Source organism: Motacilla alba, chromosome 7 (assembly GCF_015832195.1).
Source record: "Motacilla alba alba isolate MOTALB_02 chromosome 7, Motacilla_alba_V1.0_pri, whole genome shotgun sequence".
NCBI lineage: Eukaryota > Metazoa > Chordata > Aves > Passeriformes > Motacillidae > Motacilla > Motacilla alba.
The window spans coordinates 9,083,348-9,147,672 of NC_052022.1; the positions used below are offsets into that span (position 1 = coordinate 9,083,348).

The following is a 64,325-nucleotide window of genomic DNA, read 5'->3' on the forward strand; positions in this document are numbered from 1 at the left end:
GTCTAGCAGCAGGATGAATGTCTGTAAATGTGTAAGGATGCTGGGCTGCCTGAAAATGTTGCTGACCTAGGGACTTGCAGGTAAGGTGTGTGAGGCCCCTGGGCTGCATAAATAACACCTGGGCAGCAGTGACAACAGGGCAGTGGTGGTTTTAGGGCATCTACAAACAGATTTGTAGGTAGAGGTAATTGCTTTTATTAAAGTAATGTGGTAAAAATAGACAACCATTATCATATATGGCCTTGAGATGGGAAACAGAAGCAGCAAGCCTCAAACCAAAATATAATCCAGAGCCATTGCTCTGCATGCAGTAAGGTACTTGTGGTGGAGGATCAGATGCTTTTGATGGCTGGGCAGTGCTGCAAAACAGGGGATTGTTCTGACAGCCGCTGAGGGAGTTGCTGCTATTTCCTCTTTGTTAGATCAAAGAAAGGCCAGCAACATCCTGATGCTTGCAGTGCTTGGGAAGGAGGAGAGACAGAGACGTGCACTAAAGCCAGCCCAACACGCAGGAGGTCAGAGGCCAGCTGGCACACACACTCTCAGCTCTGCTCTGCTGAGTCTGCAGTGTGCAGGACAGAACCTGGACTTTGGATTTGGCAATAATAAATGTTAACTCTGTGTGTGATAAGACAGTGTTCCTTCTATCACGCTTCTGTGATTAGCTCTTGCACAGAGCGACACAGCCGATTGGCACCCACTGCAGGTAGAGATAAGAAAGGGGATGATATTTTCCTTGGAAATCTCTTTCTGATGGGTTTTGCTTGCTTTTAACAAACATGTGGAGGTGCAACACTCATAGCACAGATTTAACAAACCAGTATTGGTGTGTTGCTTAAGGCCCATAACACATTTTTCAGCCCCGTGAAGTAAATTTTTCACTTTGGTTAAAAGGCCCTCCAAGGCTGACTGCAGTGTGCAACTGACTCAAAATTCTTCAGTACTCATCTGGAATGATCCTGTTTCATGATGGAAGCGTTTTAACCTTTGAACTTACATGACCCTGATGATTCTGCTAAAAATAAATGACAATTGCATTTGCTGCTGTTCAAAATATTTGCTCTTCCCCCAAGTGTTCAGAGCAAACAGTATTGGGCAATACTACTTTGGGGTGACTGGCCATCTAACCCATCTTGTGAGATTGATTATAAATTAGGGAAACAGAAAGTGTATTTTGGTTGGGACAGTTTTCTAAATACCACAGCTGTCACCCCAGAAGTAGGTCACACAGTCTTCCAAGTTGTCAAAGCTGTGTGGAAGTAAGACAAGTTGATACTACATTGAGAGAAGACATTTGACTGCATTCACAGTAATAAACTCAGAAGGGTAAAAGTTAATGGAACAAAAATTAAATTTAATTTTTTTTCTCCCCCACACAAGTCTATGAAGTACCTTCCAATCTATGAATTAGCCAATCAGCTGCTCGCTTAAAGTGAAAATACCATCAATCCATTTTAGATGGGTCTTCATCATTTATAGAATGAGATTGTATTTCTTCTAGAATCAGGGTATCTGTGAAAGTTAAACACAGCTTAGTTGTGTTATCTTTAGAATACAGAATTCACATGGAGCTTGTCTGCAGTGATCTTTTAACTTTCATTCCCAGCTATTCCCAGTACACATACATTTATGAGCTGCGTCAAAAGAAGCATCACCACTTTCTTTCTATGCCCTGGAAAGAAACACAATTACATTACTTGGCCAATGCAGCCAGGCAGACACCTTGCTTGTCTCCACCAAATGTGCAAGGCACCAACTTGTGTTTCCCAAAAGGCAGAGGCAATGGTATGTCATCTCCTAATAAACACTGCTCCTTTGAGTAAGTTCTGAAGCTGGGAGATGGACTAACCAGTTCAATGAACTTGCTACTTCTAAATCTCTTGATATGACTTTTTGCTGATAGAAAAAATATGTATGTGACAACTGAGAAACTGAGTGATTTCCCCCAACTTACATACTATTGAAATATGGACCCAAATTTTTCTAGTAGTGCTAAAGACTTAAAGTTCGTTTTTTGGTTTTTTGCCTTTTTTTTTTTAAATTGAATTTATATTTTCAAAGCAGATTTGTCAGAATGGTCAGATGCAAATATTTTGAGGTATTTCCTAAGCCAGTGTAACTATTGCTAGAGGTCCCTGAAAAAGGCTGATTCTGAAGCAGAATGAGTGAGCACCCAGTGCTGCATCTCTGCAATGTGATGCTGAGGTAGGTCCAAAAACTGATCAGAGGTGAAAACACAGTTCTTGCTGGGATACAACATCTATTCCTTTAATCATGTCCTGCTTAAAGCCTCTCTTCTTAGACTGAAGGTAGGGGATAAAATCACTGTAGTGGAGTCCCATATTATCAGCATGTTTCTAACCCAGCTCTGAGTCCCTCAGCAAACACTGTTTGATGTGGCTGGGCAGTAGGACCCAGAGCTGGCTGCTGGGTACAGCTGGGTATTGTCACCGTGTGCAGCAGGGCTGGGCAGTCGGACCCAGAGCTGGCTGCTGGGTAGTGTCACCATGTGCAGCAGCCCAGGCCCCTCATGCACAGCCAGCAGTGAGTGGGAGAGCCTGGGGCTGCAGGGACACGTGGTAGCCCCTGTCTGGTGGCCAGTCTGCCTTCCTGTGGCACAGCAGAGGTGTGCAGGCAGGAGGCAAAGTGAAACCATCTGGCCCAGGAGCTTTCTCCTCTTTAGTGCTTTTGCATGCCAGGATGAGTTTGGCTGCAATAACTTGCAGCGATGGGAGGAAAATCCTGAGGTTAAGTAGTTGTGATAAGGGGCTGGTCTGAGCTGTGTGGGCCTTGGCACAACCCAAACCCCCTTTTGGTATATATGCTGCTGCCTGGGGCACAATTCACCTAGGATGACTGCCTGAGTTCCCGGGAGCTGCTGGGCTTGAGCAGCTTGCCAGCAACTTGCTGACTTTTTGCCCCATTCCAGAAGCTCAGTTTCAACCCAGCTAGGCTGAACCAAGCCTGAGCTGAATGCAGCTTCTTCAGCCTGGATTTTCAGTCTACTACCAAGAAAATGAGAAGGCAAGAGAACAGTGACAGGAGACAATTAGCCTCCTCCTTCTTTCTCATAACACTTTCTACATGCTCACTGCTTTGGGAAGATACAGAAACATAAGTAACATTTTTTCCCCCCAAGTCTCAGTCTGCAAGAATCTCAAGATCTATTTGTTTCAAAGATCAGGTCCACATCTCTCTGAAGAGATACCTTGAACTAGGGATCTGACATAAATGAGGGTTTAAATGCCTCATCAGGTGAGTTGCTATGCAAAGAATTAAAGATGTGATCAGAAAGAATTTTATTAAATTGTAAAATGCATTTACAGAAGTAACTGGCTTCAAGGTCAGAGGAAGCTGGACTGGTGGTGCCTCAGTCACTTGTGTTCTGCTTCACCTCTAAGTGATTTCATTTCACTGGGCAATTGCTCCCTAAGCCCCTGGTGACACTCAGATTTCGGTCCTGAACCTTCTCCAGGCCTCTGCAGGAGAAAAGCTGGAACAGATTCTTCAGTATTAAACTTCTTATGGTTTTAAATGAACCAGATAAACCTATTTCTGTGTTGTACAACAGTCCCTGGTAATTTCCATTATTTATGAACACATTTCCCCAAAAAACTTTCTCTCCAGGGATAGGATGTGAAGTGCCTACTCAAACAATAGAGAAAAGGGACTTTCTAAACAAAATAATGAAGCTGGCAGTATACCAAGAACTCTACATTAACACCACCAGAAATACTTCTAAAGTGCTGTAAAGGTCATTTTTTTCTCTTGTTATTACATAGGTGATGTATTTTTCAGACAAAAATTGGTTTTTTTTCTTTTACAGCACTGAGCTCTTTTTGTTGTAAAATACCATTTTCACATATAATTTTCAAAAATAGCATAGAGGCATTTTCCCACTTTTTTTCTTTTTTTTTTTTTTTTTTTTCTTTTAAAGTCACATAGTATGTTTGGCTTGTTTTGTAATGAGAAATGAAGATAAAGTCATTACAGTTGAAAAAGATGCAGAGTTCTCACAGGCTTTCTAAACCCAGAGAGCTTTACCAGAAGGTATCTCCAGCCAGGCAATGCAGAAATGAAACATTCACTCTTACAACCATCCTCTCTGGGGTGACTTCAGGAAAGTCATTCTGAAAGTGCCTATTCAATGCTCATTAAAATTCCGTGTCCAGTTTCATTTTCATTTGTATTTGGGGAAACTAAATTAAATACAAAACGTTAAAGCAATTTCTCCTTTGTAGAAAAGGTACCATCCCCTACCACCCTTTTTTCTCAAAGAACAGGCTTGGCACATAATTATAAATTTACTAAAGAATCCAAGTATGACAGGAGAGCAGTTTTGGTTCCAAAAGTAACCACTTTAATTTCCTCATTCATCAAAGCTTTTGATGCACATGTTTACTCATGTGAGCCTTACCATGGGCTTTTACAGGAAAAAAATCTTGCCCAGCAGAATACCCCTCACCTTATGATTTTTTAACTGCTGAAGTCATTAGGATGACTCAGATGTTTTAAATGCAGATCTATGCTTAATGATTTTGCTAATTGTGGGCCAAATTGCGTAATGCTTTGCAGCATTGAGCCAATGTCACAGAAAGCATAAGTTACGTGAGGTTTTTGCCAGATAAGAGTTGGTATATTTTGTCAGGTCCAAGTCTGCATTTGCTCATCATGATTACATGCAAGCAGCATGTATTCAGCTCATGCAACAAATGAGACAACAAGACCTGTTTGTGCTTTTTGAGCCAAAAATACACACATATTGTTGAATTTTGGGCTTTGAAGTGGAAGGCTATAGCAGCAAATGCATGTAATCAGTCTGTGCAATGCAATGCAGAAATGCTGTTTAACATGTGGAATAGAGAGCTCAGGATGTTCATAAAGATCTCCTATCAACTGGTGAACCTAAGATGAAAGGGATGTGGCATGCATCAAGTTTTCTAGCTTGGATAGCACATGTAGAAACAAAATATGTTGTTGACCACAAACCCACAAAATAAGTTTTAACAACAGACCTTGCAAAGATTTGCCATGAGTTGCAAAAGGAGAAAATCTCAATTCTGTGTCTGATAGAAATGTAATCTAACATTGTATACAACTTTGTAGAGAAACATTTAAACAAAAGATTCTGCAAGAGGAGAGAAATTAAAAGGCCAGCATTTATCCTTAAAATTAAAATATGAAAACTATAGTAAATGTTGTTCAGAACGCTCGCTCTTGCTCGTGTTACAGAAAACACCCCAGAAAGACACAGCAGACATAAATGGTGTTTTAAAGGAAGCACAGTAAACCCTTATAAAATTGCATAGACATTAAAATAATGAGACAATCTATATAGACAGATGAACAGTTCAGAAATTGAAGTGCAAGAAGGGTAAAGTAACAATAACTTCTGCTACCCCATATTGGAGAAGGAGATCCTTCCAACACCTTTTGGCTACAAAGGGAATGGCCAAATTCTGACCCCTGTGAATATGAGGGAGGCCCAGAACAGCGACCCGTGGGGCTGTCCACTGGACCTCAGACTCTCTGCTGGAGTCAAAATCAGATTTTGGCAGTAAAACAAGAGTTTCTGATGACACAGCAACACCCAGCTTTCTTGGGCTTTTTCAAAGCTGTTTCAGACAAAAAAGAAAAAAAAAAAAGTAGAGTAGTCAGTAATTCATTAGAGGATGGCAATACGTGAGTGAGAAAAAGAGCTAAGGCGTAAAACTTTATGAGCAGAGAGGTTTTTGCTGACAGTACAGGTAGAGATAGGTAAGGCAGAGCAGGCTGGTAGCAGATAAGAGCACGCACACAGCCCAAGGTGCGAGGCCATCGCTGCACCGGAGCCGGTGCCGAACGGCTTCGGGAACAAACACCGGCGGGGACCGGGCAGCGAGGGCGGGATGTTCTGTACCCACAGGCGGCTCCGGGGCCGGGCGTCGCCGCAGCCCGGTTCTACAGCCCCGGAGACGCTGCCGGAGGCTCCTGCGGTGTCCCGGGCGAGCGGGCAGGGCTGGGGCAGCCTCCCCGCGCACCACCCCGCGAACTGTTCCGGCGGCAGAACGCACCGCGAGCCCTCCGGCACCGGGGACACGCGGGGACACGGGACAGGCTGAGGCTGCAGCGCGGCCGGAGGCATCGCCACCGCCCGGCACACCTCCTGCCCGGCAGCCGGGCTCCGCAGCGCGCTTGGGCGAGTCCGTGCCCCGGGCCAGAGCAGCGCTGACCCCGCGCTGCCGGGCTGTGGGGGAGCAGCCGGCTCCCTCCGCTCCGCTCGACTCCGCTCCACTCAGCTCGGTTCGGCCCGGCCCGGCCGGGCTCCGCCCGTCGGGGCCGCGCTGCTGACTCAGCCGCGGGGGGGCCCGGAGGGCGCCCCGGCCCCGCGGGCGTGGCGGGCGGGGGGGCTGCCCTCCGCCCTCCGGGGAGATAAAGAGCGGCGGCCGCAGCCCGCCCGCGCCTCTCGGCGCCGCCGGCAGCATGACGGCCATCGGGGCGCAGGTACGTCCGCCGCTCTCTCCGCCGCGGGGCTGCTGCCTCAGCCCGGCCCTGCGCGGCCGGGGTCGCTCCCACCCTTCCCGGAGCAGCTCCGACCCTTCCCGGAGCAGCGGGGCGCAGCCGGCCGGATTCCCTTTCCCGCCTTCCCCGGCCGGCGGCAGCTCGCCGGGGCCGCGGCTCCCCCTCCCCGCCGCACGTGGCTCTCCGAGGGGGCTGGGGGCTCTTGGCTCGACTTTCCATTGCATCTCGTGTCACTTGGCGGGTGTCGGACCGGAGGGGAAGTGCGTTGCCCACGCAGGTTCGCGGGGACTGCAGCCGAAGATTTCCCCCACCACCACCCCTCTTCCCCCGAGCTCCGGCGTAGCTGAGCCGTGCGACCCCGGGGTGAGGAGCGGGGTCCGGGCCGCTGCTGCTGCCGGGCGGAGGAGGAGAGACCGGCCGGCTGCAGCTCAGGAGGGCAGTGCTGGGAACTAGGAGCCCCCCCAGCCCGCTGCTGCCGCCTCCCCCGTCCCAGCCACCGGCCCCCATCCTCCCATCCTTTCAGGGGCCGGTGGCTTCCTCCAGCCCTGCCACAGCAGGAGGCTGTGCCGCAAGACCGTGGGGCAGGGACCTGGTTCAGCCGAGAGCTTTTGTGATCCCGGTCCCAGGCCTTGACGTGGGAGCATTGTTTGTGCAGCCAGGGAACTAGGAGAGCTTCACCCACCCTTCCTTTCTCCTGTGTACAGCCTTCCCCTGCGAGAAGGGGTTTGATGTGCACAAGTAAATATTTTCAAATACTGAATCCCACAGCTTTGTCCCTCTGGCTTAGTTTCATCCCGAAGTAGCACTGTTAACTCTGTCATGTTTTTTCCTCACGCTCTCCTTTCAGGTGCAGCAGCTGCTGGCACACCGGAGACCACAGAAATCCTTCTTTGAGACGCTCATCAGGAGCCTGATCATCCTGTGCGTGGCCATAGCCGTGGTCTTGTCGTCCATCTCCATCTGCGATGGCCGCTGGCTCTTTGCGAGGGGGCAGCTCTTTGGACTGTGGCACTTCTGCACCGTTGGCAACAACAGTGTCCTCAAGTGTGTCACAGACCTCAGCCTGGCCCAGGTGGAGGGGCTGAGCGTGGGGGTGATTCCCATCAGGAGCATGGTGTCCTTTGCTGTTGTGGTTGCCATATTCGGGTTGGAGCTGCTGATGGTGTCCCAGGTCTGCGATGATGCCAATGCAAGGCGGAAATGGGCAATGGGTTCCGTTCTCATCCTCGTCTCCTTTTTGCTGTCAGCCACTGGTGTTCTGAGCTTCTCCATCCTGGTGAAGGATCACCTCACCTTCACAGGCTTCACGCTGACATACTGGTGTGAGTTCATTGCTGCCTTTCTCTTCTTCCTTAATGGAATCAGTGGACTTCACATCAACAGCCTCACACACCTCAGGAATGGGGTAGGCAAAATCTAAGCACAAAGGATCTACCTCTTCCTTTGTGTAATCAGCTTTGCCAATTAGACTGGAAAAAAGAGAGTCTAATGAAGTTTGAAAAGGATGCCCTGTCTTAATTTGTGTGCAAGGAGGGGAAGCATGAGTCAGTCTTGATACCTGTAGAAGATGTACCCACCCACTGGTCAGCGTGGGGAGCTGAGCAACACCAGCCAAGCAGAGACTGGGACTGGCTGCTACTACAATATGGTTTTCTGGAGAAGTGGATTAAAGCAGAGGTGTCCTGCTAAACGTGCAGGGATTTGGAAGACTGCAGTCTATCCCACATGTCGGCCTGAGGCTTGCACAGCACCGGTACTGCTGTGGTTTTGGTGTTGCTGTGCTTTTCCTCATATTCTGGAGCCTGTGAAGAGTGTGATTCAGCTTTGGTGTGTCTCATGGGTTTGTTCTGGCTCAGGGACAGAAGATTTCTACCTGGCCATGCTCACTGGTGTGGAGCATTGAAACTCTTCACTGGATCTTACTTCTTCATTTTTCTTTCATAAGAGAAGGCACACAGAACTTGATCTGGTCACAAGTTTTGTTTCCTTCAGGCATGTTCCCTTTATCTGTTCTGTTCTTGGTCAGTTTTTTGGGGACACTTCAGACAGAGTGGCTGACCTGGGGTCAGGGGTAGGTGTTGGGTGATGCGGGTGTAGAGGGAAGGGATGTGCTGCTTTCCTCAGGCAGCAGTGCATATCCCTGTGTGTGTGGCCTCTCCCCAGTGTCACCACTCTCTTGCCACCTCTGAAGAACATGTGCCAACTGGTCAACCAAACTGACTGTCTCACAACCCTTGCATAGTTTACGGTAACAGGACATTGCTTTTTGGTTTTTTGGGGCAAGAGGGACAAGCTCTGCAGAGGCTTCATGGCTGTTGTGGCTGGGCAGACCATGCAGAGACCACCACAGCTTCTGGGATGTGTTTTGGTTATCACGGTTTCCACTGGGGCAGTGCTTATCCTGTAGCTGAGTCTCCTGTAGCATTTCTTATGGGAGGAGAAAGTCCTAGATCCTCCTGACCAGATCAGGTCCTTTTCTTTCTCTGACTAACAGTGAGCCTGGGAGGAGAAGCAGCCCGTGATTGCCTAAGGAGGGGCTGATGGGTGCAGCTCTAATCTGTCACCACTGGTAGAAATGTTGAGAGACCTGGCCAAAATTATTATACTAAGGCTGGCCTTCCTCCTGCCAATGTCTGAGTCAAGATCTCTAAAATGGCTACAGCTTTGAAGTTCTCCATGGTGTCTTATGTAAAAGGAGAGAAGACCTAATTTGTAGAGTAGACTGCACTACATGTGTTCTCCCTGTCCAGCACACAGCACTCAGTTGCTCACAGTTCAAAATGTCTTAGAGTATTTCAGGGTTTCTGGTTTACTGTTTGCTTTGTATCCGCTGGTAAAGCTGCTTATATCCTTGTTTTAGAACAAATGTTTCTACATGTTTCATCCCTGTACCTTGTCTGTTGAGCAAGGTTTTAGTTTCCTGTGCAACAAGTTTGACACAGTTTTTCATGTGAAACAAATGCATCATAGCACAGAGGTCAAAAAGCCTGTGTTTGTGAGCCATGAGTAAACAGCTTTGTCTTTGAAAGCTAAGAATCTTAAGCTGTGCCTGAGCTGGAATGTACCACACTTTGATGAATGTGCTCCTGTGCTTGCTTTCAGGACAATCTCCATTCCTCCTTGGAATTCTGTAACTTCCTAAGGCAACACTCCTAAGCCCGTACTGCAGTGCGGGTTCAGAGCTGGCTTGCTCTGGACAGTGCCAGTTGTACTTTTGCACATGAGTCTGCTCATCTTTCTGTCAGCATGATGCAGAGCTGTGCTACCCAGACACCTCCTGAAGCTCTTGTGGTGTTTGGGGCTTTGATGGGGTTTCTTGACCCATTCTCAAGGCCAAGGACTTGTGCCTGTGTCTCTGGAAAACGGCACCGTGACCGTGTCTGTGTGTGAAGGTGCCTTTGATTTGCTGAATGGCACTGTTGAAGACATGCTGCTGGGCTGAACTTGCAGCTGCTTCTGTGAGCTGGTGCTGTTGGCTTTAGCAGAGCCATTTAGGCCAAAGAGACCCTGCAAGTTCTGGTCCCAAACTGTTGCACTTTGGTGTTACCAGGTGTACCTTAACTAACCAGTGATTCAGCTGTGGTGCCTGGGGCTGCCCACGTCAGCCAGGACAGTTCCCCTACATGTAAGGGTGTTTATGGCTTGTCTAGAAACGCAAATGTAACTTCAGAATGACACTTTGGTGACATCCAGACTTGGAAATCACTTCTGAGTGTACATTCCCTCATGCTAGCGGGAGGCTGTGCCTCTATCCCTTTCCTTGGAAGGCAGCCACAGCCAGACTGGGTTCCAGGCTGGTGCCTCCTGCTCGGGTTAGAGGGAGACTGGACAATTGGCCATTGAGTTCACCCTAGACGTGGTGCAATTGTGAATGATTTTTAGGATGCCCTCTGTCAGCTGAAGAAGAGGCCTTTTGTTGGGGGTAGGGAGTCCTCTGGGGAAAATGGAGTAACTTTTTTTTCCAACTTTTTTTTTTGTATAGTACTGCTCAATTATGCTGGGAAAAGATGCATTTTGACAGCTAAATATTACAAAACAGAGTTGATTGTCTTGGAGATTCTTATATAGAGCAACCTGTGCAGCAGTGGGTCACTGTTCATTTTCTGAAGCGTTTGGAAGTGTCAAGCAACATTCCTGAAGTTTGTTAAATAAATTGATTTGAAATAAGTACTGTAATTCACTCTTTTTATCTTTCGATACTGAGGTGCAGATTTAAGGGGATGAGGGAGGTTTTACATAATCTCTCAGGCACCATTCCGTGTGTTTACCCAGCTAAACTGATGAAGAAATGACTGCTTGGCGTTCTGCCAAGCTCTGACCAAGGGAACTGAGGCCACTGCACACTCCCCTCTCCTTTTGCCTCCGGAGTGTCTGCCCCAGCCCAAGAAGGCAGCACTGCTTTCTTGTCTTGCAAAACAAGAAGGGCAGTCAGCTGTGTTTCTTAGTGGGAATTTGAGATAACCTTGTAGGCGCTTTAATGACTTCCTGCTGTTGCATGTGCTCTGTTTACCAGCTAAAGAGCTCTTTCCTGTGTCCTTCACCTTCCTGTTCCCACACTGCACCCCGTGTCTGAAGCATCCTTGCTCTTTTCCTCAGCTCCGATTGTTTGGCCTGCAAGAAGTGGTATCTGAGTACAAATGTATTTATGTGTTTTTCTCAGAGCTCACTGTATTAGCAGGTTTAGTTAAGTGTCAGGAAAAGAGCTTCCCAGCTACACCACTGGATTAGTTTATGTAATCTCAAGTTAATTAGCACCTGGTGTTCTCTTTCCAACAGGAGAGGTCGTTGGCCTGTCTCAGTTTAACATCTCTTTAAAAGCAGGGTAATGAACATCACTTCTTGTTAATGAGCCGTTTAGACTTAGCTACTAACTTTAATTAGACACTTGTACACAAGCCATTGCCTGTGGATGAGAATAAGGAAATGTTGATACAGAGCATGCTAGCTAGGGAAATTTCCTGCCTCTACTGTGTTTTTCCAGAATCACAGAATGGTTAAGGTTGGAAGGGTGCACTGGAGGTCATCTAGCCCAGCCTCCCTGCTCCAGCAGGGTCCTCTAGAGCACGTTATTTTGGTTTTAAGTCTCCAATACGTTCATCAGCTGTGCTTGTAGGGACACCAGGAATGGGGTTGAGCCTTGCTTGCTTTTGCAAGCCACAGGAAGGTGATTACAAAGATAATATTACATGACTCTCCTCACCTGCTTTCTTTTTCACTCTGCTGGGGCCTATGGTAAGCTGGTAATAGCCCTTCTTCTCAATGTTCTAAGACAGCTGGCACATGCAAGAAGGGCCTCATTTCTGGGTGAAAACAAGGTTTGCCCCAGGCAGTGTCCTGGAAGGGGTGTTGCCTGAATTCCTGAGGCCTCTCACCTTCACTGGACTCAACCCCACTGAATCGGTACCAACCCTTCTGACACAGCCCACTTCAGCTCCCCTGCACTCAGGCATTGCACAATGTAATTATTCACTGAACAACTACTGGTTTTTGCTTCTGATAGTTTTGCTAGGTACTTCCTTGTTGCCCGTGTGGGAAAGAAAATCCATTTCCTCTTAAATTCATCAGCTCTTAGGCTGCTGATGCTCGTGCTGGTGCTGGCTTGCAGAAGAACAACTGGCTCCTCAGGGCATCTGGGTTGAATAGCCAGAGGCTGTCACCAGTGTCCTGAACAATGATTACTACTTGTGTGAAAGGTGGTACTCAGGTCCTATTTACTGGTATTACATATTACATTGAATACCCAGGAGCAAGTGCAATGAAAGGAAAGTGGGTGGGCTCCATGGATATGGAGTTTGTGTTCACCCTCTGTGCCTTCATCTGCTTACAAACATGTCAATGTCCCCAGAGCTAAACAGCTCTTTTCTCTAGCATCCTTCAGCACAGCTAAACAAGCAAGATCCACAGCAGTGCAGGGGAGCCATTGCAGAGCCTGCCCAGGAGATGGGAGAGGTAAGAACCCATTCCCCTGTCATGGTGGTTGGCAGCAGCTTCCAGGACAGAAGAAGTTTTCTTGCCAGCAGAAACCAGGAGAAGGTCACAGCATCATAACTCTGGGGCTGCCTGCTTCTGCTATCTTCCTGCGTGGACGTGCTCTTCCCCAAGATTTGAGGACTCCAAATTCCAGCTGACATCCAGGAGTCTTTATGGAGTTTATCAGGTCTTCATCCAAACAAGGTTTGTGCTTGATGCCTGAAGTGAACATGTTGTACAGAATCTGGGAATAATTCATTTTTCTTGGTTGTTTCAGACAAGACAAATAAACCAAAATGGTCATGTAAAACAATAATTTATGCTAGAACTGGCGGTTTTTAAATATGAAAACCAGCAGTATTTTTTTCTGGGGCATGTGGCAGGCCCCTGTACAAATAGGTATCATGCTCAGCCTGGGCTCCTCCCAGTCTTGTGCTGGTCCTAGCCATGCACTGCAGGGCTGAGATCTTACACTGGCTCTCTCACTGGTGTGAGTGCCAATAATTGCATCAGATCTAATTAATTACATGTTATTGTATCTCTGAATCTGTATTTCTTCATTTATGCTGGAAAGAGGCTCTTGCATTTAAAACAAACAGCTGCTTTGGCTTGAAGGATGAATGTTTAATTCTCAGAGAGGGAACATACAAGTTGTTTCGCCCTTCTTGGTCTCATTCATAGGCCAGAGAGAAAATTAGGGTTACATTTTTTCAGAAGTATCAGACTTACTAAATGCATTGGGACAGAGTGACCCCCCGACAAGTTTGGAGCTCTGCTTGGCTTGGGTGAGTCAGCAAAAAGTGAGATCTTTCATTCCAACCTTCAGGGAGGGGCTTTCACTTCTCCTTTGGTCATGGGACTGATCCTGCTTCTGTTCTTCCTTCCACTTGTTTTGGCTGATTTTTAAAGGACAAAGCCAACTTGAAACCTTGTAATTTCCAAAAATATAAGTTTAAAGTAATTCCTTGAAACACTTGCCATTTACAGCTTTACATCTCGTAATTTTTTTTCCTGGTCCTAAAGAGGTTCAACTCTCCTAGTGCTGGGAGACCTGCATGAGCCAAGAAAGCCAACCAGGCAGGGCAGGCTGGAGCAACCACAAAGGTCTCCCTGCTGCTGAGTGCCCTTCCTCTCCTGGCTGCCCTCTGTGTGCTGCTGCTGCACCAGGGAGGGTGTGCGATAACTGTCAGCATTCCCAGTGAAAAAAAGATATTTTTTTTCCTGAATCTCAGAGTTTCAAAGAGAGCTAACATCAAAAAACCTGCTCAGTACAGTAATTTAAGCTTGAATGTATCCTTTGAACTTCTCTGCATGTTTGTCTTCCGATAAAATGGCAGAAGCCTGCCATGTATGCATTTGGTGTGATTAAAAGCTCGTTGGAGCAGTTTTGGCAGAGGGGCTGGGAGAATGCTGCTCAGGCAGCATTTGACATGCCATGCATGTTTTGCCAATGTCTTGAAGGTGATTGGGAGGAGGGAGAAGTGGTAAACATCATTTGCTTCCAGTTCAAGCATCTTTGCCCTTGAAGAAACCCAGCCAAAAATCACCCCAACTAGGGAAATGTGGATACAAAATCAAGTAGGAGATTTGATTTCATTTGTCAGATTAATTATTTTATCCCTTTCCCACTCAAAGCAGGGAAATCTGCTTAATTATGTCCTTAAGAGCATAAAGCTGTGATAGCTCAGATGCTTTTTGACAGCATATTACAGTGCACAGCCTTGCAGATTTCAGTACACAGAGGGACTGTAGACTCTAAAGGGATTTTTGGTAGCCACTACGCTGTTGTTTTTCACCAGACAGTTTCTACTGTCCAGTTCAATTGACCTTCAGATGTCTCAAGAGCTTTCATTTCTTCCCTTCGAACACATGCTGGTCAAGTCTCAGAGGTACAGACACAATAGGGATGAGCTATCTTACTGAAGTTTTTTTGGTCACCCTTGGAATATGTTGTAATAGCTTTGCTACCATTTCAAAATGATTCAAATATCCAAATTGGACCACCGTTGTTCCCAAGGTCTCCACTGCTGAAACAGGCAAAGGCAAAAACCTGTCTGAGCCTGCCACTGTCACTGGTGCAATGGATATGCAGTCAGAGAGGAAACTGGAGCTCAGCTGTGCCTTGTGTTCTCAGAGTCCATCATCCATTCATCCATCACCACAACAGAAAGGCTTTGAACCTTGATAAATTCTAGGGATTAATTAATTGTGCACTTCAAACCCATGGAAGCTGGCATGTTACCTTCATAGTATAAAATTCAATGTCCTCCCAGCTTCTGCAGCAATAAAAACAAAGAACCAGCCTGGCTTAGCCTGGAACATGCTGGAGAGCCACATGGAAAATGGAAGGTCACATTTAAGGTAGAACTAGCAGCAGGTGTGGAAAGAAACACAAATTACAGTGGGCAGAAACTCAAGGAAGAGCATAATATTTTGGCCCATTTTGCTTTGCAAAATAACCATGGTGCTGCACAGGATATACATGAACAGATGTGCTCCAAGATCCCTTGATCCACAGCCAAGTCCCGCTTTGGATATGGACACAGGACTCCCAGCTCAGTCCATGGGACTCAGCCATGTGTATCTGAGCATGGAGGTACCCTCAGGTGCACAGAGTTAAAGCACACTTGACCTTTGGAGGGTTCCTCTCCTGTGCTCTGCTGGGCTGGACCTCACCATCTGCATCTCCTGAGTCAAGCCGCTTCCTCCGTTACTCGCTGACGTGCTGAGATGCTGTCGCCAGTGCTTGCTTAAATGCCACTGCCTCCACTTTCTCTGAACTTCCAGCTGAACCTAGGTAGAAAGGTCACAAAATACTTAGTTCAGCTAGTTTGTGTTGGAGCCCTGCACTGCAGAGAGCAGCGTAACAGGAAAATGAGAGTGGGTTACCTTTGCCAAGGTTTGGGCTTATTTATTTAAAACGCTGTTTAAGGGGTTGAGGTAGGGCCTGTTTCTTGACACTTCTAGTGATACTGTTGTTGCAGCCACACAACTTTCTAATTAATTGCAGGTGAAATTGTTCACAGAATGTAGCTGGCCTTAGGAAGGATTTGGTTTAGATTTTCCCAGAATTTTAATTTTAGATATAAAACCAGGACATCTTGGCACTCCAAGGTAAAAGAAATGCAGATTTTCTTTTCAAAACAATTTTTTCTGAACCCTGTTGAAAGATCAGTCGGAGTGTTTCAAAACCCTCCTTTATTTCAAAGTGACTTTTTCTTAGGCACTGGCTTGCTTTTTTTCCCCCTTCCAATTAGCTCTAGATCTTCCATGTTTGTATGTTTCCCCCACCTCTACCAGCAGTAGAATTTCAGAGTGCAAGTTCTAGCCCAGAAGCCTGGGATTTGTCAGGATTTGTCATGCAACTATAAAGGAAACGATCCCTCTACCAAAAGCTTTACCTTATAAGAATCCTAATAAACTTGGACTGGGTATAGCTTTTGATAAATTCCTTCCTAAGGATTGAGTAAATAAAGCAGCCATGGATGGGGTGGCAGATAATGGTATCATATGTCAGAACCAGTGGGCTGTCAGTGTGACTGTGTGAGGGATGGTGCTCCCACCCTCAGTTCCCAGACAGTAATAATGTTATCTGATTTATGAAAGGGTTGCAGTAGTTGAGAGGCGAAGTTTGTATCTGGCATACAATTACCTAGGCTTGCCTGGTCTAGGAGGAATTTCAAGAGTGATGTTAGGTAGCTGGGAAGAAAACCCTCAGACAAAAGTGTAATTCATTGGGGGATGTATCCCACTGATTAACGAGGCATGCTTCAGCAATAAAAAAGAATGTTATACACATGAAACTCACCTCACCATTAAGAAAACAATAAAGCACAGCCACAACAAAGCCCTAAAAGATAAAAGAACCGTGGTCACAGGATTGCAGTTTCAGCTTTTGAATGGGGATGAGGCATCTCAAGGGAAATCAGACAGCTTGGCTTTGCCATTGGAAACTCAAGTCATTGCAGAGTTATATGTTCTACCTCTTTTTCTTATTTTAAAGAAATAATAGCTTGTCAAATATTACCTGGAATGATCCAAGAGCCAATTCAAAAAACAGCTGAATTTCCATTGTACCGCTGCTTGCATCCTCAGGGAAAAAAGCAAAGATGATATAGTGGACTCCAAAGAGAGGGATGAGGAGGAGTGTTGACTTTGCAAGTCTCCTGAGAATGAAAACAGGGGGAAAAGCTGGTGTAGAAGGAGCAAGAGATGCTCAGGTGACTTTGAATGTCTTATAAGGGATGTAAGGGACATACTTGTATTGGTTGAAATCACTGCTCCGTTTCTCAGGGGAGCTGAGCTTCCTCATCAGGATTCTTAAAATGTTGACAAAGAGAATGAAATTAATCTGAAACAAATGAACAAACAAAAACAAAGTAAGAATGCAAAAGCAACCCACCAAACAACAAACCCATTATCCACTTGTGTAACTGGCAGGTATCAGCAGAGCCACTCTGGGGGATTTGGACCGAGCAGAAGGAATAGAGGGGTTGAGTCTGGCCTGCCTGTGTCCATGTTCCCATCCCAGTCTCTGTTACTGCTTGGCCACCCTGGGCTTGGATGCTGGCTGCTTTCCCTGCTGGTTTGCTGCAGCTTTAGTCATGGAGATGGTCAGGGCTTGTTATCCAGGCAAATCACCAGGGGGCAGGGAAACCAGGAGCATCGGTTTGGTTCCCTCTGGCTGGGGCTCTGACAGCCTCTGCACAGTCTGGTCCCACTTTGGGTGCCAGCAAAGGGGCAGCACTGGAGCTATCACCTGCTAACTGGGACTGCAAGTGCTCTTTGTTCCCTGCTAAAAACACCAAGTGTGGTTTGGGATCACGAGGCAGAGTAGTTAAAAGTGGGGAGAGGAGAGAGTCGACACTAGAGCTCTTCCTTTTGCATTTTCCCCCTCTGGAAGGGTGGATATCAGATAAAAATGCTGATCTGTTCAGTTTGGATGCAGATGAGGCAATAGCTGTTTCTGCTCGTTTGACCCTCAGGCAAAAGAGTGGGAGTTGCAGGGGAGGTAGAACCGCCTGAGCGTGTCTGTCTGTCTGTCTGTCCCGCGGCCAGCGCGTCGCACCCCGTGGGGAGCGATCTGGGGCTGATCTGCCCTTGGTACCCCTCCTGCAGCACCCTGCTCCGTGGCTGGCCCTTAACCCTTCCCTGAGCCGGGAAGCGCCATTGCAGAGGTGCATCCGCTCCGTGGTGGGTCCAGCGTGCCTGGGGGCATGGCAGCAGGGCTCGGGGGTGTGGGTCTCCCTGAAAGAACCGGGTCTCCTGGAGATGGGACAGACACAGCAAGTCCCTGAGTTCTTTAAAGTTACTGGATGGAAAAGGAGCAGCTGTGGCCGCTGAGGGAGTCTGGACAGGGCTGGAAGTTTGGGGAAGCTGGGGAGGTAGGAGGAAAGGAGTAGAGCTGGGGGGAGCATGAAGGCAAGAAATATTTCAGGGGTGGTGGGGAGCAAAGGGGGTTCAGGTCTGGGTATGTTGGGATTTTTAACCCATTAGGCCAGGGAGGAGCCGTGTAGGCTGAGCAGGACTTTTCACGGATAAAAGCCACAGGGGAAGGGGCAGCTTTGGGATTCCTGCCTGGAGGAATTGCCCGCGGGCAGCGCAGGAATGAGCGAGAGCCTGGGAGCACAAAGGTGTTTATCGGTGCTGATTTTCTGCCCTTTCAACTGCTGAAGGCTGTGAGGAATACAGAGATTAGATCTGGGTTTTTAAGATCTGGCTGTTTGTTTGGTCATGGGCTTGAGTAAAGCCTCTTTTGAGGAAAACCTGCAGAGTCATGCAGGCGGCTTCTGCCTTCAGTAGCTAAACAAGGCAGGATCAGCATTCTGAGGACACTTGGAAGGCGATAGCGGGTGGGGGCCGCCAAAAGATAAACTGAGATTGTGCTTTTTGTCTTGCCTGGGTCTCGTTGGCTTTTATATATTGCTGAGTGGCTCCTAGCATGAGTGTTGTTTCATAAAGAAAAATAAATGCCATGATCTCGGTAAGTTGATCCCAAATCACTTGTGCGGTCTGCTGCTTGTCTTGTGGGGATGCAGGATTGCTCACTGGTCAACAGGAGCAGAACTTTAACCCACCATCTCTGCTGCCCGGGTTTCTGAGAAGTGTGCAAATGTTGCAGTTTGTGTTTTGCAAACAAAATGGTTCTTACTGGAAACGTGAAACTGAAAACCTCAACCAGCCCTTGGGGTTTCGCTTGGAGTGTCAGTAGGTTACTTGAGAATAACCAGCAGTTCACATTTCTGGGCTAGGGTTTCAGACAGGTCACCGCAGCGTGGTCTGACCCAGAGCATCTTCATCGGGCAGAGCAACTATCCCAAGCAGCAGCTCCAGCCCCCTGGTACCTAAGGCTCTGAAGGAGAGTACCAGCAAATGCTCAAAACACAGGTGCTGACTATTATACACACCAAACTGTTCTTGTCATCACTGCTGCCTTGCACTGAGCAGGCTCTACACTGAGTTTCAATGCCTGTGCCTTAATTCACTGAGCAGTGCCTCAGTGCTGTCCACTAATACATGGTGCGTGCAGCCTGTGAACTGTTCTCATTCCTGAAAACAAAAGCCAGTGGTCATGTAAAGCAAGTTGGTTTTGGCTTTGCTGAGAGAGGCATTGACCAGCAGACACAAAAGTAATTGTACTGAAATGTACAGCCGTTCATTTCTCCTCCGGAGCTTTCCTTGAAACAGTCCAAAACAAGCTTCCACAAAACAGCCAAGTTCATGTGAAATCAACAGGATGTGGAAACCTGATCTTCAGGCACTCGCTTCTTGGGAGGACACTAGCTTTTCTTGTGAACTTAGCTTTGGGGCATTAGTTACTGACTAAGTCCTGCTGAGCACAAGTTGCTTAAGCAGTAACTCATGGGTCACACCAGTTCAGACACATGCCTAAGATCAGTTCATTAACACGCTTCTAAAGCATGTTGAGTGGATGAGCTCTGACTTCACAGTATTTGAAAATACAGTTTGAATCTGCTTGTCTCAGAAAAGACTTACAAATATAGACACAACTATGGGGCCTCTAATGATCCACCAGGTATTGGCATCAGTGTTAATGTCCCAACACCTGTAAAAAATAGAAGGTGCAGTCAGTTATCAAAACATTGGTATCTTTTCAAACAGGTTTAGTCTGTTTCGCACCATACATAGGCCCCGATTCTCTTTTTTACAAAACTATTTTCCTGTTCTCACTGAGTGGTACAACGTGTCTGACAGAAAACTGCCCACCTGCACTGGACAGAAACAAGTCCTTCCCTTAAAGTTCAAACACTGTTCAAAGTTTTGAAAGGGAGGAGAAAGAAACAAAGTTTCACTGTTCAGAAAGTTAGACACAGATACTGAAAATGTGTGGTCAGAATTCATACCTGAAGGCTACCTCCTACCCTTGAAAATGCTCAAATGGAATTGGAAGCTTTTTCTCATGTTGCTCAGCTGTACCTCTACTCACACCCACACTAGGATCCAGGCTCCCACCACAGCAGGATGTTGATTGATTTACTTGCTCCCAGCAATTAGAAATGAGCAGGACCCCATGGAACAGCCTGCACAGGGGCTGCATGCTCCCCCTGGCATGCCAGCTTCCCCCACTCCACACCACTTACCCAACATTTTCATGGAGCTGCCGGGCAGTCGCCCATGCAGCCACAAACACCGTTGGGGCACCTGCAATTGGAAAAAGCAGTTACTGCTTCACAAGTCCATGCCAAAGGCAGAAAAAACCCAGTTGTCCTCACTGAAGGGAGAACCAGTACCCCATCCGAGGGCGATGAACCACCAGAGGAACTTCCTTTCCGAGAAGAAGGAAATCACCAGGAGAGTGTGAAGGTAGAGTCCTTCCACGAGGAGCCAGCTGTAGTTAGACATGATGCAATACTGGAAGAAGACCATGGTGAGCTTACAGCCAGCCTGAGGAAAGAGAGGATAATTAGCTCCTGCCTGGGTTAGTTCCTACCTTCTAGCAGAGACAGCGAGCTGTAAATTAATCTTGGCAAATAGAGATTTTATGGCAATTAGGGGACTAAATGGGTGTCCTCAAGACCGGGGTTCACATGACAAGAAAGCAGAGCTGGCACTCCTAAATGCATTAATCAACTGCCTCACTAGAAGAACTGAACGTGTCATGGACACTTGGATTCCGGTTACTGTCTCAGGGGAATTTCACTATTACTACCTTCCTAGTACCAGTATCACAAATATCACCTTAGAGAAGCATCTGAATGTATTGTCAATCCTTTTATTCCCAAGAAAAGCAGCTGATAAAGACAAGCTAAAATGTTTTCAAAATGTTATTTTTCTGCAACAAATATCCACGAAAACCAGTGGGATAAAACAAAACAAGCCTATTTTTGTTCCTCTCCCTAATTCTTATATTTTAGTTTAAAGCAGTGACCATCATCTCCAGTGTTGCTCACCCCTCCTCACACCCAAATTTTCGAAATAGTTTGCTGCCAATAAAAAGAAAAAGGCAAAAAACATTTCAAAATTTGGAATGTCCATACTGTCTGGGTAGAAGCCTTTATCTTACTATCAGGCCTCATGCTGCAGTGTAAATCAGCAATATTTAATGTGTTCTCAGAGAAGGGGCAGAGCACACCTCTCTTCTCCCATAACCCCTCATGATGAACATAAAGCTGGGATGGAGATTTCCTTCCCTGTACTCTAAATCCTGCTAGGATCCTGCTGGGAAATTGAGGGGTGGAGCAAGCTGGTGAGCAGAGGGTTACCGTGTATGCCCCACAGTAATTTGTGTCCTCAGAGGAAAACAAGACAGCATCCTTGATGAAGTTGGATGAGGCTCGCAAAATGAATGACGTGAAGAGATGCATGTGGATGTAGTTCCTTGTGCAGCGAAGCCTTCTGCAAAAAAAAAAGAGAGAGATCCAATGAAGTGACATTCCTCACCAACGCAAGGAACCCGTGGCTGCAAACAACAGGTTCCAATCCTTAGTAGGAATAAACGGACAAATGAAGAACAGTATAGTTCTGTCTGTGAAAGGAAGACTAATGCATTTCCCAAAAGGGTTATCCTAGAGGAGACCTTAAAAAGCTACAGTCATATCTGCTCCACTCAGGTACTAAAACAAGCTGAATGTTGCCAGGAAAATTGTGATTTCATGCCAATATGCTTGTTCTAGCATCCCTCCCTCCTTTCTGTAGTAACATGAACCCAAGGTGTTTATTCACACCTGGATGAATTTATTTATTCTGCCAGCACAGTGCACTTGTGCCTGCAGTGTTTTCTGTATTGAATCTTCACATAGTCTGTGTCTAGAGGCTGTGCAGCCTAATAGAAATTTGCAAAGTAGTTGGGTTTCCTTTTGCCCAGAGGTGCCGCCCTGACATTTACTGTAAGGGAAATTAATTTCACTGAATAAGCAGCACAGTACAAATTCCAGGTTACAGGGATGAGTGAAGATAAGCTGCATGTCAGATTGCTAATAGAAACCTGAAACACTTTACCACAAGTCAGTGCAGAGGCACTTAGAACAAAGTTTTAGCCACAGTCTCAAGTGGGGAAAAGAGCAGCAGGGGGAAAGACACTCTGCCCCAGGGACACTGAAATAATGGGAGTTGGTGCAAATGTCATTTGCAACATGCATCCAGCTTGGATTTGGAAAGAAAAGGAGAGCATAATATAATGGGAGCACATTTTCTGGGAGACCAGGTACAGAGATAAATTTTGTCACTGATTTCTGTAAAGGTTTTCAGATATACTTCAATTCTTGTCTTGCCCAGAAAGTCAATAGAAGGGTTTCTATCAGCTGAGATGACCAGAAGTCCTGACCAAACACAAACCAGAGATGCTTCTCCTCACCTAAAGGAGGCCAGGACCACCAAGGCTATCATCAGCGTCACAAGGGAGGTGCAGTATCCGATGGTGTACATGGTCTTCAGGGTCATGAAATAGGAACGCTGCAGGGGAACATATAATCACATCTTTACCTTGCCTGCCTGGTAGAGATCAGCCCATACCAAATGAAGGATCCCTCCTCCTATTTAATGAATACATTTTCTTGTAAAATCAGCTGCTGAAATTTCACCCCGAGCAACCGCTTGCAGGAAGTATTCATGGTGAAAACCACCAATAGCAATAACCCCACCTGGGTTAAATCACAACATCAATCAGTCTCTCTGAAAAGTGTTTCTCCCCAGGGCCCCAGAGCAGCAGATCTGTGGTCATGGGCACTCAGACTCACTCTGGCCTCGTTGGTTGTGTCGTTGACATTGTAGCCACAAGCAATGTCAGGTCTCGGGTACGGCTCTGACCAGCCCTCACTTGTACAGTTTCGGTACACAAAACCTGTGTGGTAGCAATAAAAAAAGACAGAATGGGGTATGACCATTTCCAGTTTTATCTTTGTTGGCCTCTGGGTTCAGTCACCATGTGCGGGTGCTCCAAGAGCCAGGAGAGTGTGTTGCCCCAGGCAGTGCACTCTGCATAGCTGAAGGCAAAATGCAGCTGAGCTGATTCTGTTGATACTTGCCCAGTGTATTTGTGTGGGTCATAATATTGTTTGCCCACTCAGGGATGACTGTGATGGATGTGTTTTTATTAATTGCAACATAAATAATACTGCTCGGTACATCTGGTGTTTCTTGGCCACTATTCCAAGATCAGCAAACACATGTCTTGCTCAGCCACAGATCCAAGCTCCATGCAAACCTGATACTCTGCTGAATGCTCCCACCTCCTTACTGTGGTTTGTCATGCTCCAAATAGAACACAAAACTGTAGATGGTCACAGATTTTCAGTAAGATTTAAATGAATACTGAAAGTCTTTTCCCCACACTGGGCATTATTTTACACAGTTGATTTCCTTGCTTTCTTGCAAATTAAAGGTTAGGAAGAAATTCTCCTCACTTAAGCTCAACTTCTGGAAAGCAGAGTACTTTGGTCCAACTGTGTCCCTTGGGGCTGTCTTCAGAGAAAAATAGACATTTGCAAAATTCAACTCATTTTTCGAACTGGTATCCACAGAGGGCAGTTTGTCTGGCCCTTTTCTGCTGGGATGTCTGACTTTTAGACTCCTAATGCTGAGTGAGATGAATGCCCAGCAAGCTGCACATGGCTGAATAGGACGGTTTTGAACTTGTCCACCTTAATGTTTGGCTCTAAAGTGGAAGTGGGAAGTCCTGTCCAACACCACTTACAATGTCATTGGAAGACAGTGGCCCTAGCAGGCCTGTTTGTTATGTGCTGAAGAGAAACTTTTACAAAGAAGTAAAACAGCTTCCCTCTGTCCTAATCACATTGATCTGCCTGGTAAGAATCATACTCCAGAAACATGGAGTGAAATCCTGGCTTTGTGGCAGTGATGGCAATGCTAGCACATATTTAAAGGGGATGTGAAACCAGCAGTCCTTCTTAGTACAAGCCTTGCCAGAGGGCACCATAAAAGTCCATTTTTTCCCCACACATTTAGCCATGAGGACTTTAGGGTGTCTGGCTCTTGCAAAACATCCCTGCAGTGCTGAGGGAACTAGGGAGATGCATATCCAACAGTGTTTGGCAATGGTTTATCCTCTTTGAAGCCCTGCTGGAATTGTCAGGACAGAGTCAGGGCTCCTGCTACCTCTGGGCTAATGCTGGTGACCTGACAGCATGTCTGCACTTGATTTGAACTCACCTCTGTAAACCTGCAAGGCACAGCAAACAGGCTTAGAACCCTGAGTGGAAAGAGCTCTGGGTGTGTCCTTATCAGACTATTATTCTGATGCTTTTTTGAACACCTTGTTCCAGCTTAGCATCTTTGAAAGGGCAAGGCTTGCTTTATAAGCCAGGGTTTTTATGTTTTGCTGCAGTGCAGCAACAACAGGAAAGTAGCAGCTCTCCCAAAAGGTTCTCCCCCAGCCTGTCTTGGCACCCAGCAAGGGGGTGGTGTGGTGGCAGATTCTCTACTTCAGCGTGAGCAAAGCACTGTGCTTGTAAACATGCCTGTGACTGTTTTGTGCTCGAGGCTGTCAAAGCAGATCAGACAAGAGGAGGTGAAGTTCTCTGTTGGTGTGCACATGCTATTGCATTACATGCAAAGCACAGGAGATTGTGCCAGGCACATCCTATGGATGGGCAAGAGGAAAATGTTAACAATGCTCCTGAGCTATGGGTGACACACACACTGGGGAAACTGCAGCATGTGCTGAAACCCCACTCAGAGCAGACTGGGAGTCTGCAGTTTGTCTAAGGGTTTGGCTTGGTGTTTACTGGTACTGGTACTTTGGAATTGCCTAGGCAAGAAGGAACTCTGGCTAAAGGGATGGCTGTGGAACTGAGGCCATCCGGTGTGGCCTTTGCCTCTGAATCCTCACTATTTTCACACCTTCTTTCATTCCTTGCCTAAGACACCATGCTCAGTTCTGTTACTTGGTTCCTGATAATTTTGTTTCTTTGGTCTGCTATGTAGAAAGGCACCATTCAGTCTGGGCTGCAAATCCAAGTCTAGAAGTGAGCACAGAGACCAGGGTTTGGGCAGAGCTCAGAGCCATCCATGTGGATTTACATATGGGCCTTTGGCATTTGTGGCTGCCCATCTGCTTTGTAAGTGGTGAGGAGAGAAAACTTTTGCTTTTCTTTTGAAGCAAACAGATCTTTGTTTTTCTTTTTCAAAATAGTTTTAAACAGGGCAAAGACTGTAGCATTAAATAAACTCTGGAGTCACAAGCCAACCACAGTATAAAACCAAAGAAGAAGGCCGTGAAAATGAGGTTAAACTATTGCTGATTTTGACCCAAAATACCAGATGCAGAGGCTGAAATATGATGCTAATGATGATGGACCAGGTCTTGGGGTTCTGTTTTGAACACTGTCATTCTGATTACTGTTTATCAGCTTCTTGATAAGGAGGGCAACTAAAGTTTAAGCTGCCTACCTCCAAGATAAGGGAGTGAACATCTGAGATGTAATTCTGACCTTTGGATGTACAAATTCCTGCTTTCTTCCCCGGTGAGAAGGCCAGAGGCAGGGAGCAGTTCCCTCTAGTGGCTGGACCAGCAGGGATTTCAGTTCCTGCATTTGAGGGCCGGGATCACTGTGCTGAAGAAGTACAGTGATCCCGGTACAGACAGATGGTTTCTTCAGCGATCTAAGCCTTTGCACAGTTTATCCTTTGGCTTTAAACCAGCTTAAAGGGCTCAAAGGGCAGATAATGTTCGTGTGTACAGAAAGTAGCAAGGTTTTTATTTTAATCTGAGTGGCTCATGTCTGATTTCATTTAAAGAGCACTAAGTGCTTCTCCTTTGAGTTATGTAATCTTTATTAGACAATCTAATACTTTGTCTCCTGTTCCTCCCTTCATAAAATGAATCTGTCTGCTTTTCTGTAAGTACTGGACCTCATTAATCTGTGCCCTATAACTGAAGAATGCAAAACCCTCTTCTCATTTGAATCATTAACTCCCTAAAGAGAAACATAAACACATTTCTTGGGCATTACTGAAAAGCAGAAATGAACAGAAAGCAGGCTTACTTAATAGCTCATGATTATTGTAGTCTACTGGGAGTAAATTTCACTTCATTTCTAGCTTAGATATCCCAGAAAAAAAGGAACAAAAAGCATTGCTTGAGCTCACCTCTGTTTGAGTGAATTGTTTGGTGAGTCATGAAACCTGAATTTCCATGAGATTGTGCCACTTGTATGGATCCTGTCACAGGCAAGAGAGAAATCCCCACTGCAGATTTCCTCTTAATGAAAGCAAAAAAGGGATCTTTTCTGCCTGCCTAGCTGGATGTTTTGCCAAAACTCATGTGAACCTAATGCTGTGTGAAGTTTTGTCCACATCAAGCTCCTCTGGGACCAGCCACTGGCACTAGGAGTTATTAAAAGGGAAAGACAGAAATAAACACAGAACCTTAGTGGAGAAAACCCTTTTCCTTGAGAAACCATGCTAAAAACCTGCTTTTCAGGATAGCATTTAATTCCTGCACTTTTTTTCCATCTGGCTAGAAAAAAAACCAGACACTTAAAAGATCTTGCTACTTTAATTCCAGGCTTTTTCATGTTCACCTTAAAGGGGGAAACAGACCTGCTAAGTAACTATTGTTCTTTTAAAAAAGGAGGGGGAAATATTAATTTCAAGTTCAGACCTGAGTGTGGCGTCTTTGTAAAGAAATAAAAAATAAAGAGCTTAATAAATAAGTGTTTAATAAAAAAAACCTGGGTGAGAAAACCATCATTTTAGGATTACCTTTTTTCCCAGTCAGCATCTGAAAGAATTCAGGGCAGTGAGCATTGACAGTCTGTCCCACAGTGGATGAAGGCCAGCAGCTCATGTTGTCCCACATTCCAGCACATCTGCCTGGGGGGGGCAACAAGGAAATACCATACAGCATCTCCCAGTGACACAACACCATGAAACTTCTTCCAACAATGAAACACTGGGAGACATCTCCAAGCAGCACAACACCAACTAATATCTCCCATGGACCAAGGCAGCTACAGGAACAAAGATGCTCAGTGCTCTGAAAAGCAAGCTGGATGAGACAGAGCAAGTCCTGCTGAGACCTGGATAGGACAGAGCAGGTCCTGATCACTTCAAACCAGCCCCAGCAAGCTCCCAGACTTGTCCCATTCTTGTCATTGATCCCACTGGTCTCTACCAGACACACAAAGCACAAAGCAAAGAATTAGAGTAATTCTGAACTTCAAATCAGACCTTTTGCTACCTAACTGTTTGCTGGTAGCTATTGAATGGCCCTGGAAATATGAAGGAATTCAGATGGGAATTTTAAAACTTATTTTCAGTCTTTCTAAAGCTTTTACTTTGAGTCATCCTAATGTTTTTCTTACATAATCTTTTTGTAAATATGAAAAAATGCAACTAGATGACGCTGCTTGAGCAGGGAGGTTTGACCAGGTGATCCATTGGTCCTTTCCAACTTCACCCATTCTGTGATTCTGTGACTAGGAGTTTAAAAAGCTTCAGAATGATACTTAAACCACAGATCACTTAAAGCACAGACTATTCTAAGGTGCAAGGGACCCACAAAGAGAGTACAACTCTTAAGTGAATGGCCTATTTGGGCATCACACCCACAACCTAGACATTATCAGCACTATGCTCTAACCAGCTGAGCTAATCTTATCATACTGGGGGAAGGATAGAGAGGAACAGCATCAATGTCTTCCTTTGATCACCATAAACACTCCTCTCTTTCACTGTGCTCAGGCTGTGGTGAAGTGAACAATGCCAACAGACCACTCACTGAGCTTGGCTGCCCAGACTCATCCCATTTCAGTTAGGTGCAAGGACTGCTTATTTTAAGGATGGGCTTGTCATGGTTCCCTCTCACAGGCAGGGAGGGAGGGAAACTTTTCCAGCTGCATCCTCAGTTTGACTTCTGGCAGGGCTGGTAGAGATGCATCAGGGAGCTCATGTGGTGGCCAGTGGAGCAGAGTATGATGGTGATCTCTACTTAGACATCTTGCTTAGGTGCTGGAAGCTGGCATGGATTAATTTTGGCCTGAGGTGCTGAGTGTTAGTGGAGAAGACCCACATTTGATCTCTTTGTACCAAAAAGAAACTGCAATCGTACCATTTCTTATTTTGCTCTTCTCTAGGTACAGGCTGAAAGCATTCAGATTGATTCCCTTTTGCCTCCACTCCCTGTCAGTGGTTTTAGCACAGCTTTCTTTGAGGTTTGTGCAACAAAACAGGGGAAAAAAGGCCATTGGGGCGTGTCAGGACCACTCTGTGCCTGCTGTATCCGAACGTGTGCCGCCTGCCCTGCACGCTCCCTGAAAGCTGAGGGGAGGAAGTGCTGACCAAGCACTCTCCTCAAACACTTCATGCTTTATAAGGCCAACCTCCATTAGCCTGACAAAAATATTTACATTTCTAGAAATGTATTGATTTCCTTCTGTGCGACAGTCCTAGTGCCTGAAAATACAGAGCTGTTCACAGCCAGGGTGGCACCTCAGCCCTGGTGTCTTCCCTGTGCCAATGTTTATAAGCCTTGGAAAGGATTTACTTCAAAGCAAAAGTTTAAAGGCAAGCAAAACTTCACCTTGGGTGATATGTATGACTTAATGTGCTGCATTGTTTGGTTTATCGAACCTTCATGCCAACACCACAGGCATAAAACCCCAAAATCAGACAAAAGGCATAGAAAATCCTGGCAAAATTATGATGTTGGGTGCGTTCCATCCAGGAAGAGAAAACAAAAACCAGCTGAGCTATTCCTCCTGTAGGTGGGCTTCTTGCCACTCCTCATAGCTAAACACCGGTGTCTCCCACCCCCAGCTAGATAAAGAGCCTCAGGGTGGAGACAAAGCACAGCAACATCTCCCTCACAGAGCCCGGTGCTCTTTGGGATCTCCCTCAAGCAGCACTCAGAGCATTTTCCCGGCAGCAATACACGCTGTCACCATGATCAGGTGTTCCAGGTCTCCAGTAGCTTCCCTGCCCTGCTCCTTGCTCCCGAGAGAATTTCCTTGTCTTCACTCATGCACTAAAAGGAGCATAACTGTGACTGGGGTTATGTTAATATTACACTGCTCCCTTTCCCAAGCTAATGTTATCGTAAGGGCAGAGTCCCTTTTCCTTTTTACTGCTGGAGGATAAGAAACACTCACTGCTCAGGTACTTGGTGCCTGATTCCCCAGCAATGAATTCCTTTGTTTGTGCCATCTTCACAGAGATGTGAGCACTGCAGGAGAGATGGCATGGTGGGAGCTCATCCCCTGCTTTGTCCTTTTTCCTGCCTGTGCCAGTCAAAGCTTCTGGGGCAGGTGCAGGAAGGATGAGGTGTGGAAAGTGCCCTACACCCTGTGAAGCCACCTTTATTCCTCCCTGCATGACCCACCAAGGGTATGCACTGAATTCCTCAGCTTTCTTTCTCTCTTCTTCAAACTGAAATCCTGGTATGGGATTTTGTCCACATGGACTTCAGGCATGCAGATACCTTAAAGGCTGGAGGTATTTTCAGGTGTGTTATTTCCCAGAATAGAAGCATTACTCCTTAATTTACCAAGACAACAAACCTCTCTTAGAGTTTGATAGAATTTTAGGTGGAATTACCCCATTTAAAAATTCCAATAAGGAAAGGCCTTGGGTGAGTTTTAAGATGTGGATCCAGTTTAAAATTTGATTAAGCCTCTGCTGAGAAGCTACTATTTGACTGAGATAAAGCAAGACCGTCTGTAAAATGGTATGGCCTGCTAATGCTAGTGCAGATCCACACCTGCACGGTCCTGTGGAGTTTTACTTGCCTGCATCTGCTGTGGAGCTCTGGTGCCAAGGAAGCACAGAGCTGAACATTAGAGCCATATCACAGGATCAAAGCAGAAAAAGAAATAGGCTGACAAACCAACCTGCTCTTTACTGAAGAAAACAAATGATACTGATTTATTCATATCATCAAACTTCTTACATGCAATGAGACAGATCTGCCTTGTGGAGTACCTGGAAGCCTGCCATAAGGTACCCTGTCACTGCCATGTGGCTGTACTGCCCTGAAGCTGTGCTCACACCCATCAGTCTGCAAGGGACAGGGATAAAACAGCAACAGAGAAAAATGTAAGGCATCCTAAGAAACCAGGCAATAGATCTTCCCTCTGAGTTCTGTCCTTGAGCCAGGTCATAGTGAGACGGTTCTGTGTCTCCAACACTCTCTGCTAGAGAGGAAGGCTTTGAAACTAAGAAAACACCTTCACTCTAGCTCCACATGGTAGCCTATCTGTGGCCAGGATAGCCTGCACACAGCACATCTATGGGAGCTCCTTCCCTTCTCATGCTGGCAAGAACCTTGACCATATTACAGTGCACAAAAGTCAGCCAGAATCAGTTCAGTCTGCAAGATGTTGTGAGTGACACAACCCCATCCTTAGTGGTGATGGCTGGTCACACACTAAAAATAGTCACATGTGTTGTCTACACCCAGTGTTCTCTCTGAGATGCTGACCCAGCAGCTGCCTGGGGAAAATAACATGCAGTTCACAGGCAAGGTTTAACAATCTCTTGCACATGACCCCAGTTGCTCAGCTGTGAAAGCAAAGCTGTCTACATGATGAGGACTCAGTACCACAACTTTCCCAGGCCAAAAAGCTCCTTTATATGATGATAAATCCTCACTGAAATTCAAGAACTCTGTTAGGGGACAGTAACTTGGAACAAGGAGGAAGCAATGAGGACCTTCAAGCCACGTGATTTAAATGTTGGCTGCTGGTCTTCATTGATTTTTAAGGTAAATATAGTTGAGTAAATTTGCAGTTGCTGGGGTGTACTTTTTAAATTATCCTTTACCAAGAGGACACGATTGCAATTCGCAAGATTTTGTTGCTGGTGCGTGAGGATTGCAGGATCCTAGTTGTGAGGATTGCAGTCAAGCAACTGGGTTAGAAGGTTCCCACAACTGTTCCTGTCACAGTAAGGTCAAAATCCCACTCTCAAAGCCTTGTAACAGATTTTCTGCTCCTAAAGGAGAGATGTATTTTAAGTGTATACCTCCTATGGGAAGGGATGCCAGGGTATCTGAGTTTGAGGCACCCAGTTCATATCAGAGCAGCTTTTATCATGTGCATTTGTTCAGCCTTTACCTGAGCTCAGGAGCAGACCATTTTCAGTCGTTCTGTTCTTTGCCTCCAGGGAAAGAGTCTCCACACACTTTTCTTCCTCCCTTTTCAGGACACTCAGAAGGTCACAGACAGGTGGAATAGCTTTGATCTACAAAATTTTAAAAGTAGTGGAATCACTTTTCCTCTTAAAACTTATAAAATCTCAACAGAACCTACCCTTTTTATGCCCCTGCAAATCTATCACTTGATTGTGGGCAATATTTCCTTGAAATACGGACAATTTTCCCAGTTAAGTCTGCATTTTTGTAGTAGCAGCAGGCAAGCACAGACTGAGTTTATGTCTTCTCCCTTTTGCTGACATTACTGACATTGAGAAAAATGTGTTATTCTGCTAAATAATGTACATGAACAGGATGCTCTTCCAAAAGACTGCAGAAACATCCAGGACACTGCTGGAGTCTCCTAGAGTAACAGAGAATTAATCACTCACCCATGGCTGTGTTAAACCATGCACCTGGCAGGTCATTTTCCTGGGCACAAGTGATCCAAATATGCCCACTGGTTGCACACCACCCAAGCCTGTTTCCCTGCTGCCATCTGGTAGCTGCAGGAGCCCACCTGAAAGCAGAATCTCACCCAAATTTTCGTGAGAACCTAGATGGTAATTTGTCTTAAGGTCATTTTCATATCTTCCCAGCCTCCTTTCTCACAAAACCATGTGGAAATGTTAATGTTCACTCAATCCTGATGTAGCAATTAAATGTGTGTTTATGTTTTATGCAGCTGGACCAAAATTAGTGAAAAAACTAAACAGCTACAGACCATTAAAATGACAAATATTGAAAATCATTACAAAATTATTTGCAGGACAAGGTCTTAACAGTTACGTTGTTCAGAAAAAAAAGTATTTTTACCCTTTGCAGGGTAAAAGTTATTTTTACCAGCGTCTATTCTTTTTAACACAAGAAACCTGAATATAAGTGGATGTCCATTATAATGAATTAGATAATTTCTTTCTAATGGATAAACCCAAAATCTCTATAAATTCTCACTATGGAACTTTTGTGTATATATATATATATATATAAATGCATATGTATGTATATATATATAAATGCATATGTATGTACATGCACAATGAAGAGATTAGAAGCCAGCCATGAGGCTCTATTAGATGAAAATTATCAGACAGACTTTGTTTATGTTCTTTGTTCAAGAAAGTTAACCCTGCAGCATCACATTACTGCTCAACCTAATAAATCATGTAGGATTGCTGATCACTTTCAGATTAGATTTGGGAGAAAGAACAATCCCTGAAAACCTTGTAATGAGAACTATTACTTTTCTACAATTAAATTTTAGCATACCAGACATTAGAGACCATATTCCCACTATTTTGGCTGGAAATTTTTTGAGTATTGTATTTCTGAACAAAGTTTGATCTTTTCAGCAGTGTATCATACCTCATCTAATTGGTCTGGCATGTAAACTTATGTTTAACTTCAGCATCCTCCTCCCTTGTCTTTGTGTGTTATGAAATAAATGAATCAGAAATCATCTGGTTTTGTACAATGTAATAAATTTTCTGGAATCACATATGCAAAGACTTTATATGAAACAAACTCTCTTCTGATGCCAGGATTTGAATGCTGAGCATTTGAAGTGGCCAACATAACCAGTCTGGGTTGTTAAGATGATACTGAACATATGTAAAAGTAAATGCTAGGAATCATGTTAACAATGATCTCAGAAATAGGGAAATACTCCATCTTAAAAAAGCCTCTACATTGTCTGGGCACTGTTTTCCTTTAAGAAATGTGGGTCCTAAGAAAGTTTTTGTTTTAGAAAGATTTAAATTCTGTGTTATTTCTTTATGGCTAGAGTGAGGCCACACACTTTAATCACACACAGTTGTGAAGATGACTCTGATGATCTGATACAGCACTACTTTCTTACACTAAATGTGTTGTTCAAGCAGGAGTACAGCATAGGTAGTTCCTTACAATTACTGTTTTACCCCACAAAGTGATGTCCACCCTATTCTTCTAATCAGCTGGATACCCCTTCCTGCAAATAGATGTGCAACTAACAGGATTTTAAGCCCAGGGAAAGCAGAGAGCTTCCAGGTGTGGGTTTATAGGCCTTGTTTTCCACCAACCCTGTCCCTGAGCCAGTCTGTGCCAACACAGGCATCCGACAGAGCAGGCTGGGTGCGAGCTCTCGGATGTTTGCGGAGCGATGCGAAATCCGCTTCCCATGGCGCGGCCGGATGACCCCACTCTGCCACCAGCTGTGCTCAGTCTCACTCGTGTTTACCATCCACAAGTGGGAGCAAACAGCCTGTCCCTGCTGCCTGAGAGCAAGGAGGAAAAGGGGCTCCTCTACGTGCTGTTTCTATGTCTCTTCCTAAACAGTTCCTCAAAACAGTTGTGATCTCCTTGACACTTCACCAGCTACTAAAAGGATGATTAACTCTATCCCAACTGAAACCAGGACAGACTCTTCATATTTTGTTTTAAGACGAGAAACTAATTCCATTCCAAAAAGAGATAACTGTGATAAATAAATCTCAAGAACGGGCAAAAAGCTGCAATATTGATAGCAACAGTCAACACAGTTTTTAAAGAGTGAAATGAATGGATCTAAACATTACCCAGAATTCACAGCGATTTCATTTTAAAATTAGTGGGTTTAGTGTAATGAGAGGATTTAAGGAGCAAAAGATGCCTGGAAAATCAAAACAGGTACTTTGAAAGATTAGAAGAACCAATAAAAATAGGTGCTCTTGGGGACACCCTGAGCAATAACATCTATTTGCAGAGTCCTTTAGGTAGTACTAAGAAAAAGAAACCAAAATTATAAGAAAACAATTACAGTCACATTTTTTATTGCAGAAGATGACCAAAAGACAAAAGGTTTGATGATTGCATTCACTCTGCAATAAAATGTCTAGGCAGAGCTCAGGTTTTCTCACAGTCGGAGCTAAATTCCCTACTGGGACAAATAAATTGATTTTTCCATTTGTTGCAATGAAACAGTGATTTGATCCCTTCCTAACTTCTCACACCCAAGGTAGACATATTTCACCCCTTGTCTTATATGCATTCAGAATCTGAATAGCAGCATCTGGAGATCAAAGCCCAGGTTCTACTCTCCTTTCTGACTGATCCAAGCACCTGGAGCTCAGCAGTGACAATCTGCCACATACATCTCAGTAAAGTGATAAAGCTAAAAAAAAGAAGACAAACTTTGTGGTATAAACATCGCTTCACATTCCTTCAATCTGAATCCAGGAAGGCACTGCTAGACATGGGCATTGCCCCTTGAGGGGTTGATTGCTGGTGTAAATCGGTAAAGCTCCTCTGAATGGAGTTAAATCTTTTCTCCATCACAGCACCTGCTGTGTTTGTCAAAGTGGGTTAGTAACACTTCTGTCTTTATAAAGGTGGGGAAACTGAGGCATCCAGCATCTAGTCGCCTGGCCACTGTCAATTAGTGCAGGAAGCAGCAGAAGCAAGAAGAAAATTAAAAAATCCCAGGTTCTACACAGATTTTTTTAAACAGAGACACCACAGCTTCATGGAATAGAGGTGCTCAGCATTACTCAGATAACATGTGATTCCATGCAAATGGGAAAAAAATAGATCTGAGCACCTACCGGGACAGCTGAAATGCAGAAGATCACCCAGATGGTCCACATAGTCAGTCACAGTCTGTTTTCTTCATCCCTCATGCATCAGAGGTCAGCAGGCTGTTTGTATGCTCTCCAGGGTGGCTCCTAGCTCTTTTCACTTCATCCTTTTCCCTCCTTGCCTTTTTCCCTTCCCAGCTTTGACCATCCTTAGCCAATGTTTCTCTCCAGCTGCTGAGCTCTAGAGAGCATCAGCAGTGACAGGACCCCCCCGCCTCCCGTCCACCCTGCAACTCTCCTCCTCCTCTGCAGAAGCGCCCTGTCCCAAGAATTACAGCACCTCTCTTGAGCATGTTCCTACTGTTGTCTGCCTCCCTTCCTGGCTATTATTCACTGTAATCGATGGGTGTCGCTGGGCAATGATCTCTCCTCATGCTCCCACGATAAGGGACCGAGCAGGACTCCCCTGTAAGATGTCAGCTCCACAATGGCAGAGGCAAACAATCAAGGGGAAGTACAGCCCTGGAATAAGTGCTCTGCTGAGAAACCGAGTTGGAGGAATGTGCTTCAGGCTGCCTGTACTGCTTCTGCTCTCGATAGCTCTGCACATGCTTCCCACAGGGAGCACACATCCCTGAGAGGCAGAAATCAGGAAGCTGGCAGAGCCTGCTGCAGGTGAGCCAGCTGCCTGCATGTCCCACCAAGCCCAGCTGAGCATAGCTGCCAGAGCCAAAGACAACTTCTAGTCTGGGATAAATAGGGAATCTGCTCTTCCCTTCCAGAGAGGACTCCCTAGATTTCATCTTCTTATCCAGCATCTAAAGAAACAGCCAGTCTGCATTTCATCCAAATGCTATAGGCTGCAAGGTGTCATTGCATTTGGATCCCATTGGTACCTTGTTACTGGGATGTAGATTTCAGACATCCTGTGTTTCCCAAAGATAGTTCCTTGGCAGTCCCCTCACCTGTCAGCAGAGCACTCTTTGTTGCTCCTGATTTTGTTTCTGTGGCAAAACTATTGTAAAGGGGCTGTGTGCTTAGCTGAGTGTGAGCTCCCAGCTGCCAAGGCTGGCACTCCAAACCCTTGCTGGGCACATTCACTTCTAGCACAATACTGAATACAGCTTCAAAAAAGAGCTAAAGTTTGTGCTGTGTACCAGTGCTCAGCTTGTCTCAAAATATCTTTTACCACCTATTCCAATTTGTCATCACCAGACAGGTCAAATTTAATGAAGGGCTGCACAGAATACAGATGTGCTCCAAGTTTACCAGTAAAGTCAATGATTAGGAAAAATACATGGCTAATTGTCTGTGCACTGAAAATCCTGCCATTGGATTAAACAAGTTATCTGCTGAGCAGCACAATGAAGGAATTTGGGTTACCTAGCAAGTGCTGCCCTTTCCATGCCCATCCTGACTCCAGCTCATCTCTACATGTGCTCATGAAGATCACTGAGCTGCAACGCTCCCTCTTTCTCTGTACACCACCCTCATCTCTCCCCACAGTCCCAGAGCAGCAGTCAGGCAAGTGGCAACATTGGCTTAACCCCACACTGGCTCTGTCCTGCTCATCCAGCATACTCACACAGCATCCTTTCCGCCTCAAATGGCAAATGCTTCAGTCTTCCTTGCCCCAGTCCACACTAAACTTGTGGTGATTTTCATTTCTTGAAGACATCTGCTCCCCCACAGAGTTTGGTTGAAAATATCAAAGGGTTAAACAAACTGTTGAGAGGGGGTCTGAGAGGCAGGCAGACAATGGTCACTGTACAGTCTGAAGAAACCACACTGACAATGCTGCATCATCTCAGTGGGGCGCCAAGTCCTTCTCTCTCTTCCTTTGGCTGAAGGAATATTTTATTATTCCATTCATATTGCAGCATCTTCCCCTCAAAGCCAGCACTCTTTCTTGCATTTATGTAATTGAGAGAGCTTTGCTTCTGAATGTACTTTGGAGTGTGGCACTTTTTCCAAAACAGGCCCAGCAGTCTGGAGAGTCAGTGTTGGATTTAAACACCAAGAGTGTGAATTAATATTTTGTAATTCTCCCACTTTATTTGCGTGCAGGCTGAGTGTTTGAAAGAAGATGGATGCAAAATAAAACCTGGGAGATTCTCACCTGTGCAAACCATTGCTTGACTCACAGCAGATGTCAGTCCAGACAGGGAGAGCTGGGAAACCTAACAGCAGCAGCAGACTACAAAGAATTATTACCAAGAATTCACAGAGCCCCAAATGAGATGTTTGTTTAATTAAGCAATAGCTGTATGCATTTGCTTTTATACCTACTATGTATACCCCTTGTAAATTTGTCACAGCTGGAATTTCTTTCAAGTCTGATATCTAAACCAGGAAAGAAACATCTGAATTTGTTCACACCATTTCAAAAGACTTTTCACTTTAACTTCAGGAGTAAATAAAAGAAATTGCTTTGTACTATTCTGATTGTAGGATTGTTTACTTACCAAACACTAACCAACTTTGATTGTAAATATTTATTTATTAATACTTAAAAATTCCATTAGTGCTTGAAACAACTAAATTTTCTCCTCCCTTTGCTAAATAATTAAATTGTTTGCAATGACTTTACTACAGCTTGACAATCAGGCCAAACATTTTTCATCTGACATTTGGAATACAGATACGAAACTGAGGCAAGAATCACCCATTTAAGCCCTGGTTAACATTCTTTATTTATATCAGCCTTCCCAAGGAAATCTGAAGGTTTGTTGGCTGATAATCCACTCTTTTCACCTACCTTTTCCACTCATTTGCTGTTTCCAGGAAACTTTACAGAGTGCTTCTCCAGAGGTGCATCATGTTTAGACCCTCTGATGTGGAAGCAGACATGGTTTTTGGTTTGCACTCAGCTATCACTGTCCAAACAGACTGATGTATATGTGAATTGTGAGGAGAAATATGCTCTATTTTACCTCTATATTAGAAAAACTGAAAGTGAACAATTTTATTCTTTGAATATGTAAGGAAAAAACTCGTTGTGGAAATAATTCTGGCTTTCTGTATTAAGCCTATGTTTAAGACATCATGCCAAGGGTGTAGGAATAGTTTTTTCTAATCGTAAGCAATTACATCTTACTAAGTATGGGAACTATGTTCTGGGATCTGAATTTTATGATCTGAAGCTTTTCTTGCTTATGTTTGTATCCAAAATGAATGTTGCACTACTTTTGGACTCATTTTACCCCTGTGTTAGAAAAACTGAAAATAAATAATTTTATTCTTATCCAGATCACCTGTCTGAAGGGGAAGAGGTAAAAAAATAAAAAGAAAATTTTGCTTTCTTTGCTTTCCCTTCCCTTCTGCTCTGTACAGATTTAGGTAAAAAACCCTCATAATTTATGGGTGGTATGAAAAATACACTGAAGAAAGGTTTCCAGGAGAACTTTCCAAGGGATCGTCCTTTAATGCTGAAAGCAAGACCATAAAAGTGGGGAAAGGTGAGGAAAGGGAAAGAGAAAAAGAAGGTGGTTTGGTTTTTCTTTAAGTAATATTGTAATAAACCTTTCAAAATCTGTTTTAAACCAAGAAACCAAGTAAGAACAATTTAGGTGTTAATAGATGAGGGGTTTTTAAAGGGAAAGAAGTTCCTGTGCTCTCTCTGTGGCCACACTGGAAATACTGAAACGACGCTTACTGGGGAGAAGGAAAAAAAAACAAAACAAAACAAAAAGAAAAAAAAAAGGGGGGGGGGGGGGGGGGCTTTTTTTTACTCTTTTTTTGTACTTTTCGCGGTCAGAGGAGCCGGAGCGCCGCTGTTGGGATCCTGCCCTGCCCGGCCTCGAGTGGTGCGGCCCAGCGCCGCTGCCCCGTTGCCGAGCGACCGCCGCGGGGCCGCCGTGAGGGCAGGGCCGGGCTGTGCCGGGGGACTCCGGGAGGGCTGACAGGGACAGCCGGGCTGTGCCGGGGGACTCCGGGAGGGCTGGCAGAGACAGCCGGGCTGTGCCGGGGCTCCGGGAGGGCTGGCGGGGACAGCCGGGCTGTGCCGGGGCTCCGGGAGGGCTGGCAGGGACAGCCGGGCTGTGCTGGGGCTCCGGGAGGGCTGGCGGGGACAGCCGGGCTGTGCCGGGGGACTCCGGGAGGGCTGACAGGGACAGCCGGGCTGTGCCGGGGGACTCCGGGAGGGCTGGCAGAGACAGCCGGGCTGTGCCGGGGCTCCGGGAGGGCTGACAGGGACAGCCGGGCTGTGCCGGGGGACTCCGGGAGGGCTGACTGGGCCAACCGGGCTGTGCCGGGGCTCTGTGAGGGCTGACAGGGACAACCGGGCTGTGCCGGGACTCCGGGAGGGCTGGCAGGGACAGCCGGGCTGTGCCGGGGCTCCGTGAGGGCTGGCAGGGACAGCCGGGCTGTGCCGGGACTCCGGGAGGGCTGGCAGGGACAGCCGGGCTGTGCCGGGACTCCGGGAGGGCTGGCAGGGACAGCCGGGCTGTGCCGGATCTCTGGGGCTGGGGGCCGTGGCAGCGGCAGGTGCGGGCTGTGAGCACAGCGATGCCTTTTGCAGCCTCTCGCAGCTGTAATGGCTTTGCGCCGCGTCCTTCGGTGCGGTGAGGTGTGCGAGCAGCTCCGAGACACGAGAAGGGATTAGAAAACGCTGGCAAGGAGAAGGGCGGTAACCTGGTCTGAGGGCGTTTGGGGTGAGTTTTGCCCCGGTTTCACAGCTCTGTTGGTGGCTTCACACACACACGCCAAGTCTCAAAAGACACATCTGTCGTGGAAAATTTAAGAACATCAGGTATTCCGACATTCCAGGACCTTAAGGATTTGTCCTGTATTAGCCCTTTGAGCAACACGCAGTGTGTTATTGAAGTTGGTGAGCCATGATGGCACCATCACTGTAAATTACTGAAAAGGTTATACCAGGAATCCTTTGAGGAGACTTATGTCTGCCTACACCTTTTCCAACCTTGCATTCCTGATGCGGAATGCTGACCAGGAGAAAGAGGGTGGCGGTGGTATAAATTAAAGTTGAAGTACACGAGTGGAAAAAATGTAAACCTTATCCTTATGTTTAGAAATTTTTTTGCAGTGTTTTTTGTCTGAGTTTGGTCTTGCTTCATCAGAAGAAATTTACTGTTGTGCCCAATAATGCAGCTCCTCTTGCAGGTTTTCTGTTGTGAGTGGAAAATATTATGAAGGCTAGGGTCCTAGCAGCACATTATTTTAAGCTTCTTGCTTATTTATTATTTAATACTGTACAAAACCATAAATCAAACCAGCACTTTATGAGCTTGAAGCACCTCTCAAGTTGTGCTTGAAAGATCTAAAGCAGACTGGAAAATCGGACAAATACCAGAGATGAGACCATAAAATGTAATGGGGGAGGTGGAGTAATGATTCAGCTTTGAAACTGTTGAGTGCCGCCTGCTTGAGGGCTGAAAATCCCAGCATGGCTTTTGAATTCAGTATTTGTTCCAAAAGCATTGTGTCTTTGTCTCCATGCAGTTCTTCAGTTCATACAAGAGCCAAGGGCTCTGTGTGCTCTACTTATGAAGATAATTTCTGGTGGATGGATCATGCCTGGTGTCTTTATTATGTAAAATTTGCACTTGTCATTAGAGAAGTTTATGTTCGGATAATTCTGCATACTTAACACAGGATCTGTAATGCCCGTGGCTTTCTGTGTTTACAGTTATCTTCACTGAACAAATGACCCAGATGATGCTATCCAAACGAAATGTTCAAATGCCAGATTTCTTATCCCTCATATTAATATTTAAAAATTAAAAATTAATCTGCAACTTAACTACTCAAACACCCAGGAGAGATTGAAAGAACATGTCTGCAGAAATCAGTTCAGATAGTGGAATTAACAGAACCTGCTCCCTTCCTCTCTGCTGGGGGACATGGAGGAAGACAGGGCTGTTATACACAGACCTGAAAGGCAAATGTCCCCAGCAAGCCTTAGAACAGATGCCCAAGGTGCTAGGCCTTGCAGTGGGAGCAAGCTTTTCTGGAATCCTTCTCTCCTTGTACTTAGCACACACAGAGTCATCTACTTCAGCAGGGAAAACAAGTAGCTCCCTCTCCTACATGTTTTTAGGCAGTTTTAGGCAACAGATAGTACCAGTGTGGAAGAAGATAATTTGATTGTTATATTGTTTTCATTTGACCACAGGCACTGAGGAATTTTAGCGCTGCTGAGAGCCTGTTTCTGTCTTATCATGGACCTGGTTCAGTCAGCCTCCCCAGACATCACAGTCACTCGGGGGTCCTTGAAGAAAGTACCCAGTCTCCTGAGCAGCCTCGTGGAGGAACCTAAAAAAAGACCTGCTGTCCCCAATCACCTGCTGGAATCAAGTAAGTTCCTGCTCTCTGACTGTTCCCAACCTTGTGGCAATTCTAGGACACACTTGGCTGTTGTTTTTTTTTGCAACTCCCATCCTTTTGCTTAAATTGCAGCTTCCTGAGAGCCTAAATCATGGAGGGGTAGTCAGGAAAGAAATAGTGGCTGCGCTGATCCTGGCTGACCCTAAAGTTTTGGGTGGCTTGTTAAAGTCATGATGCCAAGGGATGAACTGGTGGCAGGATCGTGGATCTGCTGGGGTAGTGGATGGCACCAAAACTTTCCATTTATAAATTTATGCCTGCTTAAAAGGAGAAATAATATTTTTTTCCCTTGATAATAAATCAGTATAACATAACTAGACTGCTTCAATGTAAGTACCACTCGTGTGTTTCTGGTCTCTTTTTCTCCCTGTTTTGTGATCTGTAGAGATTTATTCAGAACGTCGGAGGAGCAGGGTTGTACAGGCTGAGCCTGCCGTGTTACACTATGGAGGGTATGAAGTTGGAAAACATCACCAACAGATGCTGGTAAGTACTGGAGCAGGGATCCCCTTGGGGTTCATAAAAGGACAGCAGAATCTGAGTTGACTCCTTGTGGTCATGAGGCCTTTGCCCTGTGGAGTGCTCTAAAAAGCAGCACTTAAATTCAGTGGTCCTGCGGTAACAAAAGAGATGAGTTCCAGGCTGTGAGCATCACCCTTCTTTATACTCACGCTTCCTGTGTCTGCATCAGTGTTTGTGATATGTGACTTGCACATCATGAATGAAGGATTTGGGCTTTAACTCCACAAGAGACTTGCTTTCAAAATGTCCTTGGACTGTCACTGTGTCTGCAAATATGTTCACTGGTGGGAAAGTTTTGAAAGCAGCTCTGGTCTTTTGCCAAGAACAGTTTATTCTGAGAAAGGAAATTCTGTGCATAGAGTTGATTGCCTTTCCTTGTGAATGGTTTGGGTATTTCCTTTTCTACACTCTGCTTTCCCTTTCTGTGCCTTTGTTATTCATGTTTTAAGTGTATTGAGACAGAGGTTGGTAGTTACATTGGGCTAGGTTCTCTGAATGTAATGAAAGTAAACAAATACAGGAGGCTTTGCGGGCTGAACTGTCACTGTCCAAAAGTCTGTTGGTTATACACCAAAACAGAACCATGAAATATTATGTAATTCTTGTTGTTTCAGATGTTCCTAAAAGTGATCAATAAATTGTTTGTTCCAAATAAAATATTTGTTCCTTTTGCACATAAGCAAAACAGCATCAGAATTTGATTCAATAGTACCATCTTAGTAGCAAAACTAACTGTTATTCCTTGGTTAAAAATTGTGACTTGTTTCCAAAAAATAAAAATGCAGGATGTAAGTTTTGCATAATTTTATTTTAAATTCAGAGCATATTTAGAATTATTTCTGCTAAAGTAAAAATTATTACTTCTTGCTATGGAAGGTCTTACAAAAAGTATAGTTGGCATTCTTAACTGACCTCATATTGTAAAGTGTTTTGTGGTTTTTGTTTTGTTCTGCAGAAGCTGATAAATATTTCTACCAATGCAATAAACCTCAACATAATACCACCCCAGACGATATATTTTCAGATCAAATACAACAAAACAGTAAGTGCCAGAAAGTCTTCACTCTGCTGTTTGCATGCAGCACAGGTTTTGTGCCATATAAGCAGCTCTTACATGGCTTCTATCTTGTTTTGGGTCATTTTCTAGCACCGGCTTGTCCCTGGTTTGTCCCTCGTGGTTACTGTTGATTTTTGCCCTGATGAATGGAGGTATTACTATGACTGCATCCGAATTCACTGTGAGGTGAGGATTCATTACAAAACATAGTTAGACTTGTAATGGAATGAAACAAGTGTTAGAGCATGATGATAATGATAAAGGTATAGTTTATCTTCTAGAGACACATAGATTTACTCCCAGTGAGTCTTGATTGGAGTGTTTTACTTAAAGCATTAAAATTGTTCTCTGTAAACATCCCAGAGCAGTAGGCAAGATTATTTGACTTATTCTGCTGTTCTTTGCCAGTAGATCAATCTTTGTGCCACATTGATGTAATGACTTAGCTGAGCAGCTCGGAGGAGCTCTAGAAAGTTGCATAAAATATGGAAAGACAGAAGGATACTGAATGCAGGTTGAATATTAATGTTCTGAGGTACAACACAGTGATAATTTTGAAGATGTTTTATGCCCACTTACTGGCCAACTACTAGAGAAACTTTTTATTTCCATAACAGGCTGAGAAAGTTGGGGCTATTCAGCCTGGGGAAGAGAAGTTTGTATGGAGACCTCATAGCAGCCTTCCAGTATCTGAAAGGGACTACAGGGAAGCTGGAGAGGGACTCTTCATCAGGAACTGTAGTGATAGAACAAGGAGTAATGGATACAAATTGAAAGACAGGAAATTTAGGTTAGATGTAAGGAAGAAATTCTTTACTGTGAGGGTGATGAGACCCTGGAACCGTTGCCCCACCTGGGGCTGTGGATGCCCCAAGCCTGGCAGTGTTCAAGGCCAGGTTGGATAAGGCCTTGGTCAGCCCAGTCTAGGGTGAGGTGTCCCTGCCAATGGCAGGGAGTGTTGGGACTGGATGATCCTAAAGGTTCCTTCCAACCCTTAACATTATATGATTCTATTATTTACTAATTGTAAGATATAAATATTTGCACTCATTTGTTTATTTGCTTGTTTGCAGGGAGATGATACCTTAGTTGTTCCCGTGCATGCTTACCCTGCTGTGAATGTTGTAGAATTTCCATCATTTATAAATCTGTCTGATGTAAAAATTGGTCAGAGGTGAGTTAAGGACAGACATTTGTCCACATTGTGCAAGACATGCCCAAATGCTGAAAAATCCCATTTTCCTCTATTCATACAACATAATGTTCAAAGCCTTGAGAAACTCAGCTACTGTCTGGACTGCAAAATAATTCAGTATATGAACTGTTTCAGGTGCACATTCACTGTAACGTAAATGCTGTGCAAGCTAAGTATATGTGAGGATGGGGCTGGTTATTTTTGCTTGTTGTTTTGAAAAGTATTTAATGAGCTAGACTTCATCTTTTGTCTACTGCATGAATACAGCACTGACTGTTCTCATGAACTAATCAGTAATAGTTGTTAATAGGAACTGAGAAGGGGAAAAGGAGAAGGCAGATTCTGTTTATTAGGGCCTAGTTGTGCAGTATATTTGCTATATTAGTTTTAATTACGGTGATTTATGTTAGTGTAAGCGTTTGAGTGAATTCTAGGAAGTGAAAGTCTTAGCAGGTGGTTTTGTCTTACCTTATGAGTTGATAGTAACTCATGAATTTTACTGAAGCACAGAAAAATGAACAGGAAAGGCACATACAAGAAACATGAACAATTCTGTAATAAAAATGAGCCAGAATTGCAGAATACCATTTGTGTCTTTTTGTTTGTTTGTTTTTCTGATCCCTTTTAGTCTGTTAAACTGCAGTGAATCATAACATTGCAAGTTTTTCACAGGACTGAACAAAACTCCTGATATTCTGGGGCCTCTAGGCATGATGTGATTCTGTTATTTGCTCCATTTTAGTGCTGGAGTATACAGAATTTTCATCTCTCAGAATACAGAGAAGATATTAGAAAGAGAACAAAATATAATTTTAAATAATGAGAATTTTTTTTAGCACAGCAGGGATGCCTGAAAATACTCCTGAGGAAATTTGGAAGAATTACTGAAGACAAAACTTGTGGTTTCAAACCTTAATTTTTACCAGTATTTTTCAGCAGTAAACTATTAAGACGTTTCTAAAAATGAAAGCTTTCTGATATAGCTGATACTTTACAGAACCTGAGAGAATTTGGGCTCAATTCATGGCCCATGAACTCAGTGGAAAAACTGCCTTTTACTTCCATAAATGTAGGATAAAATCAATATTCTACCATCCAGCATTCTCCTTAGGTGCAAAATATCCATCAGGCAACAGGTGGCATGTTTGGCTTGTTTTTAAGGTGCTTTGGTTGCTGTTCAAGCTGCAATATCCCCTAAAACCAATTGCCTGCCCAGTCTGCCATCGCATCTTCTTTGTGAACAAGCCATAGTAAGGAAGAGAAAAAAGAACTTGGCTATTATTGCTTATTTCTTTAGGCATTTTAAAATGTGTTTTCAGAGGAACACTGTGTGTAACATGCATTCTTTGCTAATCAGCAGGACAGGATTTCAGTCAGAGAACTGATAAAAGCCAGAAATAAGCCTGCGTAAATGGATCTTGATTTGCAGGGTGATGAATGGTGGTGCACCAGTGCTTTTGGGTTTCAGTTTGGTCTGTGAAAACACTTGCATGAAAAGGCAAAACAGGTTGAAAAGATGTGTGCTAGTACTCCTCACCCAACCTGCATGAGACATAAAGGGCTAGTCTGAAAATTAGGCCCCAGCACCATTATTTCTACAGTGGTTAAAGTTCAGTCATTCTGATGTGTTGGAGTTTTGAACATTTTCTTTTCTCGTGGTTTTTCATGAGGAGGGCCATGGGAAAAGGCTGATTTCTGGTTCTGTACTCATTGTTGCTCCAGTTTGCATTGTTTGTACTTGCTAGATATTACAGACTGTAAAAATTTGAAGATGGGCATAAATAACCTCCACAAAGTAGTTTAAAAAATTTATATAATCAAATTCTGTATGGGTAGGAGAAAGTAATGTCCAGATTCAAATCAAGATTTAGCTGTTATTTCCTGGGGGGATGAAAGATCTGAAATATTTTGCTATTTTGGAACAGTGAAAAATTTTGATTTTCACATTAATAAGTAACCCACCCCTCTGAATGCAGGTAATTTAGTGCATGGTGTGTATAATACAATTTCCCAGCTTGTAATTGATGAAAATTGTACTTTGATTAACATAATTTTTCCTTTCTCTCTTTTCAGTAAGGAGTATGTTATCCCACTGCAGTGCAGCTGTCCCATAGATTTTGAATTCCACATTGATATTATCCAGCCTCACAGAGCCTTCACTGTCCAGCCGACATTTGGTAGACTGACTTTTTAAAAATTCTAAATGTTAAATCTGTATTTATTAGGTGTAGTTACTTTTGACAGTGCATTCAGTGCTGTACAGAAAAAACCTTTTCCTCAGGCAAAGCTTTTGCAGGTAAATGCTGCCAGTCATTTTCAGCCTCATGGTAAATAGCAATCTTGGCTGTAAGTTTCTTTAGGCAGTGCCCAGCTTTGACAAAATATGAGATGTTCCAAACAGTCCATGTGGCCTTTATTTTCTGAGAAGTATATCCCTGAAATAGGGTATCCCAGTAAAACTTCAGTCAGAAATTTTGGTAGCCTGAAACTGTGCCTGAAGGCCATCTGAAAAGCACTAAAAGGTTTCAGCTCCTACTCAAAGCCATTGTGCTCAGAGTAATCATAGTATCATAGAATCACTTAGGTTGGGAAAGGCCCTGAATGTTTAGAGATCTGAATGGTGATTAAAGTGTTTGAGAAAATAATGGAATAAGTAGTAAGGAAATAAGGTCAAGCAGAGACAGGTAATGCATCAAATCCAGATGAGTCCCCTAGCTTGGAAAAGCTCAGAGGAATATGTTTATAAATGCTTTGCCCATGAAAGTAGAAAGTGCCAAAGACTTAAGACTAGCAGATGCAAGTGCAGAATTTCTACGTATAAACAGGCAGTCATTTTCACAGCAGTATAAAATATTATAGCCCTACTGTCAAATCTCTGTGCTATTGCAAAATATCTTCTATTATCTGGCAGCAAGACATAGTTTTTGAAAGAAAGATTTTCCATGCCTACTGCCATCCATTCAAACAATTAAGTTGTTTAAAAAAAGTAGCCCAGCATGAGTTCCAGTACACTTAAGTGGGCTCATGTTATATGGACTCTTACTGTTTTTCTCCTCTAATCACAGGAATCATTCCAGCCAATGGAAAAGTCAAAGTAACTGTGAAGTATTCCCCACTTGAGTATGGAACAGCACAAATGGCAATGCAGTTACGGATTTCAGAGTTTCACTCAAAACCCTATGTGTGTGTATTCACAGGAACATCAATACCACACGTGGCTCTGATGTATGTGTGACTGACTGGTCTTGGAGTGGTTTTGCACAATTCTAAAAGATATTCCTGTAATAGGATTTCATACAATTTTGCTATGATCTTTTTAAGCATTGGTTTCTTTGGAGACTTACAATGCTCTGAAGTAATTCTACTGTTGATACATGTACCTGCTTTTTTACGCTGTTTGATTAGAACATCCTTAATCTACATGAAATGAAACAAGCAAAATAAATATAATGAGAAGTTACATATCCTTAAAGAAATGTTGAGCATTCTCAGCTTCTGTCATTCCCACACATTATTCTTATTGTTGAGGCCTTGCAAGATGCAGGGGGTTTTGAGCCTTTTGAACTGTACTTAATGTTTTTGTGAAAAAATTGGACTTATATGTAATTTAGAGAATACTTATGAAGGGAATATGTGTCCTTCTGACATCTAGAAAAGAATATTTTGATGAACAACAAAGTCATCCAGAGAAAAAAGCTGTGTCTGGAAAACCTGTGTTGTGGAGAAGAGACCGGTTCAGCCAACTACAGTCAAAGCCTGTTCAAAAACTAAAGGTGTGAAAAGATAATAATTACAAGTACTTTTCTGGGCTGGAAATCTTCCATGTTTCTGTTTCTTCCTATTAATTTATTTCTCATAGGAAATTGAATACCAGAACCTCAGATTCCCCACAGACTTGTCAAATCCGTATGCTGTAGCTACTGTTTTGATTCAGGAACCAGGCAAACTGAAGTTAAAGGACATAAAAGAAGGTAAAGTAATTAAGCAGCATAAACTTGGTCTTAGCATTATCTGTAGCTTGGATGAGGAGCAGAATTGCTGATGTGATGTGACTGTTGTTTCTGTGAGAACTCTCACCTTAGCTTTATGTATTAATGGGTACAGTTATCTTAATGGGTGTTTTTCACAATTAAAAATCCAATCTAGACTGAAGTGTGATATGGCTTTCTGATATTCCTGCAGCCCTGTCCCAAGGCAAAGAAGGGAAAAAAACAAGACAGATGAAGGATGCTGTATTTCAACTAAAAGTAAAACAAAATGTTCAGGAAGAGGAAGCAAATCATCTGAAGTGGTAAGTGTTAGTTAACCATGTTAATTAACCGTCTTAACAAGACTGGGATTTGCTTAACCAAGGCCTCTATGAATGATATATGCAATGTCCACTAGTGCAGAATGCTGCCATTTCACATCCTGATACATTTGGTTTAAGCCTAAATTACTGTTGTTTTATTTAATTTTTTTCTCTTCTGCTAAGAGCAGACTCAGTAGTAATCCACAGTAGTACCTGATGAGGACTTTGATTGCCTTATTGTTCCATTCAAAAAGAAACCTGCTGAAAACCTAGTTTGCCCAACCTTGTTCTCAGGCATCTCATCTGGTGCCCTTAAGGCCAAAGGAAGATTTTGTCATGGCTGTCAATAAATTGAGGCTAAAATGAATAATGGAGTCAGAGCAGAACTACACTTGGAAGTGTTCAAAAAACATGTAGATGTAGTGCTGGTAGATGTAGTGCTGGTAGATGTGGACATAGTTTAGTGAAGTGTTAGGCAGTGTTAGGTTAATGGCTGCACTCGAAGATTTTAGAGAATTTTTCCAACCTTAATGATTTCCTTTTTCTATTGTACAACAACTGGTGCAAAGCAGAGCACAGTTGGATCTTTAAGCACATAATGGTTTCATTTGAAATCCACAGATCATCTCATACACTGAATGTCATGGACACCCAGGCACCTCAGGAAGAGGGGAGTAAGTCTGCTTGCCTTTGAATAAAGCAAACTGTGCATTAAGTTAAGCATTTTTCTTGTCTCCACTGTAAATGCAGGCAAGTTCATAAGGGAAGTGATCCAATCTCTGTGGAGTTTAAAAAAGAGATTATTGAAAGGCGACAAAGGGAAGAAGAACAATACAAGGTTAGCCTTTGGTGTTTTTCTGTAAATTTAAAATCACACTTATACTTTCATATTATGCAGTGCACTGTGAATTATATCAAGCTCTCTACATGTTCAGTTTTTGTTCATTAATCAATGCAAACCTGTGCTAGTTGTGCTTGTTACTGCACTCATATCTTTATTGTGCCTGTGCATCTCTGTTTCAGGGGTGGTTTTATCTTGAAGGTAGACAGAGAGAAGGGTAAGGTATATCCAAAATGCAACAATATTTGCCCAAGGGAGCAGATTTGCACCCAGCCAACCAATCTCGCCAGAGTGCCACATTCCAGCATAATCCTGTCAGCACCTAGGCCACATCCAACATTCTGTTTGTATTGTACCTCTGAGGAGCTGCTGTCCTGAATGGCTCACATTCAAAGAGCTAGATCCAGCCAGTACTCCCACACAGAGCTGTGGGGAGATAATTCATCAGATTGCACATCTTCGTTTTCACCCTTTCTCTCTTTGGTTTCTTCCAGTCACTGCAGACTACAGGTCCCCTTCCACAGAGGTGACAACAGCAATAGGCAATACTTGGTGGCAGGAAATATTTTTCCCAGTGTGACACAGCCCTGAGGGACAGGTGGAGCCTGTCCCTCTTATTCTGCCTCCCGGGTATTCAAGTAGCTTCTGGCATTCCATTGACTTCCACCTGTTTGTGGGAATGAAATAATTTATACATGGCTTGATTCATACACTGAATTAGGCAATATAAAACATTATTATTGTTATTATATTATATATTATATAAACTAAGAAGAAGGAAATGGGTGAAAAAGGATCTAAATTGTGAGATTGATGTATCACTGAATTAGTTGTAGAAGCACGTATTTCCTATCCTGCTGATTTGGCTATGCAAAGCAAACCATGTTTCATTAGGACAGAGATTTGATTTAAAGTCAGACCTGAAAAGACTTTTTTTTTACTTTATTTGACTTGCTTAAGAGTTGCAATAATCACACCCTAAAAGGGAATGAAGTCTGTGTTTCGTTAGACATTTCCAGAGTGTTACATTGTGAGTTTCCCTAATTGTAATGGAGGAAATAATTCACTGGGTGCTTTGTGCTAATGTGATTTTTCTTTAAATTAGCTCCAAAGAGGAGATCCTATCATAGAACAGGAGTTTCAGAGGGGTGAAGTAGAAGTTTCCTTCAGACGTGTTACCCGGCATATTGACCAGGTTTGTTCATGTGTTTTTAGAGCCTTGTATATGCATGCTAAATTATCACCTCCCAAGCTAACAAATAGCCATAGATGTTTGACACTGAATACTTTTCCTCCTGATATTCCTTTTTCTGTGTCAGTGCCTTATTTCCCATTTTACTTTTAGGTAGGGCAAGCACCGTGCTACATGCACAGCCCATCTCCTAATGTTCTGATCTCATATGAGAATCAAGAGGAAATCTGCAGGCCTCAGATTTATATTTCTTGTTTCTGAAAGATCTCTCAAGAGAAGCTTTCTCATGCCTCATTGTAAGGTTATGCATATCACAAGATTTCCAACTTTTACCTGCAGGTCAGATTGACAGGAGCCTTTCTGATACTTAGATTTTTTTGCCCTTGTCTTTGGTGTCTTTCACTCTTCTTTGGGTGTATGCCAGTATTGGAGAAAAGATACCGGTTTTTCTGGGTGCCTGATTTGAGTCCTTACATCTGTTTCAGCTTCATGTCTGTTCAAGATAAAGTGTGTATTTGCTAGAGCCCCTGCTCATTCTCTCTGCTGTCCAAATGGAGTGCACTGCAGTCCTAGTCTGTGTTGTTCATTTGTGTGGATGCAGACCATGCCACACTATCTCTGCATTCTCTGTGCTCCATCTGCAAATACTTGGTGATTACCTCCCATTAAGCCCTGCAGTGAAGGCTTCTGGTTAAATGCCAATGCTGCAAATGTTTTCACTGGACCAATTTCAATATTTAGAAATAACATACAGATTCAGGCCAAAGAATGGCTTGGGATGGAAAAAAGTTCTACCTTATCTAGTTGTAAAAAGGGTTGTCCTTTTTCTTTTCTGTTTCCTTTTTTAAAAATACACTGTGCAGCAACCAAGTGTCCATCCCACATTCGACTTGCTCCATAATGACCCTTGGGACAGCAGAAAGAGGATGTTCAGAAAATTCCAACAAGCAGCATACAAGGTAAAGTGAACAACCAGAATGCAGTATGAGGACATGACACCTGGGAAGCACCATAAAAGAACTTGCAATCTGCATGTGAGGACTGTTCACAGCTAGGTAGGGATTTGGTAGTTTGATAAATATGCCCCTACCTCACCAGGAAATGAGGATCTATCTGGAGTAAGTTCTGTATTCTACTCATCTTTCATATTGCAATTGATACTAAACAAATGCAGATAAATTCAGATATTTTTAAAGTAAAAAATACTTCTGTACAAAAAATATTTGAAAATGCGTGTAGAATACTGCACCCACTTTTGGGCCTCTAGTGGAAGAAAGACTTTAATAAGCTGGAGTGAGTTTTGTGTAGTGCCACCAAGATGTTCAGGGCTTAGAGCACTTACTCTGTAAGGAGACACTTAATCTGGAGAGGGAAAGTAGAGGGAGAGAACAGCACCTTCCAGCTCCTCTGAGGTTACTGGTGATGGAGGATCTTTGCAATGGTGCATGATGGGAGCATGGAAACAACAGGTAGAGATTCAAATAAGAGAGATATAGACCTGGAAACTGAAGGACCAATCAGTAAAATAATTTATTTCATTTGGTTTCAATATTATCTTGCATCACCACTGCTCTTTCCTCAGTAAATCTTAATGTAGCAAGCACTATGGAAATGTCCTGCTCTTCTAGTGTCCAGTTTGGATATTCTTCAATCTATTCATAATACTGAGGTCATGAAATTAAACGCTGTTTTTTATTGCACAGTAAAGAGGTGACCAAATGGCCCCATCTGGTATTAAAACCTAGGATTCTTCATTTTTACCATGTAGGGTATGGGCAAAAACACAGTGCAGGCTGCTGTTTACTCTCCTCATTCTCAGAGCCACAAGTATGCATATGGCCCTGGTTAACTGACTGTATATGCCAGTAAACACAGCTGAAGGATTAAAAATTTAAACTATATTTATTGTATAATGTCTTCATAGAGTTGAGATCCATTCTACATCTTTCCTTCCCACTCTCTCTGAACAGAAAACTATATAAAAATTTCTCAAATAGAGATGTCTGAGTGAGCTCTGGAGAATAAACACAGGTGTAACATATACAGTCTTTCTATGGCTGTAAATCTTAGGGTGTTTGAATTAAATTTAAAAATCATTCTTTCAGATTTTGGTTCAGATCCGTCTAAAACGTTTATTGCTTCTGTTCCGTGGACTGCCCAGGGAGGCCAGAGGTCTGGAGGAAGGGTCTGGGTCTGGTAAGGATTAGAAGAACAAGTTGGTATTTTGGCCATGGGCTATGATAATTCATGTTGTGCTGCAGTGTGTCAGGTTCATTACATATAAACATAAAGACAGAGTCCTTATAAAGGAGTCTTCCAGAAAGAAATAAAGTGTGACAAAGTAGAGGCATAGAGTGATTTGGATTGGATGGCCTTTAAAAACCATCCAGTCCAACCTCCCTGCAATAAGCAGGGACATCTTCAATGAGAGCAGGTTGCTCAGAGCCCTGTCCAGCCTGACCTCAAATGTTTTCAGGGATGGGACATCCACCATCTCTTTGGGCAACTTGTTCCAGTATTTTACCATCCTTGTTGCAAAAAATTTCTGCCATACATCTAGTCTGAAACTGCCTTGTTTTAGTTCAAAACCATTACTTCCTGTCCTACGGCAACAGGCCCTGCTAAAAAATGGAAATGGCTGTAGTCAAGATACATCTGTTTTCCATACACACTATTTACCATGTCTAAGAAATGTGATTAACTATTCTTAGGAACCTTGCAGTTAATCTCCTGAATAACAGGGCAGAAGCTGTGGATACTCCATCACTGGAACTGTTCAAGGCCAGGTTGGGTGGGGCTTTGGGCAACCTGATGGAGTGATAGATGTCCCTGCCCCTGGCAGAAGGGTTGGACTAGGTGGTCTCTAAAGGTCCCTTCTAACCCAGACCATTCTGTGGTTCTGTGTGTAGGCCTGAGGAGCAATGAAAGGACAGATGGGACTCTGTGAGAGACAGGGAGATGAACAGATCAGGTGGAGCCCAAGAGGTGAGAGTCACAGGATGAGAGGAGCTTACTGCAGGGGGGGTGGAAGGAGGAAAGACACCTGAATGTGATGAAGGCAAGATGTCTGAACTCAGTGAAATGAGACAGTAGGAGCCATGAGACACATTGCCAGGTGGCCGGTACTGGGTTGAGTTTTTGTCCTCATTATTTTCTTATAGACGTTTTTAATCTATTGTTTTTTATTTAAAATGAAAGTGCTGGTCTGGAAAAGTCACTTGTTATTTAACATCATAGAAGAAAACTGGCTTTGGATGGGAGTCTCATTTGGGCAAATAGGAGACAGAGAAGAATTTGAGTCTCCTATTTCCCACTTCCTTGTAGACACACACAATTGGACAGCTCCTGAGACACACTGTTCCTTATTAGGCCTTTTCCTGCTTCTGCAGATAGGCACTTTTAATTCCTAGGATGCAGGAGATGCAGGACTGCTGCATATAGAAGGTGCAATGACATTTAGTGTAAGAGAGGCCTCTGACTTGTCTCAGCCTTGCTGTGAACCATGATGGAAGGAGTGGGCTGTGATGTCTTTTTAGGAAAGGGGAAATTAAATCTGTCTGCTATTCAAGGTATTGTGCTCATATCTTATAGATGTGACATTTAAAGTCTTTAGGAAGTATTATCTTACTTTTTATATTTAAATTACTAGACATCCTGGTTTAGGAAAATGTTAAATACATTTTGTGGCTTGATTCTATTTCTGAAACAGTGTATTAAGATATATTACAAAATCTTAATATTTGGTTTCCATTCATGACAGAAAGCAGGAGTTTCAGCAAAGCAGAAAAGAGTGAAGAACATAAGGACTTTTCTTCCAGAATATCTGAAGATCGTATATTGCCTTTTGAATTCCCCTTTTACAGGTCCCATGAACTATATAATTATTTGGTAGGTACAGTAACTCAAATATTAATCAGCACTCTAGATAGAATTTTGTTGAAGACATTGACCCCAGGGCTGATAGTCCTTTTATTAAAATTTCACAGTGTGACTGGTGTTCCAGGGTTTTGGCAAATTAATTCAGGACTTTAGATTTACTAAGGGTTCAGCTGAAAACAGTAAAAAAATCTTTTCATTCTCTTAATTGTATCCTAAAATTGTCAGCAATACATTAATGCTCAGAGTTAGTTAATATCCATTTTTCAGAAGCAAAGAAAAAAATAACTAAAATGCCAGAGGCCAAGAAAGAACAACAGAAATATCGAACTGTATAAAGTAAATATTTGCATAATTATTTCCATATGTTTTCAATTAGCTGTGTTTATGGATTGCTGCCAGTACAAAACAAAATGCCCACCCTATTACTGGTTTTAAGTACTGTTCTTTTTCAGGCACCTGATGCTCTTGGCCCAGTTCCTGTTGAATCTGTGGACGTGAAAGTTGAACACGTCCTTCCTTTTTATGACTTGAAGGTGAGTCAGTACAGCTCCCTCATGTTTCTCTTACCTGTGCAGTTAAATGTTTCCAGCCTGATTCAGTGGCCTCTGCCACTGAATGTTGCCTTAATGTTGGCTTAATAAGGCTGTATGATTAGCATGCTTTTATTAAAACCAAAGCTCACCAGTTGCCATAAGTACCCAGCTTACAGCCAGCAATATTCTCCTCTCTCCAGACAGAGATGAATCACTTCAGCTGAAATTACTGTATTTCAAAGATCAAAGTCCTGGTGAAGTATGGCTTCTCAAGTTTTGGTTATGTATCATATCCTGGGAGAGTGCTCCAAGTGTCTTTTACCATGGAGATGTGATATGTCCATGATAAAGCCAAACATTCCACTCCATTTATGAGTTAACTGAAGGTGATTATTGTCACTTTCTGCAGCACATCTTTTTTCTTTGCACTTAGGTTCCTCAGCATTGCAACATTATGAAGTATCAGCCAGTTTGTACACACTACGCAGCTACAAGTTACAAACCTGTTAAACTTTCCCGACCACTGAGGCAGGGAGCCCAGGTAACAAAGTCACTCCCAACCCTACATTTCCACCATTATTTGATTAATTCTACCTCAACATTTTATACTGAAAGATTTACTACACTCTAAAAATCTTTGATGTCTGTGTTTTTCAAGGATGAATTGATTCGAGTAGCTCCTTCTCTTGAGGGGCAGCTCTCTCACAGGAGAGATTTTGCCAAAGAAGCAGCTGAAGGGGATATCAGCCTGTTAAACCTGGTTCCTCCCCAAGCTTTAGTCCACCCAAGAGAGAGCAACCCACTTCGCATTTTTGTAAGTAGGAGTTGGCTTCCATAAAGAACCTAAGAAAGAAGCAGAAGTGTGCTTGTTTCATCAGAAGCCTGGTGTGGAATTTGTGGGCAGTTTTCTTACTCAGATTGGTTTTAAAACTATCCAAAGTGAGACTAATCCTGCATGGTGCAAGCTCTGATGGGAGTCAAGAGTCACAGAGTTTATCCCACTGAGAGGAGCACCATTTCAGTTTAGAGTGGGTGTTGATCAGCTTAGGGGAGGGATGATAAGACAAAATTGCAGTGAAAGCAGAGAGCTGGAGACTCCTCCAGTCTGACACTCCTCAAATGATCAGTGATCACGGGATTTCTGGGAACACCATGAAACCTCTTCCTTCTTCTCCATTTGTTTCCCCATTTGTATGTTAGAGGAAAGGCATCTTGGCATCTCAGTCCATCTGTAACCTCACGTTCTTGCCCAGGTAGGTAGGATAAGTGCAGTCTTTTCCTACTGTTCAGCTGAGTGACTACAGATCTGCCTAATCCTTGGGTAAACAGAAAAGTGAAGTCAAAGTCTGCTCACATTGCATCCTGCTGCCTTACAGTTTCTATGAGTTCTCACAGCATCCCAAACCACATCTCCAAGTTGTTCCGCACAGAGATTGAAAAAATCACTGCCACTTGCATGGGAGGGTTTTTTGTTACTGTTGTCGTGTAGATTGTGCTACAGCTGCAGGAGGTATTTCCCACAGTGCAGCACAGCCTGGAGGTGCCAAGGTGCCTCTGAGCAGGCAGAGACAGCTGTAGGGCTCAGTGCAGGGCTGTGCATGGGCACAGGCAGATCTCCTACCCAGCATGGCACTCTGCCTGCTGTGGGTGGCTCTGGCTCCCAGCCCTGCCCACTGTGCTGGTCTGGTGACCTTGGCATAACATCTATGATGTAGACTCACCCTCCTCACACACAGCCAGGACTCCAATGGACGTGCTGATGAGATCCTCTGTGCATCTCTTTCATCCCTCTGTCATAGCAGTGTGAGAGCCAGGCACAGCTTGATCCCACACTACCCAGCACTGGGCTTTATCCAGAAATGGATTGCAGGGAAATGGATTGCAGGGAAATGGATGGCAGCATGTGAAGCCATGTGTGCTGCAGCTTCCACCATAGCAAGTCCATTTTCCCTTCTTGGATTCTGAACTATTCAGAGAATCAGCAATGGATTTCAGAATAATTAGGCAATAGTTTTTTCTTCCAGACTTGGAGACAGCAGCTAAATTGCTGTATTTTAGACAGTAGGGAGCATGAATAAATCAGACAACATTGTAGGATGAGGGGAAGATACAGAAAGTGAAGGATCATATCAATCAGAGCAGTCAGAGTAAGACAAAACTGTGAATCTGGGGAGACTACATTAGTTGTAAGAACTGAATTTTCATTTATTAGATATGTTATGGTACTCAGAAAAATTTATTAAAATAAGCTCTTCATTGTTTTTAGAACCCCAGTCCAGGATTAGTTCCATTTTTACTTCCTTTGGCCTATTGTGAGTCAAATATTGAATATCATCTTTGTCCTCATCCAAAATATACTGTTACCAAGGAATGCCCCAAAGGATCCAGTATTCCAGCCACACAAAAGAAATTTCTGGATCACAAGGTATGGCCTTTTGGGTTTATTGTATGAGTACCTGTATGGGGTATGTTCTTCCTGAGAACTTGCTCTAAGGAATCAAAATGGAAGATGGAGTCATTCTAGATAGAAAATATTTTCAAATATAAATTATGCATGCACCTAAATGGTCAGTACATGGGTCATAATAACTAATTCTACTTAGGCTTTATCTTATGCCTTCATTTTCTTTGCTCTTCCCATATGTTCACTATTGTATTTTTATGTCCTTGGAAGGATCTTTGAAATATTCAGCTCCCCAAATTCAATTCTCAGCCAAGATGCTCTGTCCTGCAAGCCTCTCTCCCTACAGCATTATGTATTAGAGGTCTGATCATGCATCACTTGTCATTTCAGGAAGTGATTTGTGGAGTAATGGAGTGGAGAAAATTCTCACCACTGGAGTATTCCACTTTTTCTAACATTCCCACATTGACAAATACAGCACTTAGGTAAGAAAGAATTTGAAAACACAAATCCTCTGTCCTGCACTAGTTTCTGCTGCCTGTAACTATATTGATCAGTCACTAGTCCCATAAATGAAAGTGGGTCTACAAGTGGAATCAATTGCTGCTCAGAAATCCAAAACCAACAGAAAAAAACCTCCTACTGAACTCCTAGAAGGGTGGAATATCATTAAAAGAAATGCCTAGCCCAGGAAGGAGAATTCCAGTCTGGGCTTTCAATAACATCTCTCCTGAAAGCTTGTTGACTCAGTCCTAGAAGACCCCAGGAGGTACAAACTCTGTCTGTCTGTAAAAAAAAACTTTAACTTATGGACACTTGCACCCAGGGGTAGCCAACATCTCTCAGGCTCACATTCCCTCATATCACAGCAGTTTCTGGTGCAGCCAGATTTTCCACAAATATTTAAAAGTACATCATCTTCATTGTAACTGCAACTGCTGTGAAACTTCAAAATATGAAAATACCATTAGTATTAATACATTAAACTAATACCATTTTCATCACAGGGATCCTTACAGTTCAGATATGCTTCCACGAGATGCACCACCAGTGCTGAATGACTTACCTGAGAGAGACAAAGAGAACATAATTGACCAGTAAGTTTGTCCTCTGTTCTGTGTATGCTGTCACTTGTATGGATGTGTCAAAATCTGTCCCAAGAGATCCTCAAAGGCAAAAGCACAGAGTCTCCTTTGTATAAAACATACTTTTGTTCTTGCTGGCTAAAAAAAATACTTTCAAAAGGACAAAGGCAAATTGTTCATCATCTTACTAATTTTTAGTGAGACAGATGAAGCTGAGTTCAACATGATGCTTACTCCAGAGATGGTGAAAGCTGAATTTCCACAGATTGGAGGGTCACCCTCAGAAGAAGATGAAGAACAATCAGCAAAAATAGAAAGGTAGGTATATTTTGAAATTAGGAAAGAGAAATGGAATCTAAAGTCAAGCATCCCTTTCAGAATTGCATAGAAAGTCATACTGAAATGCTCAGGGGGTTCCATCAGAAGCAGGATGCACATCTAGTACTTTGAGCAAATTTGCACTGCAAATTCAGAAAGCAGCTGTGAAAGTGTTGCATTGGCCTGGATCTCTAGCTTCCTCAGTGATGTTCAACATTCTTGGACCAGTGACTTTTGCTTTTCATTTACCCTTTTGGTTAGATATTTTTTAATGCTGACAGAGAAAAGAGCCCTCAGAATTTCCCTTTGGCATGGTGCTTTTTTCTCTGGCTTTTCTTAGGATGTTTCATGTTTGCTCTGCTTGAGCTTCATACTCCCCCAACACACATCACAGTAGGCAGTGTGAGTGACAAGTGACTGCAGAGCAACACAGGTGAAAGTGCTGAGTTCTAACCTTGGAGCAAGTGAATTCCTTTCTGTCTAACAGTTGTCCCTTCTTTAAAGTGGTCATGATGTGGCTTAGATACCAGGATGCTCAAGATAACCTCAAACTTTCGGAGCTATCAAGAGATTTGAATGTCTGCTTTACTTTTACAGGGGAATAATTTGGTTGGCATTGAAATCCCATTTAGCTGTCAACTGTTAAAATTTAAAACAGTGCTGCTATTGTGAAGTCTCTGACAAAACACTGATTGCTATCTAGTGATTACTACAGCACTGATTGAAAAGAATTTGCTGTAAAAATATAGATGTGTTGCACTCGGTGCTGGTTTTTACATTTTATGACACTGGTTGTCAGAGCATGGGGATTTGGGACAGCTTGAGTAACTAAAAAGTGACCTTTTTCCTCCACAGTGATACAGCGCTGGATAGTGCTTTTCCTGGGTGAGTCATTTTATAACCTTAAGTTTCTTTTTTTTCTTAAATCTTAGATGTGTTCAGAAAAAAAAAAAAATCAGTATTAGACAACTCTGGGTATTGATATTTACTTGTTGAAATCTTCCCTATTATTTTGGGTTTGTAAAGAGGGAAGCAAAAATTTCTTAGCAAATTATGAAGTCCCAATCTTTTATGTTGTCACTGAAAGGTTCTTTGTTTTTATTGAGGGGGTGGTATTTCACTGGGTGACAGAGAACATACTGCTTCTCTACAGCAGTTTCAGCATTTTTGTCCTTAAGGCAAACCAGGTTTTCATGTGGCTGCCCGTGTTCTGGCAATCACAGCATGTGTCCCAACGTGGACAAAATGTAATAGTCAGTGTGTGTTTACCTGCCAGATGGTTAACTTTCCTGACTGGCCAAGCCAAGAGTTAAGTGTTCTTTCCACAGTTTCACTACCTTTTCAGTTCTGCATCAGTGATGGAATAGCCTGTGTTCATTATGAGAAAAGAAATCACGAGTGCCTCTTTGGATTTTGAAGACACTCCTAAGTAGTTTCCCTGATTATTATGAGTAAAAATGATGCTTTAAATTTCTTGCAGAGACCCACACAATGGTCCAGATGGACATTTTCAACTCCAGAACAGTGAGATCGGAGAGAAAATTCGAAAACATCTGGAGACATTGAAGCTGAAAGCAGTTAATAAAACCCTTATTCTGGGATAAAAATAATTTTACAAAGTTCATGGCCTGGCCCTGTTTATCCTGTTAATGTATTAGGCCTCCCCTGTCCCAGCTACGTTTACTTTTGTTCAGTGAGGTCAGCAACTTCATATGCAAAGAGAAGAGAACCACCAGTAATGCCACCTCTGTCAAGGACTCTCACTGTGCTCGCTACCCCAAACACAAAAATTACTCCAGTGAGAAACCTCAGCCTTGCACCTGCTTATCTTGTTGTGGTGTGAAGGACCAGAAAACCTTAGTACTACCATGTAAATAGTTTGGTAATTAGTTTACAGCCCACAGTTTTCAAATAAAATGTGAAAAGACCTCATGATCAAAATCTTCTGATTTTATTTTTTTTTTAGTTATGAACCGTCCTTGAATTTCTGCAGGTAAGTTGCTAAATCTCAGGCTTGACAGTAAACCATACATTTGATATTTTTAAGGAAAAGGAAGCCTTGAACACCATTACTGTCTGCAAAAACAATATCCAAACAAGTCTCATTAGCTGTTCAAGGATTTAATTCAGTGCACAGGTCTTGGCAAAAGCATGCATGGGTTGAGTGAGTGAACAGCAGAGCCTCATGAGAAACCTATAATAATGCTCTGGGTGTATTTCCTAGGAAAGGAGATTTCTCAGCATATCATCTTGCAGCTGAGATGTCTCCTACTTTCTTGTCAGCAAGCTGGACCTCAGACAAAATTGTTTTTATCCATAGTGAATTGATTGCTCATTTTACTGAGTGGTGTAGGCTGTTGGTGCTGAAAAGCACAAATCTTCTGTACTAAAAGGCATGGAACTTGCAGCAATATGCACTACAATTCCTAGGAGCCATACTTCTGTCCAGGCATACTTAAAGCGCCTAGGAAAAGAAGTTTATTTCAGAGAGTGATCAGTGTAGATAAGCAGACAAGCTGTAAAAAGCCGAGGGAGATAAATAATGGGAAAGAAGGGTGAAAAAGCTGTAGAATAGCCTGTATTATACTAGCTACAAACTATCTCTGCTCACTTCAAAGAAATAAAAAGCTGATAAGTTTCTGCTAACTGTCTAATTGACAAGGGATTGTTCAGAATGCAGGTCTGGATATCTGCAGATTTCTCTAACTACAAACAACTGCCTGAACTTGTACACATTGGTTTTTTTCTTCTAGGAGTCCTGAGGGATCTTTGAAGAGATGAGCTAAGAGTCGAGTATGTCTTTTAACATGACCATGACAAAAACATTATCAGAGTTTACAGTGAAAGCATTCACAGTTGATAATTCACTGCTTAGGTAAATCAAACATAGATAATTCTTTGGAACTGTTATCTATCAGCTAAATATCTAGTCTAGTAAAGATGGAATAAGTGTCCAGAAACAATAGCAATTAAACAAAGTTAATCTCTTTTTCTTACAGCAGTAAGAGATTTTCTTCTCACCCTACCTCCCTTCTCCAGAACAGTTTCCTGGTCATCCCAATGGAAATTAATCATGCTTCGGTAGACAGAAGTCTTCAAACAAATGAACTCCCTTCCTGTAGAAGTCATCCTCCTTTCTATGTTTTAAGGATTTTAGGGGCCAGGTTTCAGTGTGCAGAGAAGGTAAGAAACTCCATTACACTGCGCTAAAATCTTTCTAAAATTCAAAGGGACTCAAAAATCTTTCTAAAATTCAAAGGATGTGTTTTACTGACCTGTGCTTTAAATCCCTCCAGGTTATGGAGGTGATAAACCATCAGAGCCAGTCCAGCTGTGTCTAAGAACATTAAATTTGGCTAAATAATCTGAAGTCTTAGGTTTTCATGAGACCACTTAAGTCGACCCCTGGTTGACTACTGAACACTTCCAGAAATGGGACATAAATCTTAAGATTTATAACCTGCAATTGGTGGCTTTTCACAGTTCTGTGTTCAGTGTTTGATGAAAAGGACTGAGTTGTTGCAGAAAATTAACTGGAAGAAAAAGGATTGATATAAGGGAAAATGTGCCTTATTTGGGGAATCTTAGGGCTGCATTTTTACTGATGAAAGTGGGAAAGTCAAAATGTGTAAATTGATGTGCAGAATGTGCAGACAAATTTACTTCCATTCACTGCAAGTAAAATTGCTACTGCTTCCCTTGTTTGGAAAGGATTAATTGGCAAAATGACAATGTAACCGTTTTACTAATTAAGATATATCCATTTTGCCTGAAAAAGCCTGTCCTATTAGCAAGGTTAATAAACACTGACTCAGTCTTCAGCTTTTCTCCCTCTTATTACATAAATTAGCACTAACCTCTAAATCAAATAAAAGGTACGTTTTAAAAATTAAGAAAATGTTACTATGGAAATGATCCATGAGCTTAAGTGCTCAGTAACAGGATTATTAATCTCACTTACTGTTCCATGATGAGAAAACCCATCAAGGTCTTTAAAATGTAAATTAATTATATTTTATTAGAAGGTTGGGAGGAAAACAGATATGTGTCTGATGTAAAGAAATGGGTGAAATTATATTCTCAGCTCATAAGAATATTGCATAAACTAAAGAAACCTTTTTACCTTTGAATTTGTAATGCAAGATTCAGTTATTCCAAGGTCCAGTTGAAGGTTTTTTTATCGTCTGGTCTTTTTTCTGCACAGGTTTTCTTTTGTCTATGCTCATGCTGCATCCTTTGACTTATGGAAACACCTCAAATGCTTCTCTCCAGCTGTTTATAACCATGGACAATTTTAGCTCTTGCTGAGCCCTCTCCTGCTCTTTCTGTTTAGTTGAAAACAGCAGGCAAGTTTATAGTTTATTGGGGGATATGCAAATGGTGTCATTTCCTTAGGAGGCTGGATGAAGATAGAGAATAAGGATTTCTCTGTGTACAAGTGTGGGTAAATTTCTTTTCAAATGTAATTGTAAAGTGCTGCTCTGCAATCTGTGAGTGCATAATTTCTATGGTTCCTTTAGAGACACCAAACAGCCCATGTGAGGGATTCTGTGATCTTTGAAAATCACAGCTCTCACTGATGTACCTAGGTTTTGTATAGAAGTTATTTTAAGGCAGAATTGGTTTAAAAGTTGGAGCTTTTCCTCTCTGTTTTCTGCTTCTCCTGTTGTCAGTCTGTGTGTGCGCTGGCTACCATCACTAGTTGCTTGGAATAAGTCCTTTTCTTCAAGTAAATGCAGCTTGATAAGACAGTCTTTTCAAAATATTTTTGTTGTTTTGGGATTTTTTTCCGAAGTATAAAAAGCTTGCAGAGAGGAATCTAAGCAGTGACCAGTGTCTGCAACTGTTTGGTCTGGTATGGAATCAGCTCTTCCAGCCTGAGCAACCTCCTTGGCATCCTCCAGCTCTGCCTGCTGCCAAAGTGTGGTCGGTGGTCACTGCTTTGGTGTAGGGCCTCAAGAGCCATCCGGAGTACAGTGCTACAGTCACACAATCCTTCTCTGGACCTTGTGGTTTGGGATACTGTCAGTAGCAGGGTCTCTTGAGTTGTTCAGAAGGATCTCCTGCATTCCCAGGAATGCAGTTCCATTCATACCACTCCCACAGACTGAAGGACTTGGTCAAAATCATCTTCTGAGTCCTCATTTTTATGGACCTCTCAAATAATGTATCATTTCTCCAAAGCTGGAATTGGTCAGAAGTCTGCCATAAATATTGCTGTACTGAGCCATTCATTGGCTGTGTTCCTCTGTGTCCTCCAAGAAAGCTGAATTTGGCCAAAAAAGAAGCCAGGCACATCTGACAGGGCTATCTTTACCACTTAACACCTGCAGAAGGTAATTGGTCGTGAGGGACCTACCAGATTATATCTGTATGACCGCAGCAGGGACTTGAAAATTAAATCAAGCAGCTCCTGAAAAACTCCAGGTGATTTCAGAGCACCTGCAGGAAGTATTTTTCCAAAGCACTGGTACATCAGAAAACATCTTCTGATGAGTTTCTCACTTGTGCCAGGCATGGTTTAATTCCAGCATGTTCATGTTTTACCATCCAAAGGTCAAACTGTGAGACCTCTCCAAGGTGATGAGCAGTAACATATTTTTCTGCCTTTAAAGAATTAAAATTTCTAGTTCAGGACCTAAAGCTATTTTTAGCTGAGCACATTTTTAAATGGTTACAGTTTTTACTTATGTTTCTAAATACTTCAGTCAGTTCTCTGAGTTTTTAATTGCACAAGAGACCAAGTTAACAGTGCATTTTTTTTAATCAGTTCATTTTATTTGGCTTCAGAATTCTGAACCAAATTATCACCATCACCAGCTAATTACTGGTTTATAATAATTTCACAGTGTGGAGTCTCCAGTAATCCAATATGCACTGCCTACAAAACAACAATGCACTGTCACCTCAGGGATTTTGGCCGTGTGTGTGTTACTGGCTGAATTTCAGAGCACCAGATGAAGAAACCAAGGCTTATTTCCCTTGAGTTTGGATTTGCATGATTACTTCTCTGTATGTTATCCTCAAAATGGACATCAAGTATCAAGAGAGA

General features: G+C 43.3%; 3 protein-coding genes across 3 annotated transcripts; 2 read left to right on the plus strand and 1 right to left on the minus strand.

Moving 5' to 3' along the window:
* Nucleotides 1-6,319: 6,319 nt before the first annotated feature.
* Nucleotides 6,320-10,668, plus strand: TMEM37 (transmembrane protein 37). The gene is made up of 2 exons (XM_038143326.1): nucleotides 6,320-6,483; nucleotides 7,349-10,668. Exons 1-2 carry the CDS (start codon nucleotides 6,463-6,465, stop codon nucleotides 7,919-7,921), a joined length of 594 nt encoding a protein of 197 aa, XP_037999254.1. The 5' UTR covers nucleotides 6,320-6,462; the 3' UTR covers nucleotides 7,922-10,668.
* Nucleotides 10,669-10,819: 151 nt separating this feature from the next.
* On the minus strand, nucleotides 10,820-35,137 carry SCTR (secretin receptor). Its single transcript, XM_038143325.1, has 13 exons — nucleotides 34,639-35,137; nucleotides 31,002-31,128; nucleotides 26,653-26,763; nucleotides 22,668-22,771; nucleotides 22,286-22,383; nucleotides 21,195-21,327; nucleotides 20,223-20,376; nucleotides 20,073-20,133; nucleotides 19,468-19,537; nucleotides 16,731-16,822; nucleotides 16,499-16,637; nucleotides 16,280-16,321; nucleotides 10,820-15,264 (listed from the first exon to the last, which is right to left on the minus strand). The coding sequence occupies exons 1-13, from the start codon at nucleotides 34,678-34,680 to the stop codon at nucleotides 15,088-15,090; spliced, it is 1,350 nt and encodes a 449-aa protein (XP_037999253.1). The 5' UTR covers nucleotides 34,681-35,137; the 3' UTR covers nucleotides 10,820-15,087.
* Nucleotides 35,138-38,987: 3,850 nt separating this feature from the next.
* Nucleotides 38,988-60,565, plus strand: CFAP221 (cilia and flagella associated protein 221). Its single transcript, XM_038142666.1, has 25 exons — nucleotides 38,988-39,263; nucleotides 40,745-40,926; nucleotides 41,342-41,442; nucleotides 42,434-42,520; nucleotides 42,626-42,721; nucleotides 43,609-43,709; nucleotides 45,804-45,907; nucleotides 46,796-46,955; nucleotides 47,383-47,503; nucleotides 47,590-47,701; nucleotides 47,913-48,021; nucleotides 48,772-48,859; nucleotides 49,968-50,057; nucleotides 50,918-51,013; nucleotides 52,160-52,250; nucleotides 53,815-53,942; nucleotides 54,386-54,466; nucleotides 54,900-55,007; nucleotides 55,125-55,280; nucleotides 56,733-56,891; nucleotides 57,261-57,355; nucleotides 57,878-57,967; nucleotides 58,154-58,273; nucleotides 59,129-59,158; nucleotides 59,754-60,565. Exons 2-25 carry the CDS (start codon nucleotides 40,791-40,793, stop codon nucleotides 59,875-59,877), a joined length of 2,583 nt encoding a protein of 860 aa, XP_037998594.1. The 5' UTR covers nucleotides 38,988-39,263; nucleotides 40,745-40,790; the 3' UTR covers nucleotides 59,878-60,565.
* Nucleotides 60,566-64,325: the final 3,760 nt, after the last annotated feature.

Bases quoted from the DNA above. Each gene is read 5' to 3' on its own strand.
- CFAP221 (XM_038142666.1), top strand. From the start codon at position 40,791: ATGGACCTGGTTCAGTCAGCCTCCCCAGACATCACAGTCACTCGGGGG. The intron at 42,521-42,625 runs GTAAGTGCCAGA...GTCATTTTCTAG, and splicing joins AGATCAAATACAACAAAACA to CACCGGCTTGTCCCTGGTTT. The intron at 45,908-46,795 runs GTAGACTGACTT...CTCTAATCACAG, and splicing joins CACTGTCCAGCCGACATTTG to GAATCATTCCAGCCAATGGA.
- SCTR (XM_038143325.1), bottom strand. From the start codon at position 34,680: ATGTGGACCATCTGGGTGATCTTCTGCATTTCAGCTGTCCCG. The intron at 22,384-22,667 runs GTGAGTCTGAGT...GTTCCCCTGCAG, and splicing joins ACACAACCAACGAGGCCAGA to CGTTCCTATTTCATGACCCT. The intron at 16,638-16,730 runs GTATGTCCCTTA...TTTCATTCTCAG, and splicing joins AGTGATTTCAACCAATACAA to GAGACTTGCAAAGTCAACAC.
- TMEM37 (XM_038143326.1), top strand. From the start codon at position 6,463: ATGACGGCCATCGGGGCGCAG. The intron at 6,484-7,348 runs GTACGTCCGCCG...CTCTCCTTTCAG, and splicing joins TGACGGCCATCGGGGCGCAG to GTGCAGCAGCTGCTGGCACA.